Genomic DNA, 67,340 nt, shown 5'->3' with positions numbered 1-67,340 from the left:
TGCTCAAGCATTTTCGGAGATCACATAAAACTTTGTTCAATGGGTTCCCATTGGCCAGGAGTTCTTCAGGAGGTGGTGGCTACATTTTATTACCAACACTTAAAAAGATGCAGAGGCCTCCATGTGTAACCCCCCCCCCATCAACCTTCTGCTTCTTTTTTTCTTTATGGTGCCTCCTAATGACACGTATGCCTGTATGTAATTCTCTTAATAATTATCGTAGGGAAGAAGCAGCCAGCGAGTGATGAAATGTGGATTTCATAGTCACGTGTACTCATCAGTGTAGGTGAAGAATGCATGTTAGCCTGTGGTGTTGACGTGAAGAAAGCCTTGTTATTACCAGAAGGGCCTCAGGCAGACATGCTGTTTGTATCCTGCGTCTTATGTAATTGATTCTATGGGCGTTTGATCTGTGGTTTTTGCTGCATTTTAGGAGATCTGAGAGCCTAAAACGAGCTGATTTCTTGCAGGAATATCACATTAACCCAAATCAGAAAATGCACAGTAGCATTCTTCACCGTTATACGACTCTATTTAGCTTTGACATTTCTTACAGGTATACGACTCATCTCATCCCAAAAAGATCTCTCAGCCCTGATAGTATGCAGCCATTTCGATGTGACGGGAACCACTTTGCCTGTGGGTGCAGCAGAGATCTGAGGCATTTGTGTTTCAAAAGCATGAATGTGCTACAGATTTTTGCAACACCTGCTTTAAAGGAAAGGCAATTGTGATCTGAAAAACTGATAACCACTGCTGTCCAAGAGCATAATGACCACTTTGACTTGGACATATTTTTATGAGGGTGCATGCCACAGTGTAAAACTTAAGTATTTCTCCAATATCTGTATTCCCAGCCCGTTCTCATTCCCAGTTCAGTGTTTTTTTACTGAGGTTTTGACACAGCTGGGCATCGATACCGCCGCACAAGGCACGTAGAGCCTGGTAGGCGTTCCATAGAGTGCTACAGGAATGAGTCCTAAAACCTGGAAATGAGTTAGCATTTTAGCACTTCCGGTTCCCTCGTCTGGAGGTCAATGGGTTTTTTGAATGGATTTTTAGTTAGATGCCTGAAATAAGGTCTATGGTTAACACAAGCTGACGAGATTTTAATGTTTTGTTCTACGACATAAAATACGTCAGTAAATACCCCAGTCGTGACTTGTGAAGCCTTTATATGCCTTAAAAAAGGCGGTTGCTAACAAATGGCTAAATGAGACTACTAAACGTCATCACGCCGACTTGTCTGCCTTTACAGCCTCGTTGTGTATACTTGCGCTCATGTGACTGTGATGTAGTTTGTTTATAGCCCAATGTTAGCTTTTTACTTCTCTCTTTGCATTCGTTCTTCAGAAATCAGAATTGTGGTGTTCATTTGTGAAGATTATCTTGCTGAACAAAACGTGTAAGTACCATAAACATTTGTTTGCCACAGATCTTATTTTCTGCAATTATCCAAAACCCAATGGAAAAATCCCACTGGCTTTTTGTCGAGGGTACCCAGGGCGATGCTAACTTCCTGGTTTGCCTACAAAAATACGTCATCCCTGCACCACTCCATTAAGTATAATGTAAACCCTTTCACGGCAACAGTAAATGCTCTGAGGAAGTGCGCCGCGAGTGTTGTGACGTAGTTTAAAGAGCGAAAATATACATACCGGGTGGGCGTGACAGGAAGTGGATGAGTCCAACAAACACAAGACTTTCATCCAGGAGACTGCTGTTCGTGTCCCGTGCGTTAAATTTCACTTTCACGTTACAATCAGCTGTTCGTTCATGTCCCGTGTTCACAACTTCTATTGTCATTTTCACTGTATACAAATGTAGTTGTTTTAAGCCCAACTATGTAGTTCTTTCCTAAATCTATCTAAGTGGTTTAGTTGCCAAATCCTAAAGTGATGCCAAGATGACAAATGGGTGGTATATGACGAGTTGGGATGAGAACATGTTGGTATTCCTAAAACTGTTTTCCTGTGTGTATATCTTGGATTACTGGTTTATTGATCCTGGCATCTACCCTGCTATATGATATGATACTAGAGATCAATAACCTCACAGTCATCTGATACTCTACAATTTACTACAACCAATAACATAAAGGTCAAGGATAAAATAGTATCCTATTGCATGAATTGATTGTTTTTGTAGCTATACACCACAATGCCAGTGTGTGAGAGAGCTGTAGGGGGAAACATGATACAGTGACTGGGCCTCCTCACAGATCTGGCAGAGAGATCATGTGTCCAGCCTGGATAATTGAGAGCTCATGCTCTCAATGAGAGAGCAGGCACAGACAGTGCGGGCAGAAGGAAAAGAGATGTGATTATTCATCCACGCGGTAGCCAGGCCCCATGACTAGTACACTTGTGACCTGGAGTCACATACGCCAAGGTCCTCCTGTCAGAATACAGCGTGATTCTGTTGTGGGAATGTAAAAAACAGGAGTCACAAAGCTGCAATATCAAGCTGTGGTCCACCAGCATTTAGGCTATGTGGATGTGACACCTTTGCACCTTGTAAAAGTTTTGTAGTGTCCAGTGTGGTGGTGGGTGTCGATTTATTTTATGAGAGGTTATAAATAAAAGTTTGTGGACCAGAGGATCATTTGTTTCTAAAATGAGGTTAATGTGACTAACAAACTGTTGTGTCCTAAACTCGTTCTGCTCTAAACATCAGCTCAGAACAAACAGCTGGCTGACAGCCTTGTTAGCCACCCAGCAAGTCGGGGAAAGCATGCAGTCGTGCTGTAGGCCGATGAGGTGAACTGCTCACTATACAGTTATTGGAGCTAAAACGTTCTAATTTTAGCTAGTTGAATATTGATATGAACAAGCAGACATCACGGCGGTCATAACCTGAGAGTGTCAACAACACACTTTCAAACATACTGTGGGAGCCATGAATTGGTATTAGTATTCGTTAGTGTTTGTGATATTGTCATTTATCATTGTGTCATTTATTATTATGTGATTGCGATGATTTAGGAGATTTGGGTCACGTGGATATGGACGACACAATATAATCAGCTGTTCACCTGTGTGCCAGTGGGAAGAGAGGGTGAGTGGGTTGTTGTATTTTTTGTTGACCGCCACTTTGTTCTGATTGCTGTTGATTATCCTGATTTTTTGCACGTTATAGCAAGTTGATCATTTTCATTGAATAAGATTTTGTTCAACGTATTTTTGGATCTCAGTGAATTACTTTAGTAGCGCGTTGGACAAAGCAAACCAGGCCCGACTTTAGCCGCTCAGCAGCTTTTAGTTTGTTTCCTGAAGTCGCTACACGTACCTCTCTTTAAAGTGAGCTTGTTTAAATTTTGCTGAACAGCGGACCATAGATATATACACGCAGGCATTAGCCATCATAAGCTACTGGTCATACCAGACCATGCGAGTGTATCCTCTATGATAGAACAAACAAAGTCCTTAACAAACTCCAGTAGGTATACAGAACTCTGCCGCCCGCCTACTGACCAGTACCCGCTCAAGTGATCACATCAACCCAGTCCAGATTCTACTCACCACCTATAAGGCCTTTAACAACCTGGCTCCCCCACGACCTCTCCGACCTCCTCCACCAGCACGCCCCCTCTCGCCGCCTCAAGTCTGGTGATGCCAAACCTCCTGCAAGTTTCTAGGACCAAGAGTCGAACATGGGGTGACAGGGCGCTTTCAGTCCTCTTTTTTTTTTTAACCATCCTAGTCGCACAGTAGTTCATGAATTGTCAAAAAAAGTGAATTAATGCACGTTTCAATCTGCTTAAAACCAACTTATCTACCTCAGCCAAGCGTCAAAACTCTTTCTATATTTTAACTTTTTATTTATTTACAGCTATTCCACTCAGGTATGCACAAATAAAAAATGTACATAAAAACAGGTGGATGGAAACACACACATAGATCCTCCAAGTGTGTGGAGCTTGATCATGGTGGTGGAGCATGCTGTCGAACATGTCGCTCCAAAATCTCCCATAGGTGCTGATCTGGGTTGACCTCTGACCTCTGACTGTGAGGACTATGTATGTTGACAATATGAACTCGAGTTGAGGATAAAGCGGGTGTGTCTGTGATCATCCCCTCTTTAGATTACATCACCAGAGAGCATTTTTCTGCCAAATGAAATCAAAAGCAAGATGCCACTAAGAGAGTATAACCACAGCAATCACTGTTATCCTCCGGTCTGACTTTTATAGACCAGAAATAATCATCTAAGTGTGATATTGGACTGTGTAAAAATGAGTGCCCTTGCTGTGTAACCTCTCTGAAATTTCTGCCAGGTTTTTTTTTCAGACTGTTTGGTCATCTGGGCCAAACAGTTGGAAAAAAAAAAAAATCAATAGCGCTTCTCTCTTAATCAAGAGTGCTTGGAGCTTATGGCAGAACGCCATGAGAGAAAAGCAGCAATTGACTTTGGGTTTTTAAGGAGGAAGGTGAAGCTGGGAACAGAGGAGGGGAACAGTCATCCTGCCCGGGTTCACTTCAGCATCACAGTCATAGAAAACAGAATTCATTTTCCTATTGTTGACAGCTGTTAAACACACAGTTACCAACGCCAACAGCTCATGGGCCATGGACATTTTTATTCATTTCTAGTTACATAATCCTCCCCTCCCCCCTTATCTGACGGGTGATTAGTCTGTGAGGAGTTGTTTAACCAGGACAGATGGTGTTTTAATTTCAGTACCTGACTATCAGGAACAAACCAGACAGTGCTGGTGAGTGGTTTTCTATCCTTTGTTACTTTGCTCATATGAAGAACAATAATATACATCAGATAAGTGACCTATTTCACTCCTTAGATCACTGAAATAAAGATTTATTCTTTAAATTTAAGCCTTGTTTTATCAAGTACAGTTTCCATTAAGCTCCTGACTTACACACTATGTAAAATGTGTTTAATGCTCTTTAACTGTCCACAGTAATTTACTTATTTTATAGCTCTTTTGTGCACATTTACCTTTAAATATATGCAAGATAATACATGCATGACTGAAAATAAATATTTACCATAGGCCAGATAACACCAGATTTCACTGCACTTTGAGCAAGACCAGATTAACCTGCCAGAGGGCCCTTGAGTAAAAAGGAGATGTTGGGCTCCCATTAACTCCCTGTTCCTCCCACTGTACAGTGTGTACAACTTCTATGCTGAAATACTACCTGAACCCAGATTCGCAGCTTGGTAGTTTGATTAAACACAATCATTTAGGAGTATGCAACAAATAAACACAAAACTTAAAAGTAAAACTAGATTTTATGACCCACATTAAAGCTGCAATAGTAATATTTTTTAATTAATAAAGGAATAAATGACTATGTATTGTGAAAAGTGTTGCTCATAGTGACAAACTCACAGAGGAATTATCAGCTGACTCTGCAGCTTTCCCTCAGCTTTCCATAGCGTTTTAGCTCCTTTTAGCTCCTTGTTTTGGTTTTATGGCACACAACTTCTTTCGTTCAATCTCAGTGCTCTCATCAACGTAGTTTCTATAGCAGCAGGCAGCTGTGATAAACTCACTGTAGCCTACACTACCTGCCCAGCACCAAAATAATAACTAGCTCTTAGCTGCAAAACAGCCAAATATTTCCCCTTTACAGGTGGCCACTAACATGCTAATTTAAGTTGCTCTGTGTCAAAAGGTTGGCTAACACCTTCACCAAAATAACACAGCAGATCACTAGGTGGCCAAAAAATCAATTAGCCTAATGCAGGTTTTAAAGGGACAGCATGTAGGATTTGGTGACATCTAGTGGTGTGATTGCAGATTGCAGCCATCTGAATACTGCTCCACTTACTTCTCTCTTGCAAGACTGCGGTAATGTGAGCCGCCGAGTTCAAAACCATGGTAGCGCCGTTAGTCTTGCTCAGAGTCCATCCTTACCAAAATAACACTATACTTTAGAGCAACAGAAGTCAGACGGCGGCTGGCTGTACCACGATTTAGCACTCTGCATCTCACGTTACCGCAGTTTCACAAGCGTGTCGGACAACTACGGTGTCCTTCGGGTAACGTAAAAAAAAGTATAAGTCTCTCGTTAGAGCCAGTGTTTGGTTTGTCCATTCTGGGCTATTGTAGGAACATGGCGGAGCAACAAGGCGGACTCCGTGAAGAGGACCCGCTCTCTATGTAGATATGAAGGGCTCATTCTAAGCTAATGAAAACAACAATTCTTGCAATTGTACACTAATGAAAACATAGGCTATATTTTATTTCTGCTAATAGATCCCCCGAAATGTTTCACACTGGCCCTTTAAGTTCAGTTGATATTGTGCTTAATATGCCCAAACAAATTTGGGAATATGCACCGTGGGTTGACACATAGAAGTCTGGAGCTATTAGGGCCCCTGGGGTAGCCCTAGTCATTTTGTAGATACTTACATTTAGTGTAGGCTAACCTACAACATCAACCAAAAAACGACAGACAGGGGCCAAAAAAAACTATATTATCACAGTGTTATCTGTCGGTCATCTATCAACCAGGGATATAAAAAGCATAGCCCAAATCATAAAATAGCGGTTACAGTTATTGATTTCTTCTCTGAACAGTGTTAATGTAGGCTACTTTAGGGATGATTCAAGATTCAAGATGTTTCTTGTCAAGCCGGTTATACAGGTACAATCGTGTGAAATGCTTTTTGCTGGGAAGCTCCATTAAATAAAATAATAAGTTATATTAAGATTATAAAAGGACATAATTTGTACAAGGGCACATTAAGAACATATACATATCAGGAAGTATGAATGTACATATATAAGAAATACTTTGTACAAGGCATATTAAGAACATATACAGTATAAGATATATGATTGAGGTACTTTTTGTGTGAGAAGGTGTCATATGAATTATCTATTTAAAAGTCTGATGGCCTGGGGGAAAAAACTGTTCCTCAGTCTGCTGACCAGACTCAGAAAAGTTTTTTTTTTTTTTTTTTTACCTCTTATTAATCTGCCATGACCTCCATCCAGGTCACGTGGCACCCGCATGCTTCTTATTGCATTAATGTTTTTTTTATTTGCATAATAACACTCCCTCCTTTTGTGTCTGAGCATGGTGGTCATCATCCCTGACAGACAGCACCCTTCACTTCAGCTTTTTTTATTATAGGGGGGGCAAGCTGTGACGTCAGCACCGCCCGCCCGCCCGCTGGACGCACGCACTAATAGTGCAGCAGCAGCAGCACACACACACACACACACACACACGCACACACACACACTGACTATTAATATTGTCCTGATGAAATCCTCAGTCTCAGTCTGAATGCATTGTGTGCAAGACGCGAGGATCAACACAGAGACGCAGATTCCGCGACAGACGCTGCCGCACTTTCCCAAATTGAAATCCGCGTCAGGAGGAGAGAGACGTGGGGAGAGAGATAGAGAGAGAGAGAGAGAGAGAGAGAGAGGAGGAGGAGGGAGACTGCAGAACATACAGGCTCTGGATGAATAACCATGGCAACAGCAGCAGCAGCAGGAGAAGCGGTGATATAAACATTGCAAACCGCGCATCCCTCCGCAAACAGAGGTTTAACTCAGCAGAGAGGCTGTCCAGACCTGAACACCTCTGCGGATATTAACGCTGCTTCATCACCGCTAAGGTGAGGCTGTGTGTGTGATTCTACATGTGACACCCTCCTTCTGCTTTAGAGGGGTATAGGTTGTGTGTGTGTGTGTGAGGATGGCTCATTGTTTGACATTACTATAGCAGAGAAAAGCTGTTGGATAGAGGCTGAATGAGGATGCATTTTATAGGAAACATATAGAGTCTAATAGGGAATTTACCTTCATTTATATATTCTATGGCAGCTGTGTCTTTGTCTGACATTATTGCATGTGTGGTCACATGTGTCCTTGTGTGAATAGACCTCCACACTGATAAGTTAACAGAGCAAAAAAAGGACAATTTAAATCAAATTAGCCTTTCAAAATAAAGGTATTCAACATATTCAAGCCCTCCCGTGCTCAGAATGAGCTAAGTGAATGCAGTGTAATTGAATTGAGCTTGACAAACTATACTGTATGCTGGCAAACTGTGCAGTTCTGCATCATCTGTTTTGTCCAACGCCGCTGCTGCACACAGTACAGTGTGTGCTGTTTATTATCAGTGTTTCACAGATGCTTCAGTCTGTCCCACACACACACGCTGTCTGAAAAATGAAACAAAGCAAAGCTCCCACTTCGACGTGAAACAATGCAGAGTTGTCACAGCTAGCTTGAAGGAAAAGATAAGAGGAGAAGTAAACAACTACGCAGGGTTAAATAGATCACAGTTAATCAGGCTGTTTGTACTGTAATGTGTAGCAAGACTTCATGGCCTGCATGTGACTGATGTAAACATTAAACCACAAGACCACAACTGTGTCATTTCAAAGCTGAACTTAAAGTGACGTCCACCTTCATACTTTTTGGACCAGTCCTTTGAAACACAGCACATGCACATTTGACAGCACTTGTTTCTCATACAAATGAATAGTGAGTTGTGAATACAAATAGTCAGTCTGTTTATGGTGTTGAGTGCAGATTGCATGCTTCAGCAGCTCCCACCAAAACACTACAAAAGACTCCCGAGGTAGTGAATGTAGGATTTTCCAGCTGGTTACTTTTTTTTTTTTTGGCAGAAAAAGGTCTTTGATCATAAGAGAATCTCATTTGGAGATAGCGAGGATGCCGGTCACATCCTGTCCAAAGCCACACTCTCGGACTCATTTAACTTGATAACTCCACTTGGTCTCTTTTTTTTTTTTCTGTGCCTTTGCAGGGATTTGGCTTTGTCATTTTGACAACAAAGAGCCTAATACAGCATAACGGAGGGTTTTAGCTAAGATTATTCCCTCACATGATTGCTGGCTCGGAGCTTTCCAGTAAAGGCCACTCCACATATCCCAGTGTTCAGATTCTCACTCCTTAAAATCAGCAAAAAGGAAATATTGTTACAGTAACTTTTGACAGATGTCATATCTTTATAAATTGCTTCGTAAATGGTGTATTTTATTGTATTTTCATCAAATTTACAGTCCCAGAGTAGTACAATACATTCAGTTGCATCATTATCTATGGGATCTTTGTTATGATGGTGATATTGTCTTTGAAATTAAGATTTTATACTAGGCGAAGATTAAAAAACATCCTTTTTTTTAATTGCTTCTCCATTGTAACCTCCATTGTAATTAGTTTGCTTTAAATGGATTCATATTCCTTAGATTATAGCCATTCAAATGAGACCATATGCATCTAAGCCTTATTTGTTAAGGAGCAAGTCCTGCTTAATTTTGGGTAGTTATTTTAGGCGTTTTTTTTCCCGAGGGATAGGGCTTAACACTTTAAAACCTGGACAGAAAATCACAACAGCAACATTTCATTTTCTTGAAGGAGGTGCTGTAACCCACTGGGCCTCGGTCACATATCCCTTTATTTACTGATCGTCCTGTTTCTGTTTGGTCGTGTTTGGAGTTAGATGTTAATGAATGGAATAATGCCTGAGATTAATTTCCGGCCCTTTGAGCTGTGCACACAGACAGCACAGCAGCTCCCAGTCGCAGCACACAATGACTCCGTGTTACAATGACACCTATACGCCTCCTGCAAAATCTGCTCCCTCCACATTCAGTCACTATGAACATGTTGCCTCTTCGTCCTCCTCCAAAATTGAGACGGGAGATGTCAGTCAGCATTCCCAACTGAGCTGACACTGTCAGGAGCGACTGGATGGGGATGGGGAGGAGGAGGAGGAGGAGGAGGAGGAAGAGGGTTACATGGGCAGCTTAAGGGCAGCCAGGAGTTTTAGTTTTTCCTTAAGGTGGAGGAATTACTGCAAAATCTAGCCCTCCAAGAAAGCCAGCATGTGTGCTGTGTGTGTGTGTGGCCTGCATTAAATAGTAATCAGACAGCAGATGGCTGTTTTGTAATGATTAGTGTTTAATGATTCGCTAAAAAGAGATAGTTTGTAAAATACGCTCAAGCAACAACTTCTAAGCATTAGATGTAGCCCACCTATCCCTGTTTTAGTCAGGGAAGAACCTGGTTACATACAATACAGTAGGCTACAGGTTGTGTTGATCTGTGTGGGGGATGGCAGCATTGTGCAAAATATCAGAACATGCATTCTAACTGGGATTTGTATAACAATAGAGAGGTGAACGGGGCTCCCTGGTCAAGTAAATCATTGGTATTGTATGAAAATGACTTTTATTGATCAATTGATTGATTGATTGTGTGTTAACAGCCACATGTTTATGTGTATGTTTTCTATTTAATGTGATTGCTCAGCAGTCTTTCATGCAAACTACAGCCTGACAAATTGAGGCACTCAGCTAAAATATCAGAAAGAAGCTAGTTACAGCTATGATGAAATACTTAAATATTTAAAGATAATTTAAAGTCCTTAAGACTTCAGTCCTGGTTGATTTGGTTACTGACACCTGTTCCAGAATCCTGGGACAACGTATCCATATAGAACGGTTCATGATATCTTGTTTGTATGAAAACTTATTCCTCATTTTTATTTTTTTGTGGGTTTTCCTACGAATGTCCAGCAACACACATCAATTTCCACTGGTTACATGCATACAGTCTTTTTAAAATAAACTTCCATTCTCACAGGAAAACAAGGTTAGGTTTAGGCAACAAAACTACTTTGTTAGGTTTAGGTACGAACGGTGTATGAGACCAGCCTGTCTGGTACTTTGTCAGAAATACAGCAGAAGAGCAACTGATGTATCCGTTTACAGTGCCACCAAACAAGCAACCGTCAAATACCGCCACTTGGTCAGTGTCCCTCAGCGTCTGAAACAGACGCACTGAGGTAGTATAAAGAGTGGGAAAATCTGCGTAGGGTGGTCAGGAGGGGAGGTTGGATGGGTCAAACATACACTGACTTTCACCCAGGAGGCCGCTGTTCGTGCCCTATGTGAAATTTGTTTTGTTACGTAACGTCCATACTTTACCAACGCCAGTTACGTAACAAGCGTAGTTATTTTACCATACAAACGTAGGCTACATATTTTAACACCAACTATGATCTTTTCCTAACCCTAGCCAAGTACTTTTGTTGCATAAGTAAACCTAAAAAACTAAGTAAACCTACAGTGACATGCCGTCATTGACGCGTCCAAAACTGACTCTAGAGGGATACCTAGAGTGTTGTAGTTTGAAGCGTAGGGCCACTGACCAAGCTGCCGTATTTGACGATGTTGGGAGTGAGAATGTGTTGAACAAACGCATGCTGTAGGTAAGCGTAGGTAGGCAATTTGAATCCAGGACGGGAATGGCGGACTCTGCCACTACAAAGGAAAACTACTCTATAGAAAAGTATTACAGAATGTAAACACATTGAAAGGCTAAACTGCTAATACCATAAATAGTATCAAAAATGGGGTTTGATTCAATGAAAATCTAAAGGATGATAACTATAAAAAAAAAGAGAGATAGGCTGCTAGATTTATGTAAATGGAGCAATTATTTCAAGGGAATTCACTAAAAATCAACAACTTATTAGAAAATACACACAACTAACTAAACACTCTCAGTTTAATTGATCAAACACTTTTTTCCAGGACATTCCCTAGAACATTATTAGGGACTTATCATGAAATAACAGACCAACATGAATGTCTAAGTTCTGTTTCAAAGCAGTGTAAAATCCTGGTGGGGAAATACTGGATCCTGGTTGAAATAGACTAAAAATAGGCCGACTGGTATCAGCCTAAAAAAAGGGTTTTATCTGCAAAATGCTGCTAGGATAAAGCTGCCAATATTCTGTATTTTTCCTGTCAACAAATCTAATAAAAAAAGACCAAAACCAACAAAGAATTTAAGTGCTGTTTAAATAGCCCTAAGCCTTAAAAAACCCCAAGACATTTGGGATTTGTTTTTTAAATATTACAGTACATCCTTAGAAGGCAAGCTAAGGGCTGAGTGCCACAGAGAGGTCTTATATAGACACACATTGTTAGTTTTGGTCTTTTGATGGGATTTAATATGAAAACAAGAGTAACCCCACGTTGCCCTTTGTTGTTTCATCATCATCATCATCATGATCATCACTGTCATCGTCATCAAGGGAAACACAGTGTATCCTACGTAGATGAATGACAGCTGTAGGGCTTTGAAGCTGTCAGCGTGGGTGTTTTGGTGTGTGCCTCGCTGATCTGATCAACTTATTGATGTGTATATACTTGTGTCTGTGTGCTCTCACCATATACTGTGGATTGTTTTGGTGAGAAAGAGAGTATAATAAGTCCCCGGACTGTCAGCCTCCATTTAATCAAGCACACAGTGTTCATTCTCCTCCGTTACTGCCTATACTGAACACATTACTGGAGAAGTGAGCAGCTCGTCTGCTTTTGAACCTCTGAGACAGCAGATAACAGATAACTAAGACGTTGGCTTATAACTCAGGAAGCAGGGAAGCAGCTTCGGCTCAACGCTGAAGAGATCTCAAGCAGTACGTACTCCAGTGTCTCACAGTCTCACATCAAATGGCCTATAACAACTGGTCACCCTGACACACACGAACAAAACTTCACCAGTGTGTCAGTGTGACACGACATGCAGAGTCAGCAAGAAAGAGGCACACATTTTGTGTGTCTTCAGGCCATTTGTAGCAGTGGACAGCTAATGTAATAGGCTACATTAGAGAAGGTTACTGTGTTCGCTGTACTGCTTGTTTTTTTTGTGCCTTAATATGAACACGGTCACCTTTGTATTCTCCTCTATACACTGCTGGTTTTGGAAGGCAGAGGTTCAGGTTTTACTGAAGATTTACTGGCACCTTCTTTCTCTACACTTGGCAAGATTCTTATGATGCATCTTATCAGCATAAGCAAGGTGGAGGAGAGTGTTTCACTGCCAACTGAGAGGACACATAGCACAAATGAATACTGGTGTTGGTGAGGGACACCGGAATACATTTCTCTGCTCGTAGGACGTTACGAATCCGGTCTGTTCTCATTCCCAGGGCGTCAAATACCGACGCTTTGTCTCGGCATTCGATATCCGGTATGCGACGCACCGGGCTTTCTATTAACTACAATGTAAACCCATCTGCGGCAACTGTAAACGCTCAGGGAAAGTGCTGTGGGAGTGTGGTGACGCAGTTTAAAGAGCGGAGGGGATGGGCCCAACACACTCACAAGGCTTTCATCCAGGAGACCGCTGTTTGTGTACCGTGCGATACGTTTCAGTTTCACGTTACAATCAGCTGTTCGTTCGTGTCCCGTGTTCACAACGTTCGGTTTCGTTTCATTTTAAGCCAAACCGTTGTTGTTTTGGGGTCTGACAAAGCATGGCAAAATATGTTGGACAAATCAAAGCTGACTGTTGGCTTAATCAGAAATTTTTTCACACGAAAGGAAGCAAATCCCAGACCAAAAACTCACCAACATTAGCCAAAGTAAATTAACCTAATCCTTCACTCCAGACAACTCAATCAGAAGTAAAAAATAGTTGTGGTTGCAAAATTGAACATTTTAAACAAATTGACCCTTCCTTGAACAGTGGTGTGCATGTGGCTAGTAAGAAGGTACCTGGCTTTTTAAAGTGTCTGGAGGGTGTTGTATGTAATTTTTAGCCTTTCCAAAACCAAATACACATGAACAAAAGCGTGAGGAATGGGTTAAACAGTGTGTGTTTATCTGCTCTAATGCAAGATGCAATCGTTAGCATGTCCGGGTTACTAGCTTACAACCTACAATAGTGTAACCAATCATTATTACTTCCAGTGTTACCAGATCTCGCAAAGAGAAACAAACCAGTTCTATGAAACAAGCCCAAAAGAAGCACAAAACTTGGCTCTCCAAAAGAAAACCTTTTAGCTAAAATACCACAATGTGCGTGGCAGAGAGAGAGAGAGGCCACTTGATCAATGTATATATACAGTATATAGTAGGGCTGTCCTCGACCATATCAATTCTGAGTCGACTAACACTTTTACCAGAAATATGCTCATAAGTTTCTTAGTAATAAGTCATTCAGCATGAAAAAAAGCTTAAACAAACGACTAATCGACTAAAGAAATCTTGATTAAGACCAAAATGACCGATTAACTATATGTATGCAGCATTTCATTCGCAAAAAATAATGTATCTTGTATTTTTCTTTTTCCAATGTCTGTAAGCCTCATTGTCGAGAACAGTGCTGCGTTTCTTTTATGTTTATCAGTGCTGGCATGTTGAACAAGATCTGCATGATGTGCACGTATACTTTCACACTAACAGAACCTGCACGCTGCCTTTGGATCGTCCCCCACAAGGTCGATTCCAGACTTTTAATCCACTCTCTTTCTCCACTCCACTTTTTTTTACCCTATTTCGCCCACTTAGTCCCTGGCATTGTTAGCAAAGTAGCTAAAGAAACACTATCAATCGCATGATTTTGATTTGATTTTGTATGTAGTCTACAAACTAGACAGGTATAGTGGGCGGATACAGGGGACATAGGCTATAGGGAGCCCAAATAAGCAACTACACATCAGAACCAAGCCCAAAAAAACGTGACAATATTTCTAAGTGACATTTCTAAGCTCAAAGTTGATTATAATACGCAGACTTGGCAACTGTGATTACTTCCAAGGCCAAGCAGCTTATTGTTAGCCAACTAGTGTGTGAGCCATGTTCACTATAGCACACTCACTGTTGTAGTATTTCCTCAATGAGTGGAAGCCGGTCCTGGATGTTATCAGATTTTAGGCTAACATTAGTGGCTCTGTTCTGCTCTTTATTTGATTTGAGGACGAATACACTCCAGCAACTTCAGCAACGTTACCCAAGATAGCATTAAGTTTGCCAAGCATGTTAGTTAGTCTTCATAATAAAGGACTTTGATTGTCCATAGTTAATCGTGATTAATTGCAAATTATTTCTTATCTGTTCAAAATGTCCCTTTAAGGGAGATTTGTCAAGTTTTACTCTTATCGACATAGAAGTCGACAAATATGTTGCTTTATGCAAAAGTAGGTATTTATTTATTATTGGAAATCAATTAACAACACAAAACAATGACAGATATTGTCCAGAAACCCTCACAGGTACTGTATTTAGCATAAAAATATGCTCAAATCAAAACTTGGCAAACTGCAGCCCAACAGGCATCAACAGCTGTCAGTGTGTCAGTGTGCTGAATTGACTATGACTTGCCCCAAACTGCATGTGATTATCATAAAGTGGGCATGTCTGTAAAGGGGAGACTCGTGGGTACCCATAGAACCCATTTTCATTCACATATCTTGAGGTCAGAGGTCAAGGGATCCGTATCCGTTTTTCCTCACAAAAATTTAGCGTAAATTTGGAGCGTTATTTAGCCTCCTTTGCGACAAGCTATGAAATGGTTTGTACCTAATGCAGTATGCAGTATGCTATTGTTTCTGGACAATATTTGTCATTGTTTTGTGTTGTTAATTGATTTCCAATAATACATATATCCATACATTTGCATAAAGCAAGCACATATTCCCACTCCCATGTTGATAAGAGCATTAAATACTTGACAAATCTCCCTTTAAGATACTGTACATGTTGAACAGAAAAAAAAGTGTGATTCATTTGTGATTAATCACGTTTAACTATTTTAATAAATTGACAGTCCTAATTTGTATATTATAATATAGAATTTTTCACTAGAAACATCTGGCAGGCCAAATCAAAGCTTATGGTGGACCAACTTTGGTTTGTGGGGTCCACTTTGGGCAGCCCTGAATTAGACTAACTAACTTTACATTGCAAAAAGCTACAATGTGCAGTTTTTTTATTTCCATGTCTGCTAAATAATGAGCTGCCGAGGATGCTGACTTTTTGCCTATAGGACATGTAGCTTTAGCCTCAGTTTTTTAGCACAGTATCATGTGTAGCCATGAAGCACAATAGACACTCCTTTCTACAGGATTCTCATTTTAAATCGAGTCAGCTGAAAACAGTAAAAAGGTCAGCCGGAGACGGTGTTTTCAACCAATTAATGGAGCTGATGTTACCTTAATGAGCTAGCTAGCTACAGGCCACGGTAGGTAGGAAGACTGATGGTACTCGAAGGATTATCTGCAGGCTGGAGTTAACTGTAATTAGCAGTAACTTTTGCATTTTAGTGGCAGTGAATTAACTTCTCACATTACCCCAGTGTCTGAAATTAAACCAGCCTGTCTGGATAAATCTTCACTCCTTAAAGAAAGTGGACTGAAACAGTGTTATAAGCTGAGAACTGGTCGTATTGCACGAGTGAAGTTACACTTCTGAAAGGTGTTTCACAGTGATGACACTTGTGTGTGCACCTTCCTCCTATAGTGATGACTCTCAACACCTACAGGAACACAACCTGAATGCAGCACACATGCGGAGGATTATGTTTCAATTAGGGGGTTATTTGAGACACTTTACTGTAAACAGTGTCAGTGTTTCATCTCTTTTGTTTGGCGGCAGCTCAGTTTTTTTACTGCGTCTCAGCTTCCACGGTACTTTTCTCTGAACGCCACAGAGTATAACGTCCACGTCTGTGTTTTCTCCTGATGGTTTCAGTGGACTTAAAGTAGAATTAGACGCTTCATGTTTTTGGACGTGCCGTGGATTCACTGCAGCTTTTAATTGCAGTTAATGGAAAACACTGCTCACATGTGAGCTTCAGCGAGCCTTGGATATGTTGATCACAGGTTCTTTTAGAGCCTTCCATATTCAATGGTGTGATGCATTAGACGCATTGAGTATTTGCCTCCAGTTGTCTCATTTGTCTGAGTTAATAACCATGTTTGCAGGACTGTATTCCTTTTTTTGTAATTAGTATTTCATTGAATTTGTACATGTGTAATGTCACATTCCAATATCTTACGCCCTAGAGATAATAGTCTTTATTATTATTTTTTTTATTGCTAAATACAATGAAAGACTGAGCTGAACCACTATACTAATCTTTAGGGCCAATAGGAACTGGATGTGTACATTTTTCAGCGGTTTAGTTTGTTTTCATGTGTTTAGATGTAGGTAGTTGTATAACAGGAGTTTCCTTCAACAAGATCAAGGGCTTCAGTGCTGTTTGATCACTAAAGAGGTTTTTCGGTTAAACTGAACTAAAAGCAGGCAGAATAAATCATGGTTAAATTATTCTTTTTCTTGTGTAAATTGGGAACTTGTACGGCAAATTCTGTGTGTGCCACATCAAAATTACATTTCCAAAATTGTCTCTTTCATGTCAAACAGGATAAGGAGACATTTGTTTCCTCAGACTTTCATATTCATCAAGAAGAGTCTCATGTAACAGCATTTAGACAATCATTGCATAGCGTACTGAAATAAGAAAATCTATTCCTTTTTTTAAAATGTACTTCATTTTATTCTTGTATTTATTCTTGCTGCTTACTTGTTTATGGTTATGTCTAGCCCTCCGGCTTGTCTTGTGCAGTGTCTGATGTTTTATAAGTTTGGTTTCATGTTGCTCACTTGTATTGCACTTTAAACAAATAAATAATGAATGAATAAATAAATGAATAAATAAATAAATATGTAAGTAAGTAAGTAAATAAGTAAATAAATAAATAAATAAATAAATAAATTTCAGTGGTGGAAAAAAGAAAAAGAAAATCCTGTGAACCATAGAGAAAGCCCTTGGATACATTAGACCTTTGAATAAAAAGATTTAAAACATAATTGACTAATGCAATTATAATTTCAATGTACAAAGCAGTTAACATGTAATAGCCAGTTTTGCAGTTATGTTTAATTAAAAGGAAATATATTAAAGCAGCAGAACTATATTTAGATGTAATCTCACTAATTATACAGGTAATAATAACAATGTACCAAATGACTGACATTGACAGTAATAGAAGCTGAACTCAAATCAGCTCACAGTATCCCGTATTAGGACAACAAAGAGAGCAGCTGCACGTGCATTTACTCTGCATTTACAACATTCACCTGAACAGTGATGGCGAGGACTATATTCAGAAGACGTCTGTCTTGGTCTTATACAGTCTGTTCTCCACACTGGACCGTATGAGTCATATCACCTCAGCAGACAGAAAATAACAGCGTGAGCTAGTTTTAGAAATGCCATTTGTCTTATCTTTCCACTGTGGATTCTGCTTATTTGTCTTCTGTGTCATATTTACTGTTTTTCTTCTCTGTTGACAGGTGATGAGTGGGATTATATCATGTCTGAAGTACAGGGAACACTGGAGTTTTCTGTAGAGTTGCACAAGTTTCACAATGTGGATCTCTTTCAAAGAGGGTAAGCAATTTATCTCTGCCGAAATCACATTTCCTGAGTCATGATATTTGTTTATATTACCTGACTTCACAACTGCCAACTCAGCAAGCACATCAAATATATTCATATTAACTTGCTGACAAAGGACACCTCTTAATATTAGTCTGTTTTTTTATTCTTTTGAGTTTTTTTCTCAACTAAAAATGTAAAAAAACAACAACACTGAACTGAATTCAACACTTAAATTAACGATACATAATGTAAGTAGTTCAGTACAATTGTTTCAAACTGAAACTGACTACTTATGTCACAAGAGACCCCTGCAAGGCATTACATAATTATTTAATTCAGCAGTTCACTATGAACAAGGGAATATATCCCTCCAGATAGACTTTGGTAATTGATGGAATAATTGCAATTTAAAGACAGATTGCTCTGACTTTTGTATAAAAATTCACCATCCCTCCAACTGATTAAAACATTGTATATCTGTACTGTATGCATTGAAATACAAAAATGTAGAAAAAGATGAGTGAATAGGACTCCTCTTGGAATGATGAAGGTACAATATAATTTATTGAATAAATAATAACCTGATGTACCACCTTCTTTCCACTACTGCTGAACAAAAACAACTCTGTAAAACTGCATCACGCCATTGGAAAAAAACCCCAACTTTGATCTGTGCTGAATGTTGTCAGGCGTGTTTGAGAAAGTACCCATAATCCCCTGGAAATGTATGTCAGGACATTATGGGGTCTAATGAAATGGCGGTTTACAAATCAGCAGGGGTTGAATGTGTCCGACATTAACAATCAGATAACAGATTAACCTAAAAAGGCCAAACTAAACGCAGTATGTTTGGTCAAAATGGAGTTAAGACCAGAATCAGGATTTTTGGTATCTGCCTTAACATATGAAAATATTATACCATAGAAATGTGTGATTTTTGTGAGAATAGCATGTGCAATTTGCAGTATCACCTCACATTAAAGCTAGCTGCTGAGATGTGAGATGGATATGGCTAGCCTTAGCTAAAGCTAAATTTACTCACTGATTTTCCCTCAGCTGTTATCTGTAATTGACAAATATAAATGTGTATTAAGTCAGATCTTGGTAATTCAGTTTGTTATAAGTAAATGGAGTTTATGCAATTTGGCTGTTAAGCTCCCTTTAAATCACATATTTGACTATATTGAATTGTATTTTTTTTATATTGATTTCAATATAGAATCAGAATCCTTATTTATTTTAATAATAATATTGAAAACAAGGTTTTCACATAGCCCACAAGGAATTTGCTTTGGTGTGTTGGTACATAACATAAACACAAGAAAAATAAATTTAAAATTAAACTATGTACAAAAATTAGGAAACATAAATAAAGAATTGAAGTAAATTATAATAAAAATAGAAAAAATACTATAGAAATTATGTACAATATATCTGTATTAAAATGAAAGCTGTATAGAAGAAAATTACAATGAAAATATGAAAAAATACTATAAAGTACAATACATTGTATACATACAAGGAAAAATACAAATATCAATAGTAGATGAACAGACACGTAGAGAAACAGAGGTACATTTAATCTCTATGAACAATAGATAATCAGTGTGAAGTTATAAGTTATTATGATTGTAAATAAAAGAGCTAATATATATATATTTTTTTTACTTTTCCAGTTGAGTTTTTCATAATATTCCATGACTTTAAGCACCACATTTATCCTCTGCAGGAAGATTAAAACCTCTCATCGGGGCGGCTTTATCAAAATGATTTTCCCTCTCTGACCGGGATGGGCTAAAGCTTTATCATGGTAATCCCTTCAGCTGAGTGCACTAATATGTTTGTTTTTACCGGTTGCCACGTTGCTTCAGAGAGCAGCAGAGATCTGATGTGGACACTAAGAAGGATTGGCTCCCAATGTAAAGATGAAGCACTGCGGAATAAGAATAGTTTAGTTACCACCAGGACCTGTGCATCTCACCTCACAGCAATGCAATTACTGAAATCAATACAGATCCCTGTAGCAGACTGGTACACTACATGCAGCTGTACACTTTGAAGGGCCCAGTTATAGGCTACACTGATTGCATTGAAAATAATGATTAAATCTGCATTAATTTAAAGAAGCTGATAAGCATGTAGTTTTCACTAATGGAGGCAAAGTTAGAGTCTTAGATTGCTTCAGATACTCAAATTATGAACCAGCTGCATTTTCTTAATGTAATTTATTCCATATTATTCTATTGTGCAAACAAAATGTAAACTACTGATATGACCTATCCTTATACAATGATTCATATGATATCTTAGATTATTCCTCATTTTTATGTTTTCCTATGAATGTCCAGCAACACGTAACACACATGTCAATTTCCACTCTAGTCAAAATAAACATTCGTCTTCACAAGAAACAACTTGGTTAGGTTTAGGCCAAAAAACTACTTAATAGGAAAACATCAACTTGGTTAGGTTTAAGCAACAAAACTACTTATTAAGGTTTAGGAAAAGATTGACTTAGTTAGGTCTAGGCAACAAAACTACTTGGTTAGGTTTAGGAAAAGATTGACTTGGTTAGGATTACGCAAAAACCCCCCCCGACTTAGTTAGGTTTAGGCAACAAAACTACTTATTTAGGATTAGGCAACAAAACTACTTATTTAGGATTAGGCAACAAAACTACTTCGGTTTAGGCAACACAACTACTTAGTTAGGTTTAAGAAAAGATTGATTGTAACTTAAGTAAAGAAGTTACGTGACAAATAAATCAACGTTGAGTTCTGGTTTCACACGGAACACGAACACCGGTCTCCTGAGCGAAAGTCCGGTATTTTTTGACCCACCCATCGACCGGGACCTCCTACAGTGTCTCTCTTTCTACTTCCTGGTTCAAAATAATGTGGATTACATATGAATAGATTTTGTGGGATATATGTGATTTACTGTGCATTACTTTTCATAGGTATAGCTACGAACGGTGTATATGGGAACAAACTGACTACTGATAAGTTCCATTGTCCTCCAGCATTTATATACCAAGAAATATTTCAGATGTGTGCCTTCTAAAGTAAGAAGAGGTCCACGCTCCAGAAACACTATTAGTATATAGAACAACTTAATTGTTGGCTTGTGGCCTTCTAAAGTAAATAAATAATGAAGTTTATTGAAAATTAAACATTGAGTTTACAAATCTCTAAATCCCTAGGAGGTAGCGGATTCGTTTCTGACCAGTTACTGGCCACTGAGTTCACCTATTTCATTCCATAAACATTCTTTATTTACTTATTTATCAACCTTTTCCGTGCTCTTCCCTGTCAAGCCTCCATCTTTTCGGAGTGCTGTCGGTAACACACTGATGTGATGACTGTGTTCACTGCCACAGTTCGGTCCTTCAGATTGCCAATGTGTCCCTGGAGAGCCGAGATGTGCTTTTACACAAAGCTGCTTTGACTTAAACTGTCAAAGTGACCTTTTCAAAGACATGTTTTCCATCGCTGCCTATAGTCAGAAATGTCATGTAAATAATCTTTATACAAGTCAGTGAGACTGTTTATATTCTGCTCTGTGCTGCTATTTTCTTTCTTGTGAAAGAAATTACTTTTGAAGCTGTAATAATCTCATCTCCTTGGATCAATGCGTGTTGCATGTCTCGCACCAGTGCTCATCTGATACCATGTATAGTATACCTTACAGCCTTTTGAATAGAGGCGCATTATTATGTCTTTTTCATTATTAATAAACCTTTAATAATTAAGCTACATTTGTACAATTCATGGCTGATTTTGTTTAACATGACATTGTTAACTTCTCGGTCATGTCGTGAAGTGCCCTTTTGAAGCTTAAAAGCTGCACAATGTCAAAGTTTTTTATATAAAACCTGTCATGTCGATGCTAACGGAGAGCATCCTGTATTCCATCTAGACATGACGCTTGAATACATTGTCCTTGTCAGCAAATAGGTTATTCACTAAAGCATAGGTCCGCCTGTTTAGAAACAGGATGCACCACTTCAACTGTTTAAAAAGAAGCATATCTAACAAGTAGCTGTAGTGAATAGTAGGATACATGTTTACATTTTTAGCATTTGATGAAATACTAGTTTGTAGTGAAAACATTTTCCAAGTCAGCCTCTGACCCTGAGAATTATTTCACTTGAGCACACATTAAATTCTGGTGTCAAATAGTCATCAGTGAGAAAATATCCGCCCACAGCTGAGGTGACTCAGTAGAATTAAACTGAAATGGAAAATATCTGTGAAATAGTGAGTGTTCTTTTGCCACGAACACCGGCATTTTACTTATTCCCATTGTATATTTTCTTTATATACCCAGGCCATTTGGAGACATCAATATGTACATTTATTCAGTGCTGTTTTAAGTGTGACTGTAATGTTTGCATCCTCTCCCTCAGGTTCTACCAGGTACGAGCAGGGCTGAAGGTCTCACCTCGAGTGCCCCACAGGTTGATAGCGACGACACAAGACAACACAGGTACTGTTTCACACACTCACACATACAAGTTATATTTTTAGGCATCACACCAGTCAGACAACACTATTCTCTTTCTCATCTGCAGATAAGCTCCCAATTTGCTATATTTGTTCTCAGTAAACACACTTTTGCTGAACCCTCTTCGTTGTTTTTTTTTTGTCAATTTGTAGTCATTTTGCATCTCTTTGTGGTCATTCTGCAACCATTTGTGATTGTTTTGCATTTTTCTGTGGCCTCTTTGTGTCACTTTGTAGTCATTTTGCATATCTTTGTGGTCGTTTTGCATCTTTTTGTGATAATTTTGCATTTCGTTGTGGTCATTTTTGATCCGTCTGTGATTGTTTTGTGTTTTTCTGTGGCTTTTTTCATCTTTGTGTAGTAATTTTCCATCTCTTTGGGGTTGTTTTGCATCCTTTTGCAGTCGTTTTGTGTCTCCATGTGGTCATTTTGCGTCTCTTTGTGGTCGTTTTGTTTTTTCATATTTTTACCATTGTTTTGTGTCACTTTGTAGTTGTTTAGCATCTCTTTGTGGTCATTTGATTACCTTTCCAACAAGAAATGTTAAATGTCACTTCAAACTTAGACTCAGGCCCAGGGACCAGTTGGGCCCCCGGTAGACCTGTTCAGTAATCCATCTATGTAGTCAGTTGTGTATTTCAACAAGAAGACTGATATGTCAGAAAATTAATTTCAAATTCGACCAGATAAAATTTGCAGGTGATGTGTTTTCCAGAGAAGTTTCCAGGGTGGTAATATATAGTACAATATACGTCGTCATTTGAAACCAGAAAAGTACAATCAAATATACCCCTACTAGTAGTAATAAATCCTGCATACTTGTGTACTGTGTCACTCAATTATACAAATCCAATAAATACTTTCCATCATACAGTATCTGTAGTATAAACACTGACTGCGGCCAACAGTTGAATTTTAATCAAATGTCATCATGGCCATGATGATAGTAGCTTGGTCTTATAGTTTAGATCACATTTGGACAGGATGTGTGTTTCAGCCACAGTGGTCCAAAGGGGACTGAGTGTGAGAAAGTCTCACTTGACACAGAGAATTCTCTCATGACCACAGTTTTGTGGCCGAATAACACACATTGTGTTGTTCACGCTTGGCTTTGAAGTCTGTGTGAAGTACAGTAATCTACAGTATATCACAGTGTTGTGTGTTAAAGTACATGGTAGCACAGCAGGGAGCACTCTTATTCTGTGTCTTTCTTGGAACTGGTGAGCATAATTTTACAGTATCATGTGGTATATGGACATGTGCTACACAGCCTTCACTGGATTGTAGTCGTCTCACAGATTCATGCCTTCATGTCCTGGCTGTAGATACCAGAAAATAGAGGATTTACCTCGGTATGCACCAGAATCTTTCATTTTTTATTGTGTCTAAAAGCCCCAAAATGAAAACAACCAAATAGATTTTTCAACCAGTAACACAATGTGCACAGTAAGTGAATCTACTGGTGTGTTTCTACCATCGTCCCAGCTATTAAAGCTATGCACCGGAGAACGAGAGTGGAGTCTGGGGATTTTATGGCTCTACCTTGTCTCAGTGATTTAAGACATTTGGCTGTCTTTGGGTTAAAGACTGACTGACTCACTCTGCAGAAAATGTTGCGTCTCTAACATCTCCCAAAACTAAATGGTGGCATAGATGGTTCAACTTGTCTCAAATGTAATTCAGTTTTTGAACCCAGCGTCATTTTCGTGATAAATATATAGGGTGATCTTAACAAATAAAACTGTACTGCAATGTTTATACTCCAGGAGGAAAATGTTCCTCTTAATGAGGGATTTAAGACTTAAGAATATGACCGAAACAGGCTTAAAGCTTTCGCAGTGCAGCATAAAGCACAATATGACAGTTAATCTTCAAAGAAAATTATATTAATTTGTGACTAGAACATTTAGGTTGAACTAATTTTCATTTGTAAATACTCCCTTCGTCAATGGTTTGTTAATTAAAATACTGATAACCAGAAAAACAAAACATGCAACCAATAAACACCCCTTTACTTAATGCTCTGTGTGTTTTACATAAATTAATTCCTAAATACAATTACTTGCAGATGGTTTGTATCATAAAAGATTCCTCACATGTCGTGTCCTCTTTTGTATTCATAGGTTGTGACACAGTGTTTCTGAAGCTACCCGAGCGCTAAAATCTAAATCTCTGGCAATGCAGAAAGCCGTTTCACTGGCAATACTGATTCGCAGTAATAACGGCTATTTTTAGCCCGTCATGACTGGAGCGCCGTGTGTGTGTGTGTGTGTTATCCCGCTGTACTTGTGAGGCCCAGCTGACTGTGCAGCCCACTATTCTTGTGAGGACATGTGGGATTTTGAGGACATTTAGGTCTCAAATATGATCTGTTTCAGTTTATATTAAGGATAGGACTTTTGGTTTTAGGCGTGTAGCTCCTACGGTCATTATCTCCAACCATGTGTCAGTTTAAATGTTCTCACAGTGTGTTTGCGTGCGGTGGCAAGGACATGGCTGATTGTGAAGGTCTGCAGTCTGATACACTGATTTGTGTCATTTTGAATGTTTCCTCCAAAAACACTGTGACAGCAGGAATTTCCTTTCCCTCATTAGTTCACAGATGAGATGGAGAGAAATCCTGAATAGTCAAAATATTAAGATTGCAATGTAAATGATAAAAATAGCAGTTCAGTAGACCTGCTCTCGACGGTCTATTTTTAGCGTGCTAAATCCTGGAGGTGCAGATTTACATGATGTCAGGTGAGGAAAAGAAGGGAGAGCACAGTCCAGCTGGAGGAGGCTTCAGGAAAACAGAGCTGCGTTACTGTACATTGCGTCAATACAGTGTATGTAAACAGACACATTTGCTTCAGTTAGGTTTAGTTTATTTGGATACTAAATACACACAATAGGAAAACGGTAATTTCAGTGTAGGAGAGGAAGGAAGCCTGAAAGCCTTATACAGAGTCCTCCCCTATTTAAACAAATAAAAAAATGACATTATTACTCACACACATGCATAAACAGTAGGAAAAGAAAAGAAAAGAAAAAAAACAAACAAACAAAAATCAAACCTAGATATGTGGAGCCAACAGAAGCATCTTGCCATAAGGTTCAAGATGCAATGAGAAATTTCTTTAACTGTGTCCTAAAAGCTGGCAAGGAAGGAAGAAAACAATTTCAGTGGCATATTTATTGAATTCCATAACTATGGACCTCTAAATTTGATAAGAAATTGATGTCTTGATGTACAACAATAAGGTAAATGGAAATATTTTTGGTCTTGTTCGATATGAATCAATGTCTAAAGATAAAATATAAAGAATGTTAAGGGTTAACATAATATACTCTATTTATTTATCATTCATAGAATTATCCAGGCTGATGTCAAGGAAACCGACCTTGAGTGTGTTATAGCAGCACAAGCAAATATCCAGAGATATGATTAACACTTTGTCACATTTAATCTCTTCAGCTGAACACTACTAAAGTAATTAAACATTTTGTGTAATACACATATTTGCTTTTTTGTGTTCTGACGCATGCAGGCAGTTTATTTCTGGGTTAAAGCTCCATTAAAAACTCTGTAAACTACCTACCCAGCACTATACAGCAGACAGACAGAGTTAGAGAGTATAGCTGGTGAACATTTAGCAGCTAAAGAGACAGATATTTCCCTCAGGAGATAGTGGAGACCAAAACTGCGCTAATAGGAAAGTGATTATTGGACTAATCAGGTGGCCAGAAACACAACTCCAAATGAATGATAATGTTTCTCCGTATCTGCCCAAAGTGTAAACAGTTTGTTAAAAAGTTGTTGATCATATTTCAATGGTGTGTTCGCTTCTTGTTTTTGCTGCCAAAAAAAATCTGTTATAGATTTAGGCTCATGATTACGTGGGTTATATACAAATTATAATGCATTACTTTTTGTAGGTATAAGTAAGGACAGTGAATGAGAACAATCTGAATCAGGATGCAAAGGGAAATAGCTCGCCTGGCTGTGTGCAAAATGGAAAAAAAAAACATGCCTCCCAACTCTATATGGCAACACTCAAAATTCAATAATTAATACATCGTATGTCAATAGCAGTGGGCAACTCCAGGGTCTGAAAAGTGAAGCCAATGCTGAAGTGCCTTAAAAATTTCATTCAAATCCATTGCAGACTTTTGGAGTAATCGTCCAAACGGACAAACCAACAAACAAACCAACGCCGGTGAAAACATAACCTCCTTCCTGGGCCTTCGGCCTTGGCGGAGGTAATAAATCAGCTTTAGAGGTGTTGGTTGGCATGTTTTTTCATATTGGACGGAGCAAAGCTAGCTGTTTCCCCCTGCTTCCAGTCTTTATGCTAAGCTAAGCTAAACAAACCCTGATTCCAGCTTTGTATTTAACGCACAAATGTAAGATTGATATTGATCTTAATATCACAGACAGAAAGAAAATAAGCCTTTCCAAAAATGTTGAACTACTCCTTAAAGATTTACGCACGTCAACCTTGTAGCTTAATAAGATTCCTTCCACTCCCCTCCTGCAATATTTATTTATATATTCCTCTTGTCTAGTCCATATTTTCCTAGGCAATTGTATATTTGGCAAATAAGGAACACTGCAGCAGCATGCACAACAGTGAGCATCATATCCATATTGTAATGGGAAGGCTGCAGCCCTCCCCTCCCATCTGCAGCTCCTTCCACAAGGTCATGTATTAAGCCTGTTCGCCTCACAGGCTGAATCCTGAGTATCGATGCACCACAGCCAGCTCTCCGACCAGCGTTCATCGGAAATAATCCTGTACTGTGTTCTCTGTAAAAGTGTCTGCTTGACATTTCAATTGTCTGTGCCCCTCAGACAAATGAATTGTGCGAGAAAGGATGCTGCCACACACTCAACTGAAGCACCTAATGACGGTGATTCACACACAATAACATGGTGATTTTCAAGTCACAATGTGAATAGGGAGAATTGAATCGCTGTTTTTGGTGACTCCTATACTGCACATACTAAGATACTCCCTCATATTAGTATCACGAAGAGCAATTCTGCGTTGAGAGTTTAGTGTTTTACTGATAGGGAGTGATGAGCAGACTCTCTCACACAGCAGATGTAGAGCACCAGAGGCTGTAAGCACATTATTTCCAGCACAGACTTACTGTGGCTAAAGCTTAAGGGCATTCTAGCAGGTTTTTAATGTGCAGGATGTGATAACTCCCCAACACCTGTGAGAACTGCAGTAAATGTCAAAAATGGGTGGGTTTGATGTATTTCTTTTGGTCTAACTCGCTGCAAACATCAATGGGAACACTAAAATTTATTCTAATCACATTTATATCCAAGGAGAACAAGAAGGGCGCGGGAATAATATTAAGCATAGCACATGTTTTTATAGTGTTGGCACAGTTTGGGTGTCAGCTAGATGAGGTCTGCTGACTTTTATTGAAGATCATTTCTGCCAGGAAAAGATGAAGATATATGAAATCTGTCTGTGAAGATTCTCGGTCTTCCAGTTACGTAGACTGGGCAACTGGAATTGCTGTAAATTCTTCTTATTATGTCATTATGCAGACTTAAAAAGTCAAAGCATTTTTGATTAAGTCAAAGTTTTTAATTAGTATCTTATACATTTGAAGTGCAATAGACTTTTTAATGTATCTTATAATTCTGATTTACTGTTGTTATTTTATAATATTTTGTATCTAGAAATGCTGAGTCAAGGGAAACGCATCTTTTTTTTAACTAGTCTGTCCTAAGTGTTGCCTGGGGCTCTACATTTGTAATCACAATACAGGTAGACGTGTGACTGTGATCACCAACATGATGTCAGGTTACATTTTATAATGGTATTCCCAGAAAGTGTAATTTAAAAAAATTCCCAATTTATTTGTGGTTTGTTACCACTAGATCACATTATAATAATAATCATCTTTATTTATAAAGCACTTTTCTTAACAAAATTACAAGGTGCTTTCCAGAAAAAAAGAAAAATAAAACGCAGATAAAAAACAGAAACAGCAACAACAATAAAATAAAATACAAAAAAATAGAGCTATCATAAAAATAAAAATACCAAAGGATAAAATAAAGTTAAAAATATAAATAGAATAGAATAGTTTGATGCAATATGAAGATTAAGCAGGCATGTTTATCGTTGTTATTATTTTCTATTTTAAGTTGTTATTTTTTCTTTTCCTTGGCTTTCATAGACATTAAAGTGACACTTTGTCATTTTTAAAGAAGAAATAACACCACATAATAATAATAATAATAATAATAATAATGATATTTTTCATGTTGAAAAGTTGAATTCATAAGCAACCCCCCCAAAAAAAACACACCTTTAGTCAACTGGCTTACAGCCCCTGATCGTATGACCAGTCACTTACAGCATGTCAGCTAATGTTAACAAACTTTAGATGGATATTGCTGGGCTTTCTGATCCAAACATTGAAAAACATATATTCATTTTAGAGACAATTCTGAGAACAAAATGTTAAGCATAACTTACAATAAACATTCACTGAAATTCAATGCAACACCAACATAAACTACAGTCTCAAAATAACAATTACCACCTCCCCATCTCAACTACAATCTAACACTTACAGAAGTAGACCTCATACTGTGGCTATTGGATTGGATCGCATTACATTGTACAGGTGCTGCTTTCCCCTTGTGTGCAAACAGCATTGCTATCAATGTCAAAGCCGAGATCTCACTCTGCAAAGCAGCTTTCTTATCGAGGTCTTATCGCTTCTGCTCCCTCGGTACATAATGCAACGCTTAATCAATCCCGTAAAACAAGCTGGCATTAAAAGGAAGTAGCCTACAGTATGTGTGAGTGTGTGAAAGTAACAAGGGCGACTACTGCAGCAGCTACACTTCATTGATTCAGTCTCTTTGGCCACACTGAAGGGCCACCCAGCACAGAGGAGAGGGCACCGAAGCACCTGGGGGAAGATCACGAGTCCTTCACAGGTCAATCATTTATGGTAATTCCTGCGCAGTTTACAGTCTCTAATCCACCTGACTGTAGCCAGTGGGTGGGAAACCCAAACAAACACAAGGAAAATAGAAATATCAAAGTCACATTTGTCAGACTGCTATAGGCGACAGTGCTACAACTCCTTCCACATACAGTATGCCTAGAAGGATTACGCTGTCACACATCCACCAAGTCTTAGACGACAGTCACGCTCCCACACATCCATCATCCTGACTAGGGCTGCTTGATGCTGCAGGTAGTGACAGCGTTATCAGCAGGAGGCCGGCGGAGAGAGGGAGAGTGAGAATGAGACTGAAAAGAGCACAACCTCAGCAGGGGATTTAAAAGACCTCTCACGGCTCGCAGCTGGACAGCGGGAGAGCCAGTATGCAGCATGGGAGATGTTGAAAATCGAAACAGATCTGTTTCCCCCCTGCTTCCAGTCTTTATGCTATGCTAAGCCAACCTAACCTAACAGGACGCTGGCTGTAGCTTCATATTTGACAGACAGATATGAGAGTGGTATCGACCTTCTCTTCGTGTCCCGTGTGAAACTAAAAGTCAATGTTCACATATTAATCATGATGCTTTTTTTCTAAACACAGAATTCACATCAGAGCAGTGGTGGAGTGTGGCCTGCGGCGCGCTACCATGCAATGTCTATGAAAAGCTGCGGCGGCCTCTCCCGAGCTCAGCAAGCTGCGGCCGTTGGATTCTGTGGCGAAGTGCGACCATAGGAGTACCCACAGCCAATCAGTAAACAGAGTCCTGTGACTCCTGTGACATGTTGACCCAGGCTACAAAGAGTTTCTTGTAATTATTAAGGCGAGCGGCACTTTCGTCGCTGCCTGGTGTGAATTCGGCGTCACCAAGTAGTTTTATTGAGTTTTTTTGTTTTGTTTCAATTTACAACGTTAAACACGCGTTTAAAACTGGGACTGTAATTCGGGAGGAAATACGCTTACTCTTGAAACATTATTGAGAATGCAGTTTAGTTGTATGGCAACGTAATTTTGTAGGAAACAGCGCTGGTAAAACGTGCGAGAATGTATGTTTGATGAATACCAACCGTCATGTCTTATGCAAACATTTATCACTTGTTCTATGCATGATGCTATGGTGTCTTGGCTCACTAAATGCTCTTAAATCTACCGGATATTAGCCTTATTTTATCATAATATCTGTTGAATTTTAAGAAATGGACAAATAGAAAGCTAGAAGCTGACTTGCTGAGTGCAGGGATATTGAACAGGAGTTAGAAGTAACATGAGCTACTACTGTAATAGACATATTCAAAAATCTTGTGAATACATGTTTCCAGACCTACATATACACACTCTGATCCCTCACCAATCCCAGTAAACATTTGCAAAATTTCAGGTCACACATTCGCAAGACTCATTATGCATTTTTCAAATCTGGGTAAAAATCTGAGCACAAATTCCTGTGCAAATTTCAGGTGATGCATTCGCCAAATGAACGTTTTATTTCTGGTTATGAAAACCAGTGCATTCCTGAGACAACTCCATCTTTTGTTTGTTTTGCAGTGTAAAAGCTCTGCATGTTGGGTCATTACTGACAGTGAATCATTGATACTGTTGTAGCAACTAACTGATAGCTGTCTGTGTTAATTGGGCATGTTTTTGTGTCCCACATCAGGAGAATGCAGCTTCAGCACTGCAGGGGTTTACGACGGCGCCGTGTTCAGCCGAATATTTCAGATCCTTTACAGGAACGAAGAGATTACGGTGAACGACTGCATGATCTTCAAAGTCCACCTGCTATTGGACGGAGAACGGGTGAGTCATGCTGGTGACATTTTCTGTACTCACACACACACACACACACAAACACACACACACTTCCTGTTGAGGAAGAGAGAATGGGGAATGCCATTTGGCAGCTTTCATTTTATCAGTAGCCTGGCTGTAAAATGCATGACAGATAATTACAGTCCAGCTGTATGATAGTTGAATTAAATGGCCATTAATTAATGCCTTTTATCATCCACTGTTCCCGACTGTGTTTCTGGTCCCCGCTGCAACAATACGTCCTTTTCATGACAGATTTAAGCTAGTTAATTAAAGCAGAAAGCTAACATAACGATGTAATGAAGAAGTCATATAATCATGCTGAATAATGGACGAGTAATACTGCTCTGTCATCTGCTAAAAGTGGCGTGAAATGTCAGCGAGTGACAGTTTTTGTTCAGCAGACTTCCACCAGCTTGCTGATTCTGTCATACACTGTTATTTATTTATCATAACAAATGCACATCTATTTGAAACAATACAGCTGTATACAAAGGCAGCGTAATAGTGCTTGGGGCCACGTTTTCGAACGTATATATTGCGCTTCTTTTCTCGTAAATTTTCTTCCATCTTAACGCACCAGGAGCATTTTTCAATATATTTTTTCAAATTTTTGTTTTTGTCATGAATACTTTCACACAGAACACGAATATTATGCAGCGAAAAAACAACACACATAACTACAGTGATAGTGTGTTGGGTTTTGCTGTGAGTAGTTCAACCTAAAGGCATTTACACACCGGGGGGCGTGATGAATAAACGGCACAAAAAATGCAAAATACTCGCCTGCCAATATTATATGTATAGGGCTTTTATTGTGAAAAGGTAAGAACAGAAGGAGTGTATCTGGTCTGCGCTATCTTTGTCAAGGTTGAAAGGAACAATACAATTTGCTGTCTTGGTTCGAACTACAGAGCCTCTGTGTTGCTGTTTCATAAATATAGGCACCACTCAACCCGTTCTACACAACGTGATTGGTTGATGTCTTTATCCACAGTGCGAAAGCTCAGAAAAATCAACCTTGCTCAAAAAAAAGTAGCCTATATCATTTTTTTACGTTCTGTGTGAAAGTATTTCTCACAAAAACAGTTCAAAAAAATACATTGACGTGGACCTTAATTGCAAAAAAAACAAAAAACGTTACTGTGTGTAAAAGGCCTTAAGGTTGATGTTTCCTTGACAGTGTTTAATATTTTAAGTCTGATTACAGGATTACCAGAAAAAAACAGACTAACAGACAAAAAAAGTGTAGCAAGAATATATATATTTTTTCTATTTTCCATCCCTTTAATCATCTTGCACTCCCTCAGATATATATCTTTCAAGCTTCTGGCGGGGGGTTCAGAGTCTGACCCCAGACTGAAAACTATTGACTGTTGTGCTTCACAAACACAGCGTAGCCCCTCCCTCAGGAAAGTGCAGAAACTGTAGCAAATACAAATACAAGCAAACTGATGATCAGTCAGTGAGCTCCTCACAACAGTAAAGCCCACCGGCCTCAAAGAGACTTTCCTGGGCGTACCTGGTTGCAGTTTGTTTTTAATTTTTAACCAGAAATATCAGTGGTTTTGAAAAGGGGATGAAATGATTTGCTAGAATTTGGGCCCCCAAAGCAAAAAAGGGGTCCAGACAGGCTAAAGCTGTGTTCACGAGAGACACAGCAACAGGCTACACGCCATTTTGAATGGAAGCTGGTGACATGAAGCTACAGACTGACACTTGTCGCTGTGTGATGGGTGTGAAGCACTAAAAAATCAAAGTTGAGCTGGTCTCAACTTTTTCAGCGCTCCAATGAGTGTCAACCAGTCATTTGATTTTGTTTAACCCTGTTCAGTTCCGTCTAAAAAAAAAATGCCGTTAGCCAGTCCCCGGTGCTATTTAACGACATTACTACTTCAACGGCCACTTTGCGACAATGGCCACGCTTGGCTGTTTTGTTGTTTTTGTCACTCGTAGTGTGAACCAGCCCATTCTCATTCTCAGGGCGTCAAATACCGAGGCTTTGTCACGTGATACCAACACACAAGGCCTAGCTTAGTGTCTGTATGAAACGTACCGGATGTTCAATTAACTATGATGTAAACCCGTCCGCGGCAACAGTAAACGCTCAGAGAAAGTGTCCCCTGGAGTGTGGTGACGTAGTTCAAAGAGCGAAAAGACACACAGAGCGGGTGGGAAGGGATGTGGATGGGTCCAACAAACACAGGGCTTTTCATCCATCAGACCGCTGTCCATGTCCCGTGTGTTAAGTTTCACTTTCACTTTACAATCAACTGTTCATTCGTGTCCCGTGTTCACAACGTTCAGTTTCATTTTCACAGTGCAAAAGTAGTCGTTTTTAATGCCCAATCATGTAGTTTTTTTTCCTAAACCTATCTAAGTTTGGTTGTTGCTTAAATCAAGCAAGTGTTTTTGTTTGTATTCACAAAGCATTGGCTTACTGTGACAGTAAAGTTACGCCGAAGGTTCTGACAAAGCCTCAGTATGTGATGAGTTGGGATGACAACATGTTGAGATATCAGTGGTTTTGAAAAGGTGATGAAATGATTGCCTGGAATTTGGGTCCCCCCAAAGCAAAAATAGTGCTTAGGGCTCCAAAAGGGCTAAGGCTGTCCCTGACGACCAAAAATACATCATACTAATTCTTAGCTACAAAGTTGTGGGAAAGTGAATCTCCTTCTTCAAAACTCCTAACAATTCTAGACACAGTAACAGTGGGAGGGTTATTGAGATCAACAACTTGCCTCTTGGAATTAATGTGCTTTAATTGACAGACAAATGTAAATTGCCGGTGCCCCAGACTGCCCATGTTCCGCTGAAATGATCAGGCGTGTAAACCTGCCTGACAGTTATTGATGTACTGTCCTTTACGGTTTCACCGTGGGCGCGACCCTGAGAATCCACCCCTGCCTGTTGTTGTTGTTGGGAGCCACCGGAGCTCAAATTGATCGGTGGCGACAGCGATGAGACGGGGCTAGAAAGCCGGGACGTGGTGGGGGAGTTAAGATGGCCCCCGCTTGGAGCTAATCATCCATATGATAGCCACATCTCACATGTTGACATTACCCCGCACCAGCTGACATACTGTATGTCTACAGTATGGATGACTGGGTTACTTCTGCTTCAGTCAGGATGTGGATATTCTGTCTCACATGACTCTGCGCGACTCCTAATTTTAGAAGATTTCATTAAACACAGACGTTCGTGTGTGGAGGTGTGGAGACAGAGGAGCTTTAAGGCATATCAGATTTCAGCTGTAAGCTCTCCCGAAGGCTCTCTGCTCATTAACCTTCCGGAGGTTATCTGCCGCTCGCAGCTACAGATAGCACAGACTAAAATAGCCCCCTCATTTCCCCTGTGTACATCCGCATGTATGCTCAATCAATCGGAGTGTCAACATTGGACAGAACTGCAAAGATTTGTATGTTTGCTGCACAGTATGTGAGCATGTTTTAGACAAACGTAAGCAGAAAGAGAGGAAGAACTGTGTTTATTCTAATTGGCAACACGGCACCTCAATCTTCAAAAGACTTCGCTCGCGGCGCCGTCTTTGTAGTTCGCTCATACATTTTGTTTTTCCACTTTGTTTTTTCAAATTCAAATAGGTGCCCTGTATTTCCATAAACCACGGTATTCTATGGCTCTTTGAACATGAGAGTAATTCTGTTCAACCTACATCAGATTAAAAGAAATGCAGGAACACAGGTTGTGGATCACACAGAGAACATAACACGTCATTATAAATAACTAAATCAGCATTTCAAACAAGTGCTTCATCTGAAATCGCATACTGTGCACTACATCCTGTCGTTCGACATACTTTTGTGTGAATAAACAGTCGTATGTATCTTTTTGGACGCACTGAGCGCTAATTTACATTCATCACTTCCTGAGAGCCTCCTTGCCGGATGGAGACGCGTAACCACGGCAACCCGTACCAACCTCATGTAACCAAACGATATGTGAGAATTAAAGTCTGTATATTGCGCCTCGCAAAGTGAAATCTTATACTTACAGTTAAATTGAAGCGTTATCGATGGCCGTGTCTAGAAGCGAGCCGGCAAACTGCAAAATCTGATCTGAGATCTGCAAAAACTCTTGCGAGACTCACTGCCAGATGACCCATCCTAACCTTAACAATTCAAGGTCAATGCCTGACCTTAATGATCTCACGAGAGTTTCCCCAGTTTGCGGGCTCCTTTCTAGGCACTACCATTATTGACGTTACAGAGCTGTCCGTCAACGTCTGTTATGATCGTCGTTGTCACTACTGCATTGGATTGTGGAATATTTATGCTGCCGTAGTGTTCAGCGTTTGCATACTTTAACATTTCACTGGAAATAGAATAGAATTGACATACTATTGGTTTCATTCTAAGGTTTCGGACATACAAAAAAATCTCACACTGTTTTAGCGTACTTAATAGCAGGTTATTATGGAATTTCAGACGCAACCAAAGTCGGTCACATTAGGTTCTTTAGCAGTATTTATCTACACCATTCTGTATATACTGTAAATGTCCATCATATCCTTGTAGGTCACTTGTGATCGCTGGTCTTCATTGATTCAGTATTTCATGTTTAACATATGAGTGATTAAATGAAAAACCTAAATAAATGAGTTTAGAAACAACAAACTGCAGATGTTTCTATACAGGGTACAAAGGGTCACTCTATAAAGATGGTGTGAATCATATGCTATGGCACCCACAGTTACCAGATCTCTACCCAGTTGAACACCTATGGGAGATTTTGGAGTGACCTGTTGGATGTGCTGCCTCTACCACCATCAACACACTACTCCAACTTATTATTGGAGGACAAAGATCAGATGTTTTATGACTCCAAAGTTGAAATTTACATTGTACAAAGTGGCTCTAATGCTGGAGGCAGTGGGATAAAAAATGCCTGACCATTTTCATGTTTTATCGGTTGGCTCTTTAGTTTTATCTACCTGTATTGGCAAGAGATCGCTTAAGAGATAATAACACATTTGGAATATAAGTTGATTGCTCTTCTGACATTATACCTGGGCAAAATTTTTGCTTTTGGCTGCTATCAAGAAAGTCATCATAGGGAAATGTCTGCAAGCAAACCCTCAAACCAAGGATGACTGGATTACAGTTGTCAATGAAATAAATATGGAGTATCTGACCTTTATCTTAAGGCTACAATATAGTAAACGATATGTACAACACTGGAAACAATTTAACATGTAGTGTATGTGCCTACACAGCCCAATATTTCTATGAATAAACGTCCATATTGGAAGATTCCACACCTCATGATTTATATCCAATGCCAATGTCTAGTACCAATGTAGGGAGTACAGTGTGCCTCTTTAACCATATCTTAACCATAAGCAGGTGTTTGAATTGTCCAACCAAAACTATACATTAATTGCCATAAGCTAAATTTGTCCCTAACCTTAACCATACTATAGTTGCCATAAACTTTAAAAATATAAATAACGTAATTGAAAAGAATCCAATATTGACATTTTTTGTCTGGCAATAGTTTAGGCCTGCAAGATAAACAATTATTGTGTTGAGCATATCAATAAAAGCATGCCATCCTGTGCCATTAAACATTTCGTAGATTTCCTCAGCGGACATGATTTGTTCTCTTTGCAGCTCTATTTGTTGTCTTGTGTCAAAAACTCACAAGTAACAAATGTGCAAACCTGCATTCAAGCTAAAACAAGACACATCTTTACAGCAGTGTTTGTATCGTTTTCATGAAGTTATTTGACATGATACAATGTTCATGCATTAACAACACTACTGTGCCATTGTTTTGCAGGTGGAGGAAGCCCTGAGTGAGGTGGACTTTCAGTTGAAGCTGGATCTTCATTTCACCGACAATGAGCAACAGTAGGTTTTCTAGCAGTGTGGAAATGTGTGTTTGTGTGTGTGTGTGTGTTTGAGAGAGAGAGAGAACACGAGACTTTCCCCTTGTGCAGCTTTTATGCAAGAGTGAGAATGCAAACGAGGCACGAATAAGGGCTATTATGTCTTTTGGCTCATAGCCATCTCTTTAAGCACCTGATCACAACTCCAGTGCTGGCAATACATTGATTACTGTGTTTGTTTGGGACAAACAGGAGAAGAAATGGGTAGTTTGCATTGACATTATGGCAAAAGGCACTGTTGTTGTTGGGGTCACTGCTCTTGTATTGGCCTGCAGCTGCACATTAGTGAAGAGTAGTTGTGTTGTGTTTGAGTGTTAATCTACCGTTTTTAGTCATACCTGTGTGATTGTAGTGCTTGTCAATGCTACACAGGAGTTACGGAGCTCCTCGTCTATATCATAGCATGGACACGGGTCGCTTTTTACTGAGTCTGTACGACTGTAGAATATCGACTAGGTCTCCATTACCATTCCAGTCCAGATTCAGACTCTTTCTCTCCGACTCTCTCTTTCATAGCTGCAAGGGCATTATAGGCTACAAGTCCTTAATAGAATTAGATTATTGTTGAGCAGCAGTCCACATTCTCAGACATCTTTTAAAGAGTCTGACAAAAAGGCAAAAGAGCTGCTTCTTTGAGCTACAGACTGTCAGGGTCAGAGGAAATAGATATAAACATTCCCTTACAGTAAAATCACTTAATTTGCATTTAATTAATCTGTACTCGGCTGTTTTGCATCAGCACTGTAGCATTGTAATTGTAGCTGTTTTGTTTATGTTTACATATTGTTCCCTTTCTACTAACTAATAATTTGTGGCTATCCATTGTCAGACATGTTCAACTGGAATAAGCAACTAAAGACGCCCAACACAAGATTACCCCTTTCAGAATATGTAAAAGTATTCGTCATGTGTGTACTAGTGTAACGTCTGTCTCTCTTCTTCCATTCCTCAGGCTGGCAGAGATAGCGACCGTCCCGTTAATCAGCAGTCGGACCCTCAGCCTCCACTTCCACCCGCGGAGAGGCCTCCACCACCACGTCCCCGTCATGTTCGACTACTTCCATCTGTCCGTCATCTCTGTCTCCATACATGCTTCACTGGTTGCCTTACATCAGCCGCTAATCAGGTAGACTCCACAGGGGCTTTTTGCAAATATTTGCATTTAACAGACCTTGAACTCATACCTGCCATCACGGATGTATTATACATCCATGTCTGCCATGCCTAGCAACGGCTGCTAAGCTATGATTGGACAATTGCTGTTTATGGGAGTGGTGTAGCGATGTTAATAATTGGAAATAGGTCTCCCTTGTTAATTTAGTATTGAATTCTTCCTGGCCACACTGGGAAGATGTAGAGGTTGTAGAGTGAAACTGTAATTGCAATCGTATCCATAATACCAAGAATACAAGACCTCGAATGAATAAACTGCTGGCACAGCTTTTTTCCTCCTTTCCTATTAGTTTTGACGGTCACCATTAAGAGTGGATCCGTTAGCTGCTTGAATGGATAGTTTTCCAAACACTCATCTGATAAATTCAGCCGTCAATATGTATGATAACTCAGTGTTTAGCCATGCATTACATAGATTACTGCAGCACTTGATTGATTGGAACAGTGGCAGCTCCCGTATCTCAGCTTATCTGTCTTCCTTCACACACACACTCATGTTTTTTGTCCCCTGCATGTGTCCTCCCTGTTCTCTCTGCAGCTTTGCACGTACAGGGAAGGGCTCCTGGCTAGGGAAGGGCTCGCCAGAGAGCCCGAGTGACCCATCTGCCATGTCTGTAGAGAACCTCGTGTTCGGAGCTGGCTACTGCAAACCTGTCATCTCTGAGGTATGTTAACCTTTAGCGGTTCGGCTATGTTCAGTCACAGACAGTCAAAAGCCCATTTTTGTCTCACAAAGCTGCAAACAGTTCAAAATGAGCCAGTTTCTGTTCAGCTGGTTGTTCCCTTTTTTTTTTTGCAAGCAAGCAAGCAGCTAAATACCAAGCAATGACGTAAACGTGATCTCGGTGTTCGGGACAGAGGACGATGGATTTAGTTGCGATTTGTTTTGGCATGTCACCCAAAAGCAACAGGATTCAGCCCAAGTGCTGAGCAGGGAGTCATTCTGATCTGGATTACTAATCCTGGACCTGGTCTGTCATTTTTGTTGGGGCTCCGTAGAGTCTCAAGGCTTAAAGACCAGAGGCCAACACAGAGATTATTACACTGCAGCTTTTCATAATATCTGATTAACCCACCTGCCCAGGCATGTAGGCCTCAGGCTTAGCATCTGGAAGTGATCGCAGTTCTCACTGGAAATGATGGTGTAGTCCTGTCACCTCCCTCTCATGCCTTTGTGCTCATTTACAGTACAGTTAACTTGCACAATTGATGATGATTATACAGTATGTCTTATTTTATAGCAAATACATTATTTTATGACACTTTAATCACCTAAACATACAGTTATACTAAGCTAAACTGACCGTCTCCTGGCTCTATATACATTCATATTTAGCACACAAACATAGTATCATATCAAACTATTCCTTTAAGATTTTAAACAGCAAAATTTACATAGGTCTCCCTTGTTGATTTAGTATTGAATTCTTCCTGGCCACACTGGGAAGATGTAGAGGTTGTAGAGTGAAACTGTAATTGCAATCGTATCCATAATATCAAGAATACAAGACCTCGAGTGAATAAACTGCTGGCACAGCTTTTTCCTCCTTTCCTATTAGTTTTTCCCATTTTATACTAACAAAAAATGATGCAATAGAAGCGCCATCAGACGTCGAACTGTGACTTTAGAATTCTATTAACCTTCTCAAAGTATGTCTTCCTAAAGATTTAAAACTCAAATTTTAGTTTTCTTAGAACTTCCTAGATCAGTTTTACAATTATCCACAATTGTCTTGTTTTTGCAGCTGCGAGTGGCTCCTCCATTCCAAATGTGCATTGTAGGAAAATACAGTGGTTGCGTCCAAAATTCCGTATGAACATGCTATTTAGTACGCCAAAACAGTATGTGAGATTTTTTTAGTATGTCCGAAATCTTAGTATGAAACCAATTGTACACAACCATTTCCTGTGAAATAACCCTGGACACTACGACAGGATAAATATCCCACAAGGCAATACGATAGTGACGCCAACGTTCATAACAGCGTTGAAGGACAGCTCTGTAACATCAATAACGCTTCAATTTAAGTGTAAGTATAAGATTTCACTTTGCTAGGCGTAATATTTATAAATACATTTTTTTGATTCTCACAAATCTTTGTTGTGGTCACATGAGGTTGGCACTGGTTACCATGGTTACGCGTCTCTGACCGGCAAGGTGGCTCTCAGGAAGTGACGACTTAAATTACTGCTCAGTACGTCCGAAAAGATCCATACTGCTGTTTTTTCACACTAAAGTATGTTGAACAATAGTACGCATATTGAGTATGTAGCGCATAGTATGCAATTTTGAACGCATGCCGGTATGTCCCAAAGTTTTGAGTACTATATTTAGTATATTCACACAGAAAAAGTGACAAAAGAAAGTAGAAGTAAACCAGACAGTATTCACACTGTTGATTTTGGTCGATGTACACTATTCTCCCACGATGCAATGCACAAAGAAAATGGAAGGGCTGCTCACAGCTCATAAGATTTTGACAGCTTGATTGACATACGAAGTTGCAGGATCACTTCCTGTTAGTATAAAATGGTAAAGTATGTTGATTTAATTTGCATACTAGCTGATAAAACAGTTGGATGATTTGTATTTAGTACCTACTATATAGAATAATATCAATAACACATTCAAAATCAAGTGGATTTAGTACGCATACTGTCATCTTTGGGCAAAATTACTGTAGTCAGCTTTCAAACTGCTTAGAATTTTTATGTGGTATGGCCTTGGGGCACAGCTGTGGTCTATGTGTAAAAAAAAACCCAACTCTTATTTGGACTATTTTCTGGACTGCATTTAAGTTTGCACTATTTTCATTTGATTTTTTTGATGTAGCCATTATCTTCAATCAAAATCTCTTATCTCTAGTTTTCTCTTCCAAATTATTCCAACCTGTGTACAGTTGTAAAACCGTAGGTTCCATTTTTTTCCATCCCTCTATAACATGCATCTCTCAGGTCCATGTGGACATTACTGTCTACACTGTAAATCTTAATGAGCACTATGGTCGCCCCCCTCCCCAACACACCTCATGGTTTTTACTCCCACCCCTGGCTGGGCGCTTTAATAAGCTCTGCATTTAGCCGAGCGGGGGGGCTTCGTTTGATCACAGTAATGAGTTCTGCTCACAACCGCCACGTACCACGTAGCTGCAGGTGAAATCTACAGAACGCATTTACTTTATTTATTTTGAGCTTTTTTTTTTACCTGCGGCTACACTGCGTTTTCAGCACTTTTCCCTTCTTAACACCACAGCATTTCCTCTAAGTGTTATGTTGTTATTTTCTGTAAAAAAAAAAAAATCACATGTTTTAGATTTCCATTGGTATCAGCTGTTACATCTCAAAAGGGAGAAAAAAAAGCTCCCTCTGTGGTATAGAAGGTTATTTAGAGAGGAAAAACGATGGTGTTAGAAGTGCAGACACCTGAGAATCTTTAGTCTTTTTGGTGGAAATAAATCATGTATCTGAAGATAACAACGCATAAATCATGTCAACTATCCTTTGAGAAGCTCTCCTGTACAAAACTTCTTTGACAGCAGCAGTGATTGGATGCTTAGATACCCAACCATAGACTGAATATAAGATGTGGACGTAGTCATTGTGATGTCACCCACTAGTTTGTGGACTGCCATCTTGAAGCCTAAAGTTCGGCATTTTGGCTGTCGCCATCTTGGTTTTTTACAGCCAGAAGTGACACGAGAGGGTGGAGCTAAGTACAACCGAACACTGAATAAGACAATTTTAGGTGACCAAAATGTTACAATTAACTTCATGAACTGAAAACACACTGTGAAAGGGTTAAAGTTCTACGAAGAAAACACAAACAACTCCCAGACCGGACAACGCCGTGGTAGCGACCTGTCTATCACATGGTAGCCACACCCTAAATCATCCCCTGCTTTATGGTCTATTTGACTCTAAATGGGACCATAATTTACTAAATGAACATCATGCTGTATTGAAGAAGACTTGGAACTAGCGATTGAGACCATAAACTCATGTTTACAATGTTTACTGAGGTAATAAATCAAGTGAGAAGTAGGCTCATTTTTCTCATAGACAATCAGATTTCTTTTTGCAACTGGAGGAGTCGCCTCCTGCTGGCTATTAGAAAGAATGCAAGTTTAAGACACTTCCGTATTGGCTTCACTTTTCAGATCTTAGACTTAATTTTGTGGAATGGCTTTTCACGTGTCATTTGAGCACCATGTTGTTACCATGAAGCGGCTGCAGTTAGGTTTAGGCAACAAAAGCACCTAGTTAGGTTTAGGAAAAACATCATGGTTGGGCTTAAAATAACTCTGTGAACTAAGCAAAATACGTACGTAAACAATGTAACATAAATTAGGAAAACACGTTACAAACGTCACTAACGTAACTTCAAAACAACTCAACAACATTTTGGGACATGAGCACCGGTCTCCTGGTTCTGTGTTTGTTGGACCCTCCCACCATAAGCAGTGTTTCTCACTTCTTATTCTACGTCACTAGCTCTGAGCGTAGCATATTCACACGGATACATTTGCATTACAGTCAGTACAGACTACATGGTGTAAAAATGACATGGCAAAAGCAACAAATGCGTTGTTATTGCACGCAAAATTACTTTCAAATTACCGTGTCATTCATATGCCATTTGGTGAGACCGGGCTGAGATACCACCACACACTGCGATGATGAACTGTAAAAGTTGCACTAACAGCAGCAAACAAAAGCAGATATTCTCATGTCAGGTGACATAAACCTGAAGCACATCCCAGACATCAGCGCAGAGAGAAACTATGTTTTGAGGATAATGACTAGCTCATACTGAAAAATAGCTATTTTTCTCTGCCCATCGCTCTCAGACTGATCCAGGCAGGCCTCTATAAAAGGTAAAGAAGAATTATGAAAGTAAACATACAGATGTTCCTTCCTGGTTCGGGTATACTGCGCCGCAGCAATTACAGAGCGCACACAGGTATGATGATAGGGCCGGAGACTTGACTTGCCAAGGGGCAAATTACAGTACATCCCCAGATACTCCGGCATTACATGCCTTTCAAAGCTCAGAGGCCCACTGGCGCTGCCAAAACAACCCAGCCGTGAGGAGATGTCGCTGGGTAGCAGACTGTTTCAGGTCAGGGAGCAGCGGACCAGGGCCACATTCAAGGCTCCATATTATCCCGGCTGATGTCACAATGATAGTTGTTTAAGGCCATTAGCTCTTCGGGTAAGATAAATGAGAGACATGATTATAGTATCAAGGCTGATTTGTAGCTGTTTGGACTTGTGTTACACTTAGGTGTGTCAAAATTAACACAATAACGCATTAATGCAAATTCATTTTAACGCCACATTTCTCTAACGCAACTAACTTTAACTAGAAAACCTAATGAATCCATTTGTACCAACCATGTCATACTTGATTGTCGCGAAGGAGGCTAAATAACGCTCCAAACATATGTTAAATTTTGATGAGGAAGAAATAGCAAGGCCATTTTCAAAGGGGTCCCTTGACCTCTGACCTCAAGATATATGAATGAAAATTGGTTCTCTGGGTACCCACGAGTCTCCCCTTTACAGAAATGCCTACTTTATGACAATCACATGCAGTTTGAGGCAAGTCATAGTCAAGTCAGCACACTAACACACTGACAGCTGTTGTTGCCTGTTGGGCTGCAGTTTGCCATGTTATGATTTGAGCATATTTTTTATGCTAAATGCAGTACCAGTAAGGGTTTATGGACAATTTATGTCAATGTTTTGTGATGTTAATTGATTTCCAATAAGAAATATATACATACATTTGCAGAAAGCAAGCATAGTTGCCCACTTACATGTATGACATACTTGACAAATCTCCCTTTAAGGTACATTTTGAACGGATAAAAAATGTGCGATTAATCAGGATTACCTATGGACAATCATGTGATTAATCGCAATTGAATATTTTTAATGGATTGACAGCTCTAGTAACACTCAGTCAACACATGTATATTGCAATGTTGAAATGCAGTTACTGTATACTTCTACTGCATTGTTAGAGAGCCATCTACTGGAAACATGGTCCATATTACAGCTTATATTTAGCAAACACTCAAAAGCAGGAGAAATTGTCATGAGCTTCAGGAATTATTTTTCTTGTCTTTTTCATTAAGCTGCTTGCTTCCTTTGTACCTCTCTTGGCTTTGTTGAGTGTTTTTTTGTAGAATTTTAGCTCAACAAATTTGATTTTCAGTTTTTTATACACATCATTTTGTATTCATTATTTGTTTCTTTTATTAATCGAGCCCCAGACAAACGTTGACACCTTGGATTCTGAGTCAACTTCCTATACTTGTGAACTTTTAAAAGGTTATAACAGGGATGCGTTACATCCTCCTCAGGCCACTTGCACATATTGATCTGATTTTACAAGTCGTAGCAAGCTGTGTTTAGGGGCCATTTGTTTCGGACGTCGTATTTGATGCTCCAAGTAATTACCTTATTCGCTCCCATTCAGAAACAAGCTCTTTTTTTTTTATCACAGAGGTCAGTGACAAACCTGTCCAACTGTTGCAGTTGTATACTTGAACTATAAAAAGGTCAAGTATGTGTGCATGTCTTGTTATTGAGGCAGGCCATTTGTCTGAGAGGTGACTGCTGACCTACATAGCAGCTGACATTTTCCTCTGTGTCTCCTTCTCTGCAGGGAAGCTTTTATGTGCCCAGTGAGAACTGCCTGCAGAGAGCTCACACGTGGCACCGAAGGCTCTGTCGCCTCCTGCTGGTGGCACACAGGGGTCTGCACACCTACCACTCGGCACTGATGAAGGAAATCCCACAGCTCCAGCAGACTCCACTCGACTCAGGTGGCCACATGCAAAGCTCTTTATTAAAACTTAAAAATATTGTAAACGTCTTCAGATTCAAGGTCTATTGAGAATTAAAATGTCTGAAATCCCATTATTAGAGCAGTATAGCTTTGTTCTTCATGTGGACATACAGTTGATTAGTCCAGGAGATGGTTAGAAGCAGTGGTGGAAAAAGTATTCACATTGTTTAGTAAAGTAAAAGTACCAATACAAGAATGTAAAAATAATCTAGCAAAATATACTGTGTTTTGGTGAGGTAGAGGTGGACCCAAATGCAGGACACATACTAAAGCAGGGGTCAAACAAACGCAAAAGTCTGTCACTGTGTGACTGAGTGATGCAGTTATACGATTGGTCGTCATAGTGTTGAAGTCTCCTCATTGGCCTTTGCCCCCCTTCAAAATGTAAAGGCGAAGAACAGTCCTTTATGCAAATGAGCGCGTCTAGCGCAATGCGTCCGGCTCACGAAAACTTCGACCAAGCTGTGAAACAAGGTGATTTAGTTCTCATATTAAACGAGATTCAGCAGTAGCATCGCCTATTTCTCGCTTAATATATTTTCAGAAGTAGATTCTGGTGGATTGTTTAGACGGAACAACATGAAGTTTACGAGCAGGCCGCCATGTTGTTTCCTGTTTGAAACGGCAAGCAGAAAACCAGGGACCAATCACGTGCATTCCACAAGAGGGTATACGTCACCGCTTGAACAGCCAGTCGTACCGCTGGACTGACCATACACGGTCCAGCCACATACTCTGTTTTGACCGACTCTTGTTACTCTGAGAGCTAATTTCACAAAAAAAGAAAGTGGCCGAGAGCTACTCAAAGCACCAAGTTGTACATCACCATCTTACTTTTATAGTTCTTTATTGTTTAAGCCACCGCAGTCATTGCCTCTATAAACAATCCTGCCATAGGCGAATGGCTTTTAGGAAGTGTGCCACTAAACGAAGCCTCTGTTGCTGCGTTGGCCTACTTTGTTGGTTTGGTAAACAGAGACTGTTGTCTTTTAAGCGTCGTTTTAAGCTCCTTTACTTTCTATGTTCGTAGACCGCTACCAGCATGAAATGTCTCGTGAGAAGTAGCTGCTCGACGTTACGTCTTTTACCGACTGACACGCTTGCAACGCAAATGAGACACACACATTTGTCATTCACATTCATGAAAAAAAACCTCCAATTCCTCATGCAAATAGTATATCTTTTAGATTTTATTGGGCTGGCTATTTTCTGAGGTCATTGTCAAATTCAGTGTGCACTGGCTAGTCTGCTAACATCGCCTAATTACGGCGTCACTGACGTTACCAAAATTGACAGCAGCGTAATTTGTTTTATTGACAGCTGATTGGCAAATAAGTATTTTGTGTCAGAAGGGGGCGGGATATCTGTCTGTAGGTCTTTCACCTGAGACCTTGAGCTACCGATGTGACAATAATATTTGCACATAGAAACAATTATGAACAGTTGTGATAAAACATAAATTTTGTTTTCTTCTGAAACTATTCTTGTTTTCACTTCAGTATATGTTTAAAAAAAAGATTTAACAACCTGACATTTAGTTGCAAACACCTTTTATTTGCATAGGGTGTCTTTATCCAACTAAATTCTCCGTTTTCAGTTAGTTAGCGGGCTGAAGTTCAGTTCAATGAGCGGGATTACGTGCAGTGCAGTCGGATCACCGGTCAAGCACTGAACAATTCGGGTAACAAATCTTTTTACTGTACTGATTGTAGTGATTCAGTGCACTGAAAAGAACTGCTTTGCCCATTACTAGTTGGAAACCACTGAACTAGAGGTTGGTGAAAGTTAAGGAGATTTATTGCAGGTCAACAGGGAATGTTGGGTGAATGGAGAGGAGAAGGTGGCTGACTGAGGCACAGAGGAACTGAACAGTTAATGTCAGGCTCCAAAACAAGATAAGGGACAGTTCTCCAAAAACACAAAACTACAGAGACCTGACGCAAGTAACTACCACAGCAGCCGAGCTGATCTGACAATGAGTGGATGGAGAAGCAGAGTAGATATAGTCTGGAGGTGATGAGTAGATGGAAGGCAGCTGTGCAGACTGGACAGGTGATGTGAATGAGCCGTAATCAGGAGGGAGAGTGCCTGGAAGACAGCCACGCCCACGGAAACACACACACACACACACACATACAGCAACCCTGTCTCCTACACAATTACGTTCAAATGCAACTAAACTGCATCAATTACGTTTCGAGGGAATCGTATTTTCTCCCGGATTCCAGTTGTAGTTTTAAATAGTTTTAAACATGTGGTTAACTGAAAATGATGAAAGCTGTAATCTGAAATGTAACTGTCAAATACATGCAGTGTAGTAAAGTATAAATACCAGAAAATGAAAACCCTTACAAAAAAACTCTTTGTACTGCACTTGAGTAAATGTAGCCCTCTGCCTCACTTTATACCATTGGTTAATAATAGTACACAATTAGCTTTTATGGCCTTTAACAATTCATTTCATTAAATGTCGTCCTTAATCACCCTTTTATAGTTTTAGGCTTCAATCCCAAAGATTATTGGATTTTTATTTAAAATTCTAAATTGGCCTTATGTTCAGATCTAATTAGTATTGAAACGATTTTCAAAATAAAATATATGACTCTAGTTACTCTGTTTTATCGCTTTGTAGTCAAATAAAATCCTTTGCACTAAACTCTGTAAATAACTTTTTTCTCTCCACAGAGGTGCTGCCTGTAGAAGAAACTCTAAATCAGCTCACAATAGAGTTACAGGTATGTTCATCCACACATGTTACAGACAAGTTTCCATTGTCTTGTGATGGAGTTGTTTTGATTATGATTTTACATTCATTATTACATCCACATTGTTATGATTTCTCTGTATTTGTGTTTTGCTTTTTTGAAGTTATTATTTTAAATTTAGAAGTAAAAAAACAGCCTACCTGCTGTACCAGCCTGTATGTGTAAAACCGTTAATTCTACGCACAGACAAACGTCATGGCTTAATCTAGATGTTTGGGGCTGAAAAATCATAATTTTTTTGTTGGCATGCTAACCAACACAGGATGAATTTGTAATAATTGAAAAATGAATGCTGCAAAATTAAATGATTTATTTTTACTATACTATAGAACAGTTGCTTTTAGCTTAGACAATGCTAATCAGCCATTAGTTCAAGAAGATGGATATGATTACAATATCTTCTTTGGCGACTAAAAAAAACTTTAAAACAATTTGTTTGTTAAGTCATGAAGGAAGAGGATCATTGAGACGTTAAACAATCTTGACTTTCAAGTGTTGAAACAGGTCTCTAAACTAAATGTATGTGTGAACTGGTATGATGGCCTAGCTGCTATAACCAGTATTCCCACAGAGATCAGCGTGGGTTGATTGATTGATGAGTTTACCAAAGACAAGCAGGTCAGACAGACTGCAGACACCACACTGTCTGTAGGTATAAATATGTAAGCAGAAACCGAGGATCCTAGAATAGAATGTGTTTAGATAAGACTGATGCATTTACTTTGATATTATAGGAAACTATTTTTTTTCTGACCCCTCTCTGTCTCGATCAGCTGCAGGAAGGCCATGAGAGGGTAGCGGAGCAGATCAGCAGGGACGTGAGCCAGCTCTGCTCCCAGCTGGCCGCTCTGTGGAGCCGCTTCCTGGAGGCCGCCGTGCTCAACCCCCACATCCTCTCCTATCTGGCCCAGGAGCACCACACGCTCCGGGTGAGAGTGACACCCCATCAAAGACGTGCTTATAAAACACTCAAACGCCAACATTTCCTGTTTGTTCTCTGAGCCACAGTCCAGATTGTCTCCATATTAGAGTGCAACGATGACAATTTATATCCTCAGCACCCACACTAAAATACAAAAATAATACAGAACAATCAAAGTGGTTTCATAACCATTGACATTTTAGCTCCGTAAGCAGCTCCTTAAGGCATGTTGGGAGCAATTCTCTTTAAGGGTTTACAAGCTATTGAATAAAATTCTCTCTCGCCACACTGAAATTATCTAAAAAAAAAGAGTAAAAATAACATTTAAACCAGCTGCGATGAGGAAGAAACCTTCATGTTGGACCAGGAAAAATATATCATATGAACTGAGTTTGAAAGGTTAGATATATGACTTATGTGGAGACACCCAGGTGAATAAGGTAAAAATAATTAACTAATATCACCATGACACTTCCCCAGTTGATTAATTACATTAAGGCAATACTTTTTTGTATTAAAAGTTTTCTGAAATTTTATATTTATATATGCATTTTGAGGCATTATCCTATTAAATATGTGTTAATTTGCATACATTTCCAGAACAGAAATCTGAACATAGGATAAAGCCATGTACAAAATTCTTGTTTCATTTTGTTGACATGTTGGAGTCAACGGTGTTTACTGAAGGAATTTTGAATATATCAAAATTTTACTGTGTTTACTGAAGGAATTTTGAATATATCTTTGTATCTCTCCATTAATCAGAAAATACTTTCAAAAGTCGTACAAAAAATAAATAAATTTTAGCCATTTTTTGGGGGAATAAAATGTTCTATAAATTAGGCTATGAATGACATATGAACAAACCCCTCTGTAACAACCTTCAGAATATAGACAGGAATGTAACTGGAAAGTTTGGTGTATGTAAGTGCTACTGAAGTGGAGATTTCTGCTTGGGGAAAAAACTAATTTTGAGAAAACATCCTTTAAAGATGTGGATTGTAAAATATCATACATTTTGGAAACACTACAAGTGAACAGGGTAAAATATCTAACTAATAGATATCACAATGAAACTTCCCCAGTTGATTCCTTACATTAAGACAATTATTTTTTTTATTACAAGTTTTCTGGAATTTTGTTTAAATATGCAAATGAGGCATTATCTAATGCTCACTTTTGGTGAATTAAGGAGAAATCTACAGACGCAAATAGACAAAGTAGTAAAACAATGCTTTCTTTCCACTAGTCTGAAAGAAGACATGTTATGGAAGCAAAATAGCCTAAAATATCAAAATTTACCAGTGTAAAAATATTGTTTTTGCCCATTTGTGTCTCCCTCACTGACCAAACTCTGGAGCGCCAAAGTGATCTGTGATCAGTGAGCTACAGAGGGAATTATCAAAATGATAAGATGCCGTTCTAGACCTCAGTAGCTTATACCCAGCTGAGCAAGCTAATATGATTTCCAATGTAATTTCCATCTAATCATTGGGCTGTTTAATATGAATATGAGTTTCACAGTGGAGTAGCTCTCAAGGCCCTCTTTATGTGGCATTGTTTCGTCTCAGTTGTCTGAAAAATAATGAACATGTTTGCTTTGGTATTAGATTACCCCGAGGGGATACTGTCATGCCTCCGCCCACCAGAGGAGTTTGGATTTCAATTAACACTTATTCTGTAATTATTGTGGGGTGAAAATACACCAGAAACAGTGTTCCTGCTGATTTGCCTGTCACAGTAGCTGACTTTCAAGGATGATGCATTTCTAATTGGAGAAGCTTTTGGATCAGTCACAGACCGGAAGAAGTGATATGAATCTCTCTTTGTGTGCACACCTCAAATGTTTGACTCAAACTGTTTTGTCTGTTTCTGTAAAAACACCAGGTCAGGAGGTTCTCAGAGGCGTACTTCTTCACCGAACACCCCAAAGAGATATCTCTGACTTTTCAAGAAGAACTGTAAGTATCATCCTTCGTTGGAAAAGAATAATTCATTCTATGAATGAATGGAGAGAAAGTGTATGATGATATAATTCTGCTGGTTCAGAATCAACAGACATGGCCAGATAGCTGCAGAAGTGCGGAGCTCGGACTACCTGACCAAGATGCCTCCTTTACCTGTTGAGTGCCTGGACATCGACGGAGACTGGAACAGCCTACCTATCATCTTTGAGGACAGATATGTGGAGTCTCCTCAAACAGGTAATATAAACACTTAATCACAGATTTTTTTTGCTTTTCAAGACAAAAGGTTTACCACAATACCCTTGTCTTTCCAGAGTGGGTATCACATGTGCCAACGACCAACTCTGATCCCGCCATCACTCATGCCAACGGGATTTCTGAAAGCGGCCAGGGAGCCAGATCACCAGCAATACCCCAGGATCCCTCGGACAGTGACGATTGCATGGACTTGCCCACATATGTCTCACTCATGGCAGAGCAAAGTAAGACCAGCATCAACATCAGAAGTACCCAGAACCTCATTCGTAGCGAGGACAGTGCTGAACCCTCTCTAGCAGAGGCAGAACACTTGAAGGAACCAGAGGAGGTTAAGGAGAACTGTAATCCAGACCTGAGGTGCATCGCAGATACGCCTTGTGATGTGGATCCAAATAGAGGAGAAGCAGTCCCGGCTCTCTCCTCGAACCACAATGACTCTAATAGCAGTGATGAGTGTCCTGCTCATCATGTAACAGAAAATACCGTCCCACTTTGTGATGCTACAAATGACAGCAACGCAACAGAGAGTGAAAACAATGAAGAGGAGTCTGACATCGCCATGCCATTAAATCACTCCATGGATGATGAGAGTGAGGATGTTCCTCTCACCAGCCTACCCGCTACCTATGCGCAGCCAGCTATACCTCCCTTTCCCGGCGATCTCAGAAAAGAGATGACTCACCGCGGAGGCCTGGCCGGCTCCAAGATCATGAAGCGCTCGTCCTCGGTTATTTCGGACTCAGGTATCGAGAGTGAGCCCAGCTCGGTGGCCTGGCCCTTGGAGGCCGCACTGCGAGGCCGACCTCCACTAGACTTCTCCAGCGAACGGGAGATCCCGCAGCAGATAGTGTGTCGCCACCCGGTCCACCGCAGCTCTCTGGAAGGCCTGCAGATGGAGAGCAACGGCAGCCTCCCGAGTGTAGGTATACAGGCCTCGCTCACCTCTATTAGCTCGCTGCCCTACGAGGAGGACCAGCATCAGAGGCAGCTCAGCAAACTAACCAAGTCGGTCTCTGCGCCGCAGATAAGCAGTCCCGAAGACACTGAGGAGGACCACGTTCTGCTCAACCAGGAAACAGATAAGAGCTTAGCGCAACACAAGGATTCTTTGAAGATCAACTGCTCTTCTTTGAACAGCAATCTGGATTCGGAGCAATCTCTATTAGACCCGAGTTCAACGACAAATCTTGGCCAAATCCTCAAGGAGAATATCAGCTCTGAAAAGTCAAACCTGTTAGAGACATACAGAACCAAATCTGTGTTAAGTGGTGTGTCTGAAGTGCTGCTTTTACAAGAGTCTGCAGGGAGCCCTCATGTGAAGGAAAGCGCTATTATTGGCAGCCAGGGGGAGAATATAAACCATCAAACACACATCAGCGGAGTAAGCGCCTCAGAGGAGGATGTGCATCTCGTTGAAGCAGTGCCCTGCAGCTGTGGAAACGAACCATGTGTGCATAAAAGTGCAGCAGCTCAGGAGAGAATTAACTCTGGAGATGAGTGCCAAAGTTTCCATCAGACTGAACTGCTTAGCGTTGAGGATCAGGAGTGTCTGGATCCCTCCCGATCACCCCAACACACCATTGACCTCCCCAGCAGTACCACCACCACACAGAGGCCGAGTGACCTCACGGGGCTGATAGCCAATGATATTGCATCACCTCTCAACCTCAATGGGATGTCGGCCGGTGAGAAAGATCCTTTAGACTGCCAGACTAAGCCCGCTAAGATCCCCAACTCGGGGCTGGCCTTCGTGAATAAGAAGATGGTGGAGGTGGTGAACATGTCGGTGTCCTGTGCGCCGACCTGCCTGCCATTTTCCTCTGCTCTGAGAGACTCTCCGTCTATCAGTGGGATGTCCGCTCGCCAGGCTACCTCACCTATCACCCATCAGCCCCTGGGCTCCTTTGGTATCATCTCCTCGTCATCGCTCAATCCCCTGAATATGGATGACGAGACCAACGAACGAATGCTAAAGTGAGTTCATGTTCTAGCTAAGCTTATAGTGTTAGCAAAAGACAATCTGTGCTGTTATTTTCTGCTTACCATACAGGCCTGCTTTATAAATCAAACTTAATGTGGTCCCTTGAAAACAACCACACAGCAGTCTGCTACAAAACACAAGAGCCACAGACTGTCAACTGCAACCCACATTAGCTTTCTAGCAGGCAGAATGTTATTGTCATCTCTATCTACGTTGACAGACGGTGACACTGACTAACGGCCAGAAAGCAGCCTACTGCACAACTCAAAACGAGCTACAGACTCTGAACTGCAACCCACATTAGCTTCCTAGCTAATGTCTCCTTCTTATCTTACGAGCGTGGACACATGTCTTGTGTTGCAACTTAGCTTGCTGAACAAGCTACCAGCCAGATACAGTATCTGCCATGGGGGAAAAAGCTGACTAGATAGGAAAAAAAACTGGCAGCTGTAGCGCTTTGGACAACTTAACCCTCTGAGACCCACCATAGACCCGTTTTTGTCTTTTTTAGAGGGATACAGGGGGTCTTTAGGGGGAGATAGCAGGTCAGCAGTAGATGTCAAGTGTTTGTAGTCATAAATCAGAAATAAACATGAATTAATACATTAATTATTTAAAATATATTATAAAAGTGTATAAGGGTTTAGAACATTATGATTGAAATATATGAAGGTCATTCCCATGCTCTATTATGTCTCATTAGTTGTTGCGGCAATTTTTTGGGTTGATACCATTTGTTACACACATATCTTGAGGTCAGAGGTCAAGGGACCGCTTTAAAAAATGACCATGCCAGTTTTTCCTCCCCAAAATTTAGCCCAAATTTGGAGCGTTATTCAGCCGTCAAGCTAGCATGACTGCTAGCATGGTTGGTACTAATGGATTCCTTCGGTTTTCTAGTTTCATATGATATCTGGACCTTCACTCTAGCTCTAAAACTATACCTGCTACAGCCTCTGAAAGACAGTAAAATCGGTCGGGATCACCTGCGATCCTGCGGGTCTCAGAGGGTTGGTCACTTAAGACCAAATTTAGTTACTAGCTTAATAAGCTACAGTTACTAGTGCAAGTTTATTTACATTTTCTCAGTGTCCTTGTCCGCTCAGCTTTCAATCAAACACGTCCACTTAAAGTGCACATATCATGAAAAACTAACATTTTCAGTGCTTGTGCACATACATTTGGGTATCTAGAGTGCCTACCAACCCACAAACTGTGAAATAAGACGACCCAGTCAGTTTTTTGTGGGCTTCTTAGATCAGAAAACATGTGATTCAAATAGCCATTCAGATTTGGTTCCCCTTCCTATGTCACATGCAGGCTCATTAGAATATATCGCCAAAGGCTTGAGAACTACCTTTACAAAGGGGTGCCATAATTTTTTGGCAAGCCAATCAGAGCAGACTGGGCTTTTTCCATAGGGACAGACAGTATCAGAAAAATAACGTGTTTTTTGATAAGTAAAGCATGTAAACATGTCCTAGTAGATACCCAAAATACAAGTATGAACCTGGAAATAAGCATGAAATGTTCCCTTTAAAGACTTGGAGGCTAAGGAGCATTCCTGAGACTTTTCTTCCTTTGAGTAATGGAAAAAATATTAAAACTGAATAAGTGTTAATAGTTTGGCTGTTTTTTTGACAGGGTAGCTTTGTAATTGCACTTTTACATCAAGACTGCATTCAAGCATGTTCAAATAATAATAATAGTAATAATAAAATGTGTGTTTATGCAGGCGAATGCCTTTCTGACCTGGCTGTCAGTAAGTAATGTTTCAGAAAATGCAGGCCACCTTCCAAGGAAAACTTTGTAGGAATGAGATTATAATACACACCAACTACAGGAAACAAGGCCAAAACACAAGGTTTTATGGGTATGTGGAGACGGCTGTTGACATCTGGTGCAGTAGCTGGCAGTTACTCATGCTTGGAAAGCCTGGCATAACAAAATGAAGTGAGGGCAAATACGAAGCGAGTAAGTCAAGATGAGGTGAAATGCCTCCTGAGTGTATTAAATCACATCAAAGAGTGCAGACAAATCCATCATGATTAGCTGAAAGTACAGGAGCTGGAATCGGATTTGTTTTGACTCCTCCACAGCTGAAATCTGTAACCTGGCGGGATGACAGGGTAATAAAACTTAGAGGAGCTACTTGCGAGTCTGTGGGACTTTTGTTTGGAAGCCTTGATTTGCTCGGAAGTGAACAATGTGAACTGTAATTATATAAACATGCAACGCAGGTTGTCTATGATATCTTGGACCAAAGAGAGAAAACTGTAGGAGTGAGTCACCTCTAAGAGATGCACTTTTAGTGGGGTTTTTTTCTTCTGTAAAATGAAATCTTAGATCAGCATTTCATCTCTCTGTGTGTAACTAAGATTGTACATTATTTGCTTGTCTTTGCACATTACTGGAAATGGGCTTTTTCATTTTATTGCTAACATACAGAATATAATCCCTTGTTGTTTTTTTATCAAATGTCATTTCCGTTTTCTCCAGTTTCTACAAAGCAAAAGAGGAGCTGCTCAAAGAGTTGAGCTTTCAGGCCAGCTTGTACAGTGACCTTCCTCTTCTGGCGTCAGATCTGCCCTACTTCCCCCCGGAGGAGGACGATGAGGAGTTTGATGACGGCATACACCTTGTGGTGTGTGTCCACGGGCTTGATGGTGAGTCTGCATACAGCTAAAGGTTCTTGTTCACTGCAGTCCAATTCACTAAAGTATTTACGAGGGTAGAGAAATCACGATAAAGTGCCCTCTAGGGCGCCCTTTCAGTGGAAAAAACATAACAAAAGGCCCTCTAGTTTGCGGTGGAGAAAAACGGGATAAAGTGCCCTCTCGGGTGCCATTCTAGTGGAGAAAACATGATGAAGTGCATTCTATGGTGCCCTTCTAGTGGAGAAAATGTGATGAAGTTCCCACTATGGTACCCTTCCAGTGGAGAAAGAATGATAAAGTGCCTTCTAGGGTGCCTTCCAGTGGAGAAAATGGGATGCAGTGGCCTCTAGGGTGCTCTTCTAGTGAAGAAAACATGATGTAGTGCCCTCTAGGGTGCCAAGCCAGTAGAGAAAATGTGATACAGTACCCTCTAGGGTGCCCTTCTAGTGGAGATAACGAGGTAAAGTGCCCTTCCAGTAGAGAAAAACATTGTGGAGTGCTCGCTAGGATGCACTTCCAGTAAAGAATACATGTAGTGCCGTCTTGGGTTCCCTTCCAGTAGAGAAAACATAATGCAGCGCCCTGTAGGGTGCCCTTCCAGTGGTAAAAACCCGATGAAGTGCCCGCTAGGGTGCCCTTCCAGTGATGAAAACAAGATAAAGTGCCCGCTAGATTGTCCTTCAAGTTGACAAAACAGGATGCAGTGCCCTCTAGGGTGGCCTTTCAGTGGAGAAAATGTGATGAAGGGCCCTCTAGGGTGCCCTTTCCAGTGGAGAAAATGTGATGAAGGGCCCTCTCGGGTGCCCTTACAGTAGAGAAAACATGATGCAGAGCCATATAGGCTGCCCTACATGCTAGAAAACTTTCTGCGCGCTGTTGCATTTTTTATTTTTTTCACCCCTGCCCCTCAGACAGTCTGAGTCCCCACTGCTCCAATTCCAATGCAAGAACACAATAGCTATTAAACGGACACATCTCCAGCATACTGTGCATCCTCCCCCCATTAGCATTGTAAATGTAATATAGTCTCTGAGAGTATGTCCTACAAACTTAAAAAATATCACTTTGCACTATGTAGTCTGTGAATACTAATTCCAGGCGTCTCCTAAATGATTAATGGGCCAGAGACTGTGTGTATAATTTCCTCTTTGCTTCCAGGAAACAGCGCAGACCTTCGGCTGGTGAAGACTTTTATTGAGTTGGGACTGCCAGGATCCAGGCTGGACTTCCTCATGTCTGAAAGGAACCAGGTACATTTGTAGATGACGGCGATTGGGAGCAAATTGATAACATGTTCAGTCACATTTTTAAGGCGATTTGTAAGAGCGCTGACAACCGTGCTTCTCTTTCCTGCAGACTGACACGTTTGCAGATTTCGACACCATGACGGACAGGTTGCTGGATGAGATTATTCAGCATGTCCAGCTGTACAATCTCACCATAGGAAGGATAAGGTCAGTCGCTTAACTTTAATGCTGTGCAACATACACATTACTGACAACTCTCCTTTTCATTGATTTTGATTGATTATTTAGAGGGAAAGTCAGAACAATCATCAACTTAAGCAGCGTTCTCTTTGGACAGTAGATGGCAGCAGAGACTGCACATTGATACTTGGACATGTGCGCTTTAACCCATGAGAATCATTGTTCCAGGATAATATATAGACTGTACAAAACCCTAAATGGATAAGCGGCACAGAATGGATGAAAGGCTCTTATCATACAGTGCCAATAAGTTTCTGACTTTCACATGATAGACTGTACTCCTTTATGCAGCAGTGTGTTGCCTAGTTCCCATCAAATTAAGCTATTCATCTTCCCACTTAATTGCCCTCAATGTGCCAATTTATTTTTTTTTGCAAGAGTTTCTACCCAAGTTTGTTAACTTTCTTTATTGTGGTGTAGTCTCTGGAGTGTTATAAGTATCAAAGACAAAAGCAATGGGCTGCCTCAACAGCATCTGGCTCTTTCCACATTACTTCTATATTTAGTTTGGTGGGAGACGGATGAGAAGGAGCCGACGTGGCGATGAGGGATTTTGGGTAAAGCTGTAACAGTACAGTAATTAAACTAAGTGACAGACATATAGCTTCATGAATCTAATATTTCCCTCAGCTGGGAAGACTATTAATTTGTATATGTCCTCTATGTTAGCATCATTAAGCTGTCATTGCCTTTGAGAACGTTTGAACATTTAACGAGTTAATGAATTTTCTGAAATTACAAATGTTATAGCTAAAATCAGCCTCAGATGGAGCTAGAAGAGCCTATAATAAGATATTGCACAGTGTCGTAGATCAGCAGTGTTGGAGGCACAGTTTTTTCCAGCCACCCACTCAAGTTGCAAGTTTATCACTCTGAAAGTTGTTTGTCTTCGGCCAACAGCTTCATCGGCCACTCCCTGGGGAACATCATCATCCGCTCGGTGCTGACGAGGCCTCGCTTCCGCTGCTATTTGCCCAAACTGCACACTTTCCTCTCACTGTCAGGCCCACACTTGGGAACGCTGTACAACAACAGCACATTGGTCAGCACAGGTGAGGCCACCGTGCAGCTGTGGGGAAAACAAAAACCCTGCATACGGCAGATGTGCTTTATTTACAGTGCTGCATTTCGATGTTTTTGTGCTCCTCAGCAGCATCTTTAATCTAAGAATATCATCCATGCTGCTCTGCTTCTACGTAGGGTGTTCAAAATCCTGATTGTGTGTGTGTGTGTTGTTTAGGTCTGTGGTTAATGCAGAAGCTGAAGAAATCAGGATCCTTGCTGCAGCTCACCTTCAGAGATCACGTTGATCCGCGGAAAACATTCCTCTATCTCCTGAGTCAGAAACCAGGTATACCGTGTGAAAGCGGATGAATTTGAAAAACAGAGACAGCATATTGACTGCCTCACTTTACGGACTATTACTTGAAAGACAAGTCTATTCAAATATTCATGAAAATGTTGTCATCTTGTCTTTTTTGTCAAATTTCTGTACGTGTCAGCTCACTAACACTCAAACCCCTGCCAGCGAGCTGCGAGAGGCCTGTGAGAGGCCTCCCCACTGTTTGAGTGGAACAAAGCAGTCGTTTGTCACACAGGCTTGAAGAAGATAAGCCTGAAAACACTATTTTACCCCTCCAGAGCTGTGGCAGCCTGACAAAATGATCCAAACCCTGTCATTTGAAACCCACCAGCGCACTCCCTTAAAAGCACACTGACAGGAGACTTGAGGAAAAAAAACACAGTTTTATCGTATCAAGCCTGTCATTGTACTTTGTGATTGTACTTTGCGTTTTACAACCAATTCGCTCCTTTCCTCTGTCTTCCTCTCTCTCACACACACACACAGCACTCTCACTTACTCGTTTGTTTTGTGTCCCTTTTAGGGCTCCAGTTTTTCAAGAACGTGGTGTTGGTGGCGTCTCCACAGGACCGTTATGTTCCTTTCCACTCTGCCAGAATAGAGATGTGCAAGACTGCTCTTAAAGACAGAACCACAGGTCAGATGTGCATGTATTAATGCCATAGTGGATTCTCTTCTCCTTCAATATTTACAATATCTTTGAATATTTTAGAACAACAATTCCATTTTTCTATACTAGATTTAAGAAGATTTCTTTAATCGATTAGGCCTTTTTTATGCTTTTTTCATGTTGAATGACTTATTTCTAAGAAACTTATGAGCACATCTCTGTAAACAAAAAGAAAGTGGTACTTTTGTGTGATTGTGTGACCAGTGTATCTGTAAACATCACTAAGTGAAACTATTATTTAAAGTGACACGGTAACTTTTGAAAGAAGAAATAACACATCCTTCCTCTTACAGATTATAAGTTAAATTCATAAGCAATAAAATGCACCCTTGCTCAGTTCAGTATGCTTATTGGATTTGCTGCTACAGCCCTATTTGTTCTGGTATGACCAGTAGATTATGGCGGCTAATATTAGCTAATGTTAGCAAGCTTCAGATAGATATTGCTGTGTAACTGATATTACTAAATCAGTCCGCTGACTCAATAATCTGTCAGTAGTATGGCTCTTTTCAACTCGTGCAACCGGTGCACTTTGTGTTATATACCATTTCTGTAATTGCCACATGTGGCCACAGTGGACGTTGTTCGACAAAAGTTACCCACTTTAAGTTCAACGTAACATGATGTTTCCTACACCTACACAACACTTGTTACTTTAACTTGTGGGTTACCTTCTACACTGTAATCTGTACAAAACACAACTGTTTATGGGGGGCAATCTCAAAATCAGCTATTGGTCTGATGACAGTTAAGCCTCTGGGGGGCAAGTGGCAAGACGCTTCCGGTACCAAAATCTTGTGCCGTTGCCCACAGATTCTACATATGAATGCAGAATCTATAGCCAGAGATTAAAGGGGGAGAGGGGGTTATGTGCCAGACTACAGTATTTTTAGGCTGGGAATTCAATACAAAAGGTTTAAGCATAGGACTAACTTTTCAAATTTTTGCACTGAAGGGCCCGTGTACACGGAGATGATCAACAACGTCCTGCAGCCACTTGTGGAGGCTAAAGAGTGTCGGCTGATCCGCCAGAATGTGTTCCATGCTCTGCCCAACACGGCCAACACCCTGATCGGACGCGCCGCCCACATCGCTGTCCTGGACTCTGAGCTTTTCCTGGAGAAGTTCTTCTTAGTGGCAGGGCTCAACTACTTCAAGTAAAGGTGCTAGTACTGTATGCTTACAGGACAGAACCCATTGGTGGCTGATGGAGCTGATTTGGAGGACAAGGTCCTACCTTCACTTTGTACAGTATATTCAGTGTATATAATCCCTGGCAAGGCCTGTATATCCCATTTGTTAGGATGGTTAGCAGCTGTTATAAAAAGATCAGTGTATTGTGACTGTTGAAAATGCGAACTCAGAAGTCTGAGTTTGACGTGTAGCCATGCAAAACAAAACATCTGACATCCATCGCAGGATTGATTGTGGATGTTTTATGGCCTTATTAATAACCGGAGTCAGCCAGAACACTAACGGATGTTACTTGTGGTCGAGAGCATTTAACTACTTTCCCTTTAGAGTTGGTTTTAAAGCCTTCAGTGTGGCTGGATGAATGAATTCTTCTTTAAGGGTTACACCGACGATAGTCCTAAACTATCCTTAGAACCGAGGCAATAGACGGGCAGCATTTATCCCCATGATTGTACATGAAGTATTTTGTTGTACAAATATGTTCCTTTATACAGAAATGAATATATTGTTTAAAATTATTTATTTTTTATCTGCTTATGTATCTACAGTGTAAGTAGTCCATCTAAATGTGATCTTTTGTGTGTTGTTATCATGAAAGTATAGAATGGAGGAGGAAGATAGTGGATATCTGCTTTTACTTGTGTTTAACTGTACATCAGTTCAATCTGACTCATTGACCCTGATTAGTATTACTAGAAGGCTTCAGCACTAGTGAGAATTATAGTGTCTGTGCTACCAGATGGCTCTAACTGCTGATTTAGCCTTCGCTATTTAATTGATTGTTTGCACTGATTGATTGACTAAATTTATGAACTGATCATTTGCCAAGCCCCGCCCTCCTTAGTTACTGTTGCTATGCATGTCAAGTTTTCCAGACCCACACCGCACATAATTATACAGTTCACGGTGATAACTGTGGCAGATTACCACCACAATTTTTAGTAATTTTTGAAACAATGAGTCCTTGATTTCAGACAGAGGTAGACAAAGGCAAGCTCCATATTTCTTTCAATTTCACTATCTTAAATAACAACCGTCGCTGGTAGTTGAGAGAGTTGGTTGAAAAAAGTTTCTCTCAGGCTGACTACACCACAGAAAAAAACAGCCCGGTCTCACCAAATGGTGCATGAATGAAATGGTATCTTTTTTAAGTCACTTTGCGTGCAATAACAACACCTTTGTTGCTTTATCATGACACGTGGAAAATGTCAAGCTATTTATACGCCTTCTCACAAGATCGGGTTGAGAAAAAAATCGGATCAGACTGTTATGTTCTAATACGAAAATATCCCTGTTTCGGTGCTTAGCTTAGATACGTGTTTATTTTCAAGCAGTATGTTTTCACTTTAACGTTAAAAACAAAAAGGCTTGTAGGATGAGGACTGACTTTTGCAAATGTACAGTATCGGCTGACGGTGCTTGGGTTGCTGGAGTGTAATCTTTCTCCAATAAAGAGCAGGACAGAGCTGCTAAAGTTAGGCTATAAACTCTGATAGCATCCTGGCCATCACATAGAAGAGATATAGGCTACTACACAGTGAATGTGATAGTCCTGAGTGGGGCTTTTTATAACAGCCTGTAACCCAGAAACTAATGCAGCCTAGTTAAGCTCCTTTTTGAAGAACTAGTTGTGTTTTGACCACAGTTCCGGGGACATTGTACCCCCAAAAAGGCCCTGGTCGAGGGGTAGTACTCTGAAAGTATAGGCACTTTTGGGGGCAGGGTTTGCAGGGATGACCATCGCTGATTGGTTAACAATGTGCTCCTTGACCTCGGAGTAATGCTCAGTTACTACTGTAGGAGGAAAGCTATTTAGCCAGATATGCTAAAGTTTGCAGCTCACGGTAAATCTCTCTCATATAGTCCCATGCACACCGCTTCAACATGTGTAGAAATCCATAACTTGACAGGCCTGTCATGCATAGTTACGGTTGCTAAGCTACGATTGGACAATTGTTGTTCAGGGGCGGGGTTTAGCAAACGGTCAATTCTTTTGTTAAACTATCCAACAGTATCCAAGCAAATCTACCACTATAACACAATTAAGATGCATGACTTATTACCATTTTGTTCTTTAAATCATGTGACAGGGAGACAGAAAACAGGCTTACCGATACGATTAAGAGCAAATCTACTAATGTGAAAGAAACTCATTATCCATGACTATAGAGTACAATCTTATGGTTTAATCTTTCATCACTTTCTTAATGAACCATTTTAAATTAAAATTGTCGACACGAGGATGGATTTCATAAGGCGCTCATTATATTTTTAAATGGCTTAAATCAGGGTGTCATTGCTTTTGTTTTCCGGATGATTTTTTGCGTAAAACGGACCCCACTGCCAAGATTCTCCCTCATGCCCTGTCATCTTCTATAACCCAACTTCAAAATGATGCATGATGATAGCAGGGAAGCGCCGTCGTAGCAGACGCTGTTTCGTGTTTCCCGAAACATATACGATGCCATATCTTGATCATCTCATCAGCTAAATCAAACAAAATGTTGTGTGATTATTTTTTTCTCCTCGTCCTTCGCTGTCACATCGAAGCGTGACATGAGAGATGTCGTTTTTCCAGCGTACTGGGCGAGGAGCGTTTCCCTCATCACTGAGCTGTCCATCAAATGATGTTTACATTTTGACATTAGAGAACTGTTATCATAGTGTCGCCGCAGACGTCTCATATCCAGCGATGGTTGCTGCATATTATGTACATACAGAGAGCTATATTTAACCTTTGCGCTGGTTTGATGGCAAGTGCACTTTACTGACAACCTTGAATCAACCTCCACTAGCTTTACAAAATCCAAACAGCTTTTTTCTTGTGTTTTTTTGGGGGTTTAAACATGCACTGATTCTTTAGATTTGAAGGTCGCACCCTGCTCTAGTCACCACGGCTGTCCGTCTCGGCCATTGAAGCATTGTACCGTCTTCAAAGAGTACAAAAGATGACATCGCAAAGTGCTCTTTTCTGTTCCGGAGGCCGCTGCACAGTAAGCAGTGTGCCACCGTGATTGACTCTAATCAAATGGGCTCCTTCAGGACACAGAGATCGTTCTCAAAAAAGCCACTAAGCAAAGCTGCGTAAGCAATCTGTGGGAGCCGCCATGCATCATGCATCTTTTCTCAACCTCCTCGACGACGCAAACACATATATTGTATATGGATGAGGCTTCAGCTTGTTTGCCTTTAGGGCCGTGCGTGTTTACCCAAAGGGGTCAGCGGGAATCGATGGAGGGAAAAAGTGTTTGTGGTATTGAGATTGGCCCCTTCAAGGGCACATATACAGGTTTGAAATTGTTTCACGAGATAGATGGCTGTGTGTACAAGGTTTCACTCGAAGGCACGGTGTTAGATCAGAAAGATATATTTCGCCTGAACTCCATTCTGCAGAGAGAAAACATATTTTTTTGTTTTGTATGACTAAATATGTCTCCGAGAGCGTTAACTGTACATTTATGCTGCTGTCACGGCTGAGAGTGAATTCAGAGGTGATCCATAAATCCTATAGATCCTTGCAAGTGCTGTCAACCTTCAAAACTAGCTGACTTGAACCTTTTTTGTATTTGATTGCCCTTTACTGAGAGTCTTGTTCATGTGTGTGTGTGTGTGGAGGGTGTGTTATGTGTGTGTGAAAGGAGACGTGCTATCATCGTCTGCTCGTCGCCGGATCATCCTTCATGTGTTTGAATTGAATGTAAAAAAAAAAAGTTTGACTTCACTGTGAGGAACATGTCTTTATTTCATTCTGCACTTCTTTTTTGCTGAATGTATAACATGTAAAGTACAGTAAATACTACTTCATCTGTGCCAATACTACTCTAATATTTTTCTATGTCGCTGACTGTACTGTATGTATTCCTTAGTAGCTTGTGTTCTATGTAAAAATATAAATACAAAAATATATATACAGTATATATAGCATAGTATTATTGTAAAGAGATATGATGTTACAATAAAAAATGTTCCTTTTGCATAATTATCTTGTTCGCTGTTTCTGTTTGTCAATAATAATAATCATAATAACTTTATTTATATAGCACCTTTAAAAACAGGCTTTTGATTTCCTGTTTGCTTGAACACTTTTAACTTATTTTCATTTCCATTTTGTAAGTATCAATTATGACATTTTCCTCCCGTTTCAATGCGGTTTAACCATTTCCATTGTAACAGACATCAAATATTTATGCTTTTCAGACTATTAAAATGCACTTCTTAAAACAAATTTGACATTTCATCCAGAAACTATGGAAATTGATTAACACTTTCCTGGTAAAATATCAACATAAATGTTCAATTTCAAAGCTTAATTTGCAGATATTGTCACTGCGGAGAAAACATGATTTTTTTTTTCAATGTACATCAGGTCTAGAGTGACATTAAAATCATAAAATATGGTTATTGTCATAGGCCATTTACAACCATGTATGATTAAGGTGCCTGAACTCATATTAGTATACATATACACATTACGTTGTGTGACAACTGAGAGGTTTTACATGATGGCAGACATGATCAGCATTTTCTGTGGGCCATGAAGGGATCTGAGTTAACATACTGTACTGTAGGCCTACCCATGTAATGTTTTTAGTTAAAACATATATGGTTACAACAATTGTTAATGGGAAAGGTAAATACTAACATACAAAGATATATTAAATACTATTTTTTTGTAGATGTAGGTTTGGTTAAAATATTCAAGTTTTCTTTATTATTATTATTTTTTTTTTATGAAAGACCATGACCAACAATGTTTTAATTTGTCTCTCAATACTTCCCAATCTCCCCAGTCCGTCTGTCGCTCTCAGTCCCAAACTCATTGATTCTTACTGAATCTTTAATTTTTTTTAAAAAAGTTCAATAATTTCCTAAGACAACTGGACGCTGTAGTTTTTAGTAAATGTTACTCAAACAGGAGGAAATAGTGCATTTGTTGGGAACTATTTTTAGTCATGGATTAAGACACGTTGCTCAAAGGCTCACGGTTCAATTTTGTATTTCTGGCAGCTGGACATTGTACTGTATGTGGGATCAGCTCAAAATAAACTCCAGTTCCCATGTTCATCTTGATAAATGAACATGTCAGTCTAATTTATGTGTTTTTAATACTTTTGGACTACAATGGAGCTCTATGGCACAGAGGAATAAGATATACCAGGCCTTAGAAACACAGACAATATTAGTTAGCATAGGATCAATTCATTGTTTTGGTTTTATAATGAGATTTGTTGTTTATACTGTAATAAAAAAAATAGAATATCACCACACTTTGCTATCAAATCTAAGAAAAATAAAACATAGTATAAAATGACTGTTTTTATGTTCTGTTCTAATATCTTTTGCAAACAGCCAGTGTTTTGTATTAATCAGTTCTGCACTAGTATGTAACTACCCACACTTTAACAGCTCTGTCTATCTATATTCCTAAGAGATCAATACAGACTCACAATACCCAACACAGTCACACGGCAGTTTGTGAAATAGTCATGCATTTTAATCTTCTTGATTTATGTACATACAGTACACACAAATTTCCCTTTTTTTTTCCGAGATGCTCGTCATGGCTTTCAACAAGGTATTTTTTGTGTGTTTTCCTACGAATATCCTGCAACACGTGACACACATGTCAATTTCCGCTCCAGGTTAAAAAAAAAGAAAAAAAAGTTAGGTTTAGGAAAAGGTCGACTTGGTTAAGCTTAGGCAACAAACTACTTAGTTAGGTTTAGGAAAAGATCAACTTGGTTAAGCTTAGGCAACAAACTACTTAGGTTTACGAAAATATCGCAGTTTGGGTTTAAAATAACACAGGAAGTGGCGTAACTTAAGTATAAAATTGACGTGACAAATAAATCAACGTTGACTTCTGGTTTCACATGGGACACAAACACTGGTCTCCTGGGCGACAGTCCTCTGTTTCTTTTTGATGCTCAGCAAGACTTTCAACAACATATTTTTCATGCGTTTTTCTACGACTGTTCAGCAACACGTGGCACACGTGTCAATTTCCACTCCAGTTGACTTTGGGTTTCTCACGCGACATGAACAGCGGTCTCCTGGGCGAAAGTCTGGTGTTTTTTGACCCACCCATTCACCTCGACCTCCTCCCTTCACGGCGTTTGTCGCTCTTTATACGTCCAGGTTCACAATTACGTGGATTACATCAGATCTGTTTTGTGCTGACCACAAAAAAAGTGGGAAATTCGTGTCTATGTAGACAAATCCATAAATTAAATTTTGTATATTTAACAAACTGCTGTGCGACTGGGCTGCAATACCTGCAGACCAATGTAGCAGTCCAATCCAGACTGTCCCCCTGTCAGTGTCCCTGAGTGGTGCTTGTGCCGTGTGCAGGTCTGCGGCTGTTTCCTGCCTCCCTGAGCCGCGGGATCCGCAGAGGCAGATTTGTCACGGCCTTTAACTTCTGTCTGTGTATATTCTATTAACGAGCCCTGTTGTGGGACAACAATGACTCATCGTTTGTATTGTCCGTCGGTGACACGCGCAGTAAACGAATCATAGCAGCAATCCCCCGCTGACGCCCCATTTCAACTGCATCAATTTATGACTTCCAGGTTTGGGATACCCCAGAGCTATAAATCTAGGCCACAACAATCCATACTCAATTTGATTTCAGGGTGTTCTTTCTCATTCCGCCGTC

The 67,340-nt window shown here is 40.0% G+C and overlaps 1 protein-coding gene across 2 annotated transcripts; it reads left to right on the top strand.

Annotated features, from left to right (window-relative positions):
• Positions 1 to 6,856: 6,856 nt before the first annotated feature.
• On the top strand, positions 6,857 to 64,664 carry fam135b (family with sequence similarity 135 member B). 2 transcript variants are annotated; one of them, XM_037795345.1, is made up of 20 exons: positions 6,857 to 7,599; positions 18,109 to 18,205; positions 22,605 to 22,684; positions 31,327 to 31,466; positions 37,281 to 37,351; positions 38,342 to 38,515; positions 39,101 to 39,227; positions 45,236 to 45,395; positions 48,104 to 48,153; positions 48,957 to 49,112; positions 50,993 to 51,066; positions 51,155 to 51,309; positions 51,387 to 53,304; positions 55,811 to 55,977; positions 57,127 to 57,218; positions 57,325 to 57,422; positions 58,356 to 58,507; positions 58,696 to 58,806; positions 59,342 to 59,455; positions 60,444 to 64,664. In XM_037795345.1, the coding sequence occupies exons 2-20, from the start codon at positions 18,129 to 18,131 to the stop codon at positions 60,647 to 60,649; spliced, it is 4,122 nt and encodes a 1,373-aa protein (XP_037651273.1). In that variant the 5' UTR covers positions 6,857 to 7,599; positions 18,109 to 18,128; the 3' UTR covers positions 60,650 to 64,664. The 2 variants fall into 2 exon arrangements, with proteins under 2 accessions (XP_037651273.1, XP_037651274.1); XM_037795346.1 differs by lacking the exons at positions 59,342 to 59,455; positions 60,444 to 64,664 and adding an exon at positions 58,958 to 59,307.
• Positions 64,665 to 67,340: the final 2,676 nt, after the last annotated feature.

Source organism: Sebastes umbrosus, chromosome 15 (assembly GCF_015220745.1).
Source record: "Sebastes umbrosus isolate fSebUmb1 chromosome 15, fSebUmb1.pri, whole genome shotgun sequence".
Classification (NCBI taxonomy): Eukaryota; Metazoa; Chordata; class Actinopteri; order Perciformes; family Sebastidae; genus Sebastes; species Sebastes umbrosus.
Note: the sequence above shows the minus strand (reverse complement) of the source record. Positions and strands in the feature narration are given on the sequence as shown.

Excerpts from the sequence above, each read along its gene's own strand:
- fam135b (XM_037795345.1), top strand. The coding sequence starts at position 18,129 with ATGTCTGAAGTACAGGGAACACTGGAGTTTTCTGTAGAGTTGCACAAG. Across the intron at positions 18,206-22,604 it reads GTGGATCTCTTTCAAAGAGG|GTTCTACCAGGTACGAGCAG; the intron begins GTAAGCAATTTA and ends CCTCTCCCTCAG. Across the intron at positions 31,467-37,280 it reads TGCTATTGGACGGAGAACGG|GTGGAGGAAGCCCTGAGTGA; the intron begins GTGAGTCATGCT and ends ATTGTTTTGCAG.